General features: G+C 40.9%; 3 protein-coding genes across 3 annotated transcripts in view; 2 read left to right on the forward strand and 1 right to left on the reverse strand.

Moving 5' to 3' along the window:
* Positions 1-5940: 5940 nt before the first annotated feature.
* DACT2 (dishevelled binding antagonist of beta catenin 2) lies at positions 5941-34004 on the reverse strand. The gene is made up of 5 exons (XM_040058128.1): positions 33933-34004; positions 18596-19369; positions 12675-12807; positions 10949-11236; positions 5941-8485 (listed from the first exon to the last, which is right to left on the reverse strand). Exons 1-5 carry the CDS (start codon positions 34002-34004, stop codon positions 6702-6704), a joined length of 3051 nt encoding a protein of 1016 aa, XP_039914062.1. The 3' UTR covers positions 5941-6701.
* Positions 34005-52855: 18851 nt separating this feature from the next.
* On the forward strand, positions 52856-59215 carry LOC120750837 (sulfotransferase 6B1-like). The gene is made up of 7 exons (XM_040059878.2): positions 52856-53057; positions 54510-54643; positions 55317-55406; positions 56050-56176; positions 56952-57046; positions 57551-57707; positions 58649-59215. The coding sequence occupies exons 1-7, from the start codon at positions 52856-52858 to the stop codon at positions 58777-58779; spliced, it is 936 nt and encodes a 311-aa protein (XP_039915812.1). The 3' UTR covers positions 58780-59215.
* Positions 59216-63435: 4220 nt separating this feature from the next.
* The window catches only part of LOC120750836 (sulfotransferase 6B1-like), an 8182-nt gene continuing 128 nt past the window's right edge, over positions 63436-71489 (forward strand). Inside the window, exons 1-8 of the mRNA XM_040059875.2 lie at positions 63436-63570; positions 63859-64214; positions 66476-66609; positions 67269-67358; positions 68008-68134; positions 68908-69002; positions 69507-69663; positions 70611-71489. The exon at positions 70611-71489 is cut by the window's right edge and continues 128 nt beyond it. Of these exons, the coding sequence (XP_039915809.1) occupies positions 63524-63570; positions 63859-64214; positions 66476-66609; positions 67269-67358; positions 68008-68134; positions 68908-69002; positions 69507-69663; positions 70611-70741 (1137 nt within the window). The 5' untranslated portion in view covers positions 63436-63523 and the 3' untranslated portion in view covers positions 70742-71489. The remainder of the gene's footprint in view (positions 63571-63858; positions 64215-66475; positions 66610-67268; positions 67359-68007; positions 68135-68907; positions 69003-69506; positions 69664-70610) is intronic.

Raw genomic sequence — 71489 nt, forward strand, 5'->3', positions numbered from 1 at the left:
TTTGATTCCAATTGTGGACAAAATCACATCCACCCATTCTGTAAACTGCCTCTTCCCAAATATCTACCTTTACATCTAATGCTAAGAAGATGTATGGCAAATTTCCATTTCAAGCAATAACTTCATAATCCTCAGTCCTTATGAAGAATAGAGAGTTCTATGCCAAGGTGAAATTCTCAGCAGTCAGAGGGCACACTGTGGTTGATAAGCACCTTGCTCTTCCACTAATACACAGTGGAATAGAAATACTGGGGAGACAACAGATACTGCCTTGGTTATGAACACAAGGATGTTGAGCAACTCAGCTAGTGAGCACACTCAGTATAGAATCAGGAAAATATTCCCCTTGGGAAAAAATTTATCTTCATGTAGCCATAAATTGCATCTGAGATAAGAAATTTGTTTAACACGAATGACCTCAGCATAGGAAACTTTGTGTATGCCCTAGACATTAACTTCTTCCACTTCCTTGGCATCAAATAGGTTAAAAAGTGGCTTTCTGCATTGCACTTTTAAGATACAACCAATCTTCATCCTGACTGCAACTGTCTCTGCTCTTGCTCTTCTGGGTGTCAAGTCAGATAAACAGCTTTTCTAATAAAGAGCATGAAAAGAATTTCTGGTTCTCTTAATTGTATTCTTTAGGGAAAGTTAAGTAGAAAACAGGGGAAAATGCATAAAACCACATACTACTGGGATTTTCTGCCAAATTCTGTACACCCAGACAGTGGTTAAATTTTTTCATAATTGAACTTTTTTAGCTTTCATTAGTGAATTAGCTAGTAGTCTTATAAAATGTAAAATTTTATTTTGTTTTGGCATTACAGTGGCCAGGATGGTCTTGAAGGAAAGCTTCATTGTTGATGCTACAGCTTGTCTTACAGGGTGCAAGTTTAATTTCTGGATTCCTGCTGAAGCACAGTTCTTGTTGTCTAGACAGTCAGTGTCTAGAAATCTTGCAAATTGTAGAAGAATTTGATGAGTTCTTAAACATAATAACATATTACATGAGTTAGAACCTTTAGCTTTTTAAAATCACTTTTGGGGCACTAGGAGTGGAGAAACAATATTGCATGTAAATATAGGAGTGAAGGTTTGCAGTAATGCATATTTCCTCAGAGCAACTTGCTAGCCTTACATATCTTGGGTTGAAGAGTAGGCATCCAGAGTGATTTGACAGAGCTTTTGAGCACATCCAGTTGCCCAAGTCTACTGAAACTAAGATTCTTCATTTGGGGTTTCTAAGACTGCAGTTCGGGTTCAACATTGCCTGATTTACCCTGCCTGGTCAGTTTGATCTGTGGCCTTTCTCCTCTTGATTTGTAGCTTTACAGGATCAGCAGACTGCTGATACTCTTTCAGTTTGTGTTTTGAAAACCTGAATAAACATGAAATTCCATCATTGTGCAAAGCCCTAATTGTTTCCCTGATTCATCACTAACACAGACGTGACACGTAGCATTCTCCCCAGCCAAGACAGCCATAAACAGTTACTTCCACAGACTGCAGCACCTTCAAGAATGAAAGTGAGGTCTGAAACCTTCCTTATTTTCCATCTGTCATGCCAATCATCCCACTTGCTGACATCTCGAGAACAGCATGAGGAGGATCAATTCAACTGTGGAGTAACTCTAGTGACTTCCCAGGAATTGTGTCATGGGTGAATTTGATGCCCTCCACCCCTAGTTACAAATGCTGAGACAGGACAAACACTAGAATTCTTTGGGGGCGGGAAAAAAAAAAAAAAAATCTGTATTAGCTAATGATAGTCTCCAGGCTTTATTGTCATAATAACACATGGAATTAATAGAATTGATGGAGACTGAACTTCTGCTCATTTCAGCTGTTATTCTGCTGATGTTCTGCATTGTAATACAAGGAGGCATACTGTGATGGCTTCAAACATAAGTATAAATATCAAAAATCAAGCCTTAGCTGAGCATTTTCCTGTTGATCACTCTTGATCTGCTGCTGATGGATGTATCACAGTAGTTGTCCATACAGAGTAGCAGCTAATGGTGGAACTCCAGGTCTCTAACATCCATATAAGATATGGGAAAGCTGCCTGGATTTTGTATTGGTATCAATGGATGTTTGCATTCCTCATAGGTGTGTGTCAGACATCGGACTCCTTGTTTTCCAGAATAATGATGTTCTTCCCTTCACATGGTCATTCCAATTGCTCATGTCAGGGCAGCTTCCTTGGGAGGAAGATGGAGTTTGTGATCAGGGAGCAACAGGAACTACAGCTCTCTGCAGGAACTAAAGGCTTTGCTGTGGTGTGGAGGGCAGAGGGGGGGCTGTACTTAAAAGCTGAGCTGCTCTCTTCCACTGAGCACAGCTGGAGTGAATCCTTCAGCCTCAGTGGGATTGAGAAGGGCTCAAAAGAGGCTGGAAAATGGAAGTCACTGCTATTGCTTCAGAATAGCAGCTGAAAGATAATCCTTCCCTGACATGCTGTCATCTTGTTCCCTGTCAGACAGCAGTCACAGCTGCCTTATTTTGCTGCACACCTCTTTCAAAGAAACCTTTGCCTAACTGGGGATTTTGTGCTTGGTATTCTGGAAGGACTCTGGATTGGGACATCCCTCATCTTGTAGCTCATGAGTGATGGGCCTGTGGTGGGCTTTGGGTGCTGGTGGCCTGTATTTCATGTGCAGTATCCAAATCACAGCACTGCCACATGAGCAACGGTGGGGCTGGGTTATAGCCCTAAGAGGACCTTAAAGAACCTAGCAAAGGCTGCTGGGGCTGGAACCACCAGAGCCCCTTGGTGCCATGCTCAGCCTGCTTCATCCTGTTGGCAGCAACTCTCCCCAAAGAGCTGCTGCTACCACGTGCCTTTCAGCAGCTCCTGGAGCTCCTCTCTCCTTCAGCTCTCACCTTCAGAGCTTCGGAGTTGGATGGGGAAGAAAACACAAAAGACTCCAGCATAGCCTTGAAATGTTCACTGGGCTCAAGTTCGTCAGCATGCTAATCATCCACAGCTGATTTTGAGACTCACTGATGCCTTTCTTTTCTCCAGTGCCCTCCTGACCAGAAGTCACTGCAAATGAAGGTCTGAAGGATGGTGTCTCTCACGAAATATCAGTTCTCTGACTCTATTCCATGGTTTGGGTAAGGCATGTGGACTTGAAAATCTTGGATTGTGTCAAGGCCAAGAAAACTGGTAATTATCCAGTTCCAAAATTGTTTGTGCAATAAAAGGATTAACAAATGTTTTTTAAAATCATAATTATGATCTATTCTGCAAATTGCTCCTAAAGCTTCCTTAATTCCCTTTCTATTCTCTTTTTTACTTTCTTTTCTTTCCTTTGTGGTTTAGGAGCAATTTGCTCCTCCTGAAGTGTAAATGTCTGCCTAGGACAGAAGGAAACTGCTGAGCTGGCACACAGATTTCAGCAGTAGATGATTTTGTTTCACTGGAGCTTGGAGTGATGATGACAGATGTTAGCTCCTGCAACAGAAACTCTGCATACTGCTCTGAAGCAGCCATTAGATCTATACAGTTGCTAATGAAGTCACAGTAAAAGTGCCAAACTTCTCACTCCTGAAGTTTATCAGGTTTGGTGCTAGACTTCTAATTGTATCACCAACTGACATTTTTTGCATTCTCTTGGGCCTTTATAGTAGGGGAGGCTGTGAGGCAAAAAGGTTTTGTAGATTTCTTCTGAAAAGGAGAACAAATAGGGAATACTTCTATTTTGTAAGGCCATGATCCCATGGTTTCGGCATCCCTTATTTCCATTATGAGACTAAAAGATATTTTTATGATAGTTTTATGATGTTTAGCACATATAAATAAAAGAATAGTGCATCAGAGTATTTACTGATTTTAAGTAAGGTTGATTTTAAGTATGTTTCCGCTCAGTTTGCTTAGGTGGAAAGCGTTCTGGGGTCCTGTCAGCAGATGCCTCCATCTCCGATGGACAGAGGCATCACACTTGTGGTTATCAAAATTCTCTGTGTACTTGCCAGCAAAACACACTACGCTACACTGAACTATCATATTTTTGTGTCAGTACACGTGAACTATTGGCCACCCAAGTCTCCTGCCCTGTTTTGCACCCTAGTTCTTCCCCTCAGAGCTCTGGTCCCAAAGCAGTTTCCAAAGGGCAGTGCTAGGGAGAACATCCAATGTGCTGGAGTACAGAGGGGAAGCACCACCTGTTCTGCCCTCACCAAAAAGCCACAGCTCAGTACATCACTGCACATAGCAATGCCTCAACACCTATCAGCAGGTTCTCTGCATTGCTGGAGCTCTCCAGCCCCACACGTTTCCCCTGGATCAAGTGTGGGCACATAATCATATTTCTGTTGAATTTGCCAAAGCACGGGATGCTGTTTGGGCCAGCTTTATGCTTTTATGTTGGGTTTATGCTGGCTCTGGGAGGAGCGACGGTATCTCACCTGGCAGAAAGCGCGAGTGGTAGACGCACTCATACCTCACCTGGCATGAAACCTGCCAGTACAAAATTAAGTCATCATTTTTCTTTATTTGAATTGGCAGCCTGAGTTCATTCTGGATCAGCACTTTCATCATGTGTCTGGCAACATTTCTGACGGAGTATTAACAGCCCTAAAGCAGGATTTACTGAGTTGTGGGATCACAAACTTATTGTTTGAGCGTACTCTAATAAAAAGGCAGGGAGCTACTGGGTGGCAGTTTTTACCAGGTTTCAGAACACTCATACCCAAAGCACTTTGCTACTTACGAACAATTTCCTCCTTCATGAAAAGAACACCCTCAAAATTCCTATTTAACCAATAAACCCCACCCCCAAACAGAAAATCCCTGGATTAAAGGATCATATGTAACTTTTGACACACTCCCCCAAATGAAACCTTTTGTGTAAATGGAAAAAAGAATCCTTTCATGGTGTAGAAAGTCAACAAAGCATAAATCACTATTTTGTTTGTTCTGTTGCTAGACATGCTGAACAAGAAACCACTGCCAGACCTGTGAAATTCTCCCATTAATCCTACCAGAGTGATTACATCCAATACTCTTGGAACAATGAAAAAATGTTCAAACATATTTCACTGACTAAAATATGTTTTCCTAGTTACAGTAAGGATGATATTACGTGCTAGTTAGAATACTTGAATTAAATGACTTTAAATATCTTTTACTTTTCTCCTCATTTTCCAAAAATTATTTGAAAATAGAGTGGTTTCAAAACATAACATAATTTCCAAAGAATAAAAGGCATTGGGTGAAAGTTGTCTTTCAATATTTCTGTTTGCTACTGAATTCTTGGAGCAAACCATCACTCTTTTACCCAATTTCTGCAAAGCACTTACCTTTTGTTTCAGACCCAGTACAGGCAGCTGAATGAGGTAATGCCTACATCTCCTAGGCCAGGAATGTACTAAGACTGAGCACTGAAATACGGTAGGAGGATAATACCTGCTCTTTTGTAAATTCAGGGTGAACTTCAGCTCAGCTTCCAGATTGCTGTGTTCAGAGGAAAGAATTAGTACTGCTTGTCTGAACACAGAAAATTGACTTCTTCAATTTAGATACATTTGTATTTACCAAGCTAGATACAAAGTCTTCACATCAGTGCCCTCAAATGCACTGAAAACACATTACATATGCATAAATATACGTTTTAAATTAAAGAGTTTCTTGTGACAAAATTGCATCAGTTTAAGTGAATGTAGTAAACACCACCCTGTCCCCAGTAAAAATACCATTTCCAAATTCTTTCATTTAGAAGCAGGTGCTGAAAAAGCTTTCCTGAGGTAGAGGGTGAGCGAAGCCTGGTTCTGACTGAGCTACAGTGATCCTCTGAAAATATCAAAGAACCCCTCTGGACAGTGATCATAAAAACACAGAACTGTTTCATATCAGAGACCAGAATAATTTTCTTTAGACATCAAACACAGACAAGCATAATTTTCAGAAGTACATTAAATAGTATTTATTGAGTTTGCAATTTCAGGGGCAAAGCTATAATCTCAGTCCCGGCCAGCCATACACTGTGGCATGTCGCCCTCGTGTTCTTTCATCCATTCAACAAATGAACAATAACATGGAACATCATAAGGAGGGGGGTTGAAAAAACAACCCTATGCTATTTTGAAAAAAATGAAGCAAAGTGAAATCTTGTTCTCGTTCACAAATGCCTTCTTGATTAAGCACACTATGTTTTTATGGAAGAACAGACTCATCCTCCCAATGTTTGGGAGAAGGTATGGGATGGTTGATCTGAAATAAAGTAAAACTGTGTAGAAGATGGAACTTTTCCATATGATGACCACAGTAACAGCTAGATGGTTAATACAGACTTCAGACTGCAAAGAATTCCTGACAAGAGGGAAGTACACTTTCTTCTTAGCAAGTCCTTGTGCTTGGACTGATTCTGTGAGTACATACGGCTAAAAAACCACCAAGGGCCAGCCTGTATAATCTTACAGCAGAGTTGTTTTCCTTTTCACTATGGTGACCCTTCTGGATAATTAAAAAAGTCATCACATAATATACAGAGATTCATATTTACAGAATACATGACAAAAGAGGGAATTAGATACAGAGACATTTATGTCCAGGCATTAACAAATGAGATCCCTTGTGCAGACTCGGGGATTATTCACAGCTCGTTTAAGAAAATCCTTTTCTCTGCACGAGTCCTCTTAAGTTTGCAAATGAGAGGCAGCAGGATGTCTCGCTGTAAGAAACAGGTGCTTGCTCTCCCTTAAACCATGGTCATGACCTTCAGAGAGGCAGGTTGGAACCTCCTTATCTTCTTCTTTAGTGCCTTTGAAGCTTTGATGCGACAGATTTTGGGCACTGGAGGAAGAGGCCTGGAAGAGGCCTGGGCAGTCACGGATTGCCTGGCTGAACCTTCAGGCCAAATCAGCTCACCTTCATCCCCCTCATCATAGTCAAGAGCGAGGCTGCTGCTGTTACTGCTGCCATCCGAATCACTTTCACTGGACTCGCTGTCCCCAAATCGGTTGGTCGTGAAATCGCTGACCTCCCCTTCGCTGGTCTCTGCGATGGTGGAGTGGAAGAGGGAAGAGCACTCTGCAGAGTACTCGGAGTGGTCTGACTCGCTTTTGGCATAATCTCCGTGGGGCTGGCCCTTGGAGCGAGCCCTCATGCTGACAGTGCGCAGGACGCCGGCTCTCCTTGCTGGCTGCCTTGGCGCTCCCAGGCCAAAGCTGGCCGGGTGGGCCTTGGCAGAGATCTCCACGGTGGACTGCCACTTGCGCTGCTTCTTCCTGTTGGCTGCGTCCACACAAGCTGCTTCGAGGGAATACAGTGCGTTGGCAGAGGCTCCGTAGAGCTCTGGCCTGGATGGCACGGTGGGGAGCCTGACCTGCACCGGGAACAGACTCGACTCGGAGCACGATCTGCCAGCCATGTCACCGGAATACGAAGGTCTCCGCACGAGGCTCTTCATTCCTTGTGGTCTTTGGAGCTGATTCCACTCAGCAGGCAGCTTGGTGGCCCCATGAGATGCTCTCACCTTCTCCATGCAGAAGGCTTGCTTCCCAGGTCGAACGACTTTTTCGCTGTTCCTCCTCTTTATCTTCACTGCCTTTGTTTTGGAGCTGGCAAACTTTACCCGGACTTGATGGGATTCTGCGGGGACAAACTGAGCATGAACAAACTCAGCTCGTGCCACTCGTTCATGACCCCCAGCGTAAGCCGATTTGGCATTTCCACACCTTTTGATGGGCAGTTTTCTGGGTGGGACAGCTTTAGCATTCCAGGTGTCTGGGCTAGAGTCCTCTTGACACAGCTGTGAGTAGGACAAACTGCGCTCCACGCTGCTGTCTCTTGCCTCTGCCAGAGGAGAGCCCCTTGCTGCGGACTTGGCAGGATAACAACTATTCACAGCTGATGGCTCTGTGTCAGGCCGAGTGGATGACTGCTCTTCATTCACACAGCTCATAGTCTCCTGCTGCTTGGCACATTCCCCCTCTGGCACCTCTCTTGACAGCTTCCCTTCAGCTTTGTTACTCTCCAGAGAACCTGCCTGTTTTTCCAGCTGGCTAGTGCTGCCGTTAATTTTCACTCCACCGGTGCTGGGGGTTATAACGAGTCTCTGGTGCACTGCGGCTGGCTGGCTCAGTGAAACCCACTCACTGGCCTCAGCCCGACTGCTCCCTCTGCATCTCGTCAGCTGCAGTAATTTATTGATGTAACCCCCTGGCTTGACCTCAGTGGTCGGCCTAGTCTTAATCAAGCTGGGACCTGTCGTAATAGGCATAGGTTTGCTGGGAGGAGCTTGGAAGTCTGATTCTGGGGATGTTCCCACCAGGGAGAAAAGGGGACTTTGTAAAGCCACTGCATGGAGGGGGCTTGGGTAAGGATACACATCGATGCCATTCTTGGAGACCAAGTCATTCTGGAATTTGGGGTCCAGGCTGAGCAAGTGCATGTCTCCATTACGGCACAGAGGCAACATGGATTTGGGATCCATTTCCTTCTGAAACCTAGCGTCCGCTGGAACGAGTCTTTCCAAGTCCCCTATACGGTGGATGAAAATAAACAATTAATTAAATCACGGACAATTACATTCAACCTGGTTCATGCTAGAAGTACTATATCAGAGAAAAGTGACAGCTTTTACCAAAATCAGTAGCATGGGTAAAGAAAGCAATTTCAGTCTTCCAAGGTCAATGAATTACTTTAAAGCTTTTATCACTTAAGCATAACAGAATTTAAAATGCCTTTTAATGTCAATAATAAAACTCTTACCTTTGCAGGAAATATAAACTGTGCTACTTGGATGAAAGTAAATATGTGCATATACAAAAAAGTTCTAAAATGTCACAGACCAGCAGGAACCTGACTAGACAAAACCCAGCTAGACAAAGGGACTGTTTTTATTTCTTAGCAGAGAAGCCATAGAAGAATGAACTGAAGAATCTTTATTTTCACAGAGTTAAAAAATCTAAGGCTAACTACTCAAGCAAGTGGGAAGTGTAGTCCCTGCAGATGACATTTATAGACACCAATTCCTATCTCTCCTATTTTGGACTACTCTCAGGGGTGCTGTAATTTACTCTTGACTGCAGCACCGTCCTCCCAGAAGCATCTCCTGAGCACAGAGAGGAAAGACTGTTCTTGTGCCAAGAAAGGCTGTTCCATCCAGACATGTCATTCAATAGAGCACTACAGAGGTGTGTTACCTCTGGGACAAAGAACACTGGAACCAGTTAGCTTGGATTTCTCTGCACTACAATGCAGGCTTCAGTGCCAACAGATCCTCAGCTAACCAACTTCCTGGGTGCTTCATGCAGTCATGAAACCCAAGCACCACATTCAACCACATCATTCACAAACTATGTGAATAGGCACGTGATGACTATCTATGCCCTGTGACAGGAAGCTTTTAAAAGATCATAAAATTTTGGGGTGGTCTGCAGTGTCCTTCCTATGCACAGACCTGCCACAGCAAAGGTTAGGATGACAACCTAACAGCCCAATTTCATAATGAAAATTCTCTAGGAAATTGTTGGCAGTGTGTAACGCTGCGCTCTTTCACAAACAAACCAGGAAGGAGATTGCTGTGCTTGCAGTGTCTCAGCAAGCTTTCTGCTCGCCACTGAAAGAAAAGGCAATTGGTCTGTTCTCGCCATTTCCTCTAAGGAGAGGAAAAGAGAAATTTCTTCCCCTCTCCAAATGATTTTCTGAAGCAAAATCTTTTGCATCACTTCCTGAAATGTGGTCAACTTTGTAAGAATTGTTTCTTCAAGACTATACCCACCACTAGCCCCACTACTTTTGTTTCTCACTGTGAAGGAAGTAAGAGGTTGTAGCCAGGAAGAAAGGCTAGAAGAGGTCTGCAGTCTCTCTCCCACATCCCTGCTCAGTATCGGCTATCCCTTTTTGTGCCAGTCTATCTCTATACCAAAAAAACATAAAGCCCCTGGAGTCTCAGCAACATGTTTCAAGACAGGAAAGTTTCTGAGAGAGCGAAATGTCTGCAATCTGAACATGGAAGCCACGGCTCATTAAGCGCAGCTTCATCCCCAGCTTTAGACAAGCCTGGAGATGACTTTGCTTTTATGCTACAATTACTGCCATCCCTTCAGGAGTGTCTACACACCTAAGTATAGAATAGGTGGTCTTTGTTTCTGTTCCAAGCAAGCCAGAGGTGAGTTAGCTCAGGTCAAGTAGCTGTGGGAATGATTCCAGAGGGACAAAGTACTTGAAATGATGTTCCCTGTAGTTTCCCTGTTTCTATAATGGAACTGCTGCACATCTTGCTGGATCACTCTAAGAATTGTACACCAGATTGCTTTGAGGACATGGAAGAACCTGTGATAAGAAGTGATATGATGTCACTTCACAGATGGTAAACAAGAGATTTGGAATATTAATAGACTTGTCCATTTTGTCGAAGGTATGATGCAAATTCATGGCTGATCCACTTTTAAGCTCATGACTGCTTTCTAGATAGGCAATTAACTTTTGGCATTTGTTGTCCCTAACTGCACATAATAACTTATGAATAAGAGTCATTGTGAGTGTCAACATTTACTTACGTAAATAAGGAATTTTGAGTTTACTTGAATTCTTTCATACATCCCTTTACTTTCACACAAGGTATTTCAAATACTGAAACTTTTCTGATTTGACATGCAGGTCATTTTTTAAAAAGTACCTCAGTATTCTTTACAATTTTATCTCATACTCTAGAGTATTTTTCCATTTCTAAATCCATAGGTCCTCATATTTGTTATTGCTTCATACACAAATTTTTTAATTGATTCATTACAATATTTGTTACTGCTTAAAAGTATCTGGAATATGGAGACGAGGGGAAGTTGGACAGTAAATGGATTGGCTCTGTGGTTTTGATCCACTCTCACTTTGTGTATTGAAAGTGAGAACTATATATTGATTACACACGGCTAAACAAGGTCCTAAGAATAATAACCTGCCCTCCTCTAGAATGAAGTATCCCACTCTGCTATCAATTACCTGTGGAAACTGGCCTTGGTCTGGACCTGGCAGGAGTCCCAGAAACATCTCTGCTAGCTGCAATCCGACATCCATCGCTGACATAGGTTCCCTGCTGTTGGAAGCTGGTGGTGTGCACGGTAGTTTCATCTGCAGACTTGGGTCGGTAATCAAACACACTGAGCCTCGCTTTAGGGCGTTGAGAGCTGGGTAAGAGACAGGTGTGGGAGGAGGAGATGGACTCACTGTACACAGAGGTGCAAGAATTGGAGAGTGAGCAAGAACCACCGTCACTCAGGTCGTAGAATCCTGCAGAGTTAAAATAAATAGGATGTTCCATATTTACAGCAACTACAAATGCTCTGTAGAAGAAAAGTGCAGAGAATAAAATAGATCTTCATTTGATATGTGCCAGAAGCCTAAATTTATGATCATTTACTAAGGTAACAATCAGCAGAGGTATACTCTAATTCAACCAACCTTTATTGGGCTTCTGCATATTTACTTAGGCCCTGAGCCAGCTTGGCACGCACATGCCTGCTTAGTTCTGAGGGTGGGAGGGGATGAAGTGTTGCACCATCATGCCCAGTTCTTCACCGGAGAATGTCTTTGGGGATTATGATGCAAGTGGTGTTAAGACAGGGACCTCTGACACCATTGTAACTTGTACTAGGTGCGTACAAGCACGGATTGGATGCGTGCGTTGGGCAGAGCAAAACTAGCCTGTGATCAGGGCTGCTGAGTCTATGATAGCTGGAATGTCTAAGGGATGGAGACTATCTTCTCTCTCCAGGTATTGAGGTAATTCCCAATAATTGTGGAAGCATTAAAAGAGGCTTTGTATAAATTCAAGGTAGGAAATTTTATTATTCCTCTCTGTAACAGAGAAGGAATATTTTCTTTTGAACTATGTGCATGTGCCTAAGCACACGACTCCTGAACTTAAACACACGACAGAAACTTGCACTTTTTATATGCACTCTGAGTACCAGGCTGCAAACCCGTATGCTGTATTCAAAACAATAAAAAAAAATATCTCCTTGTCTCACTGAAGACTTGAGGCTTTGCAAAAATTCTGTTTAAAAGAACTACTTTCATTGTCTCTGGCTAGATAACAGAAACCGGTTTTAACAGACATCCTAGCTATAAAAGTCTGCAGTACATAGCTCTCTCTGTGAATCAGACCAGAAACCTGACACCCAGTATCTTTCTGTCCATGAGAACTTTACTCAGCTGGAGTAGTTTTTCTCAGCGTCTTTTAATAGTGCTGTTTTGCTTCTACAAAAAATTCATTTGACAGGAGCACTGCAGCAGTGATTTTTCAAAGCCCTAGTGAGGTTCAGAACCCTTCCCGGATTCAAGCAGAGCGTTGACATTGATGTTGGTATCCACTTCTTTTAAGTACTCTAGCCATTTTACCAATGGTCATTTCACACTGCACAAGGTAATTAATAAGTAATCTGTCTCCTTCTCCTTCCACGTGTGGCTACAAGGTTTATTAAAAAAAGATAAAAATTAAAATTCAGAAAGAATACTGCTTGAGTGAGTGAGCATTTTCCAACTAAATCAAATTTGCAGGAAAAATCCTAGCAGCTCTGTGAGCCCACTCTGTGCCAGATGACGATTATTCACCTCAGCCATGGGGCACAGTTTCTGACCAAATAATACAGAGTTTTGCTTAGCAGTTGACACTTTTCAGCTCTCCTAGCACCATACCCCTGGGAATAAACAGCCAAGTGCACATTACCTGAGCTGGGCCGGCTGTCACTATCCAAGTATTCACTGGAGGTTTTACTGACATCCAATTTCAGCTCACTTATTCGCTGGTCTAGCTGATCCAGGTGGCTCTTCAAGCCAACATCCTGTCTCCTCAAACGAGACTAAATCAAGGGAAGAAGGAAATGAAGAATAATCACAGTTAGAATCTCAGCAGCAATGCATGAGTCCAGGCCACCTGTGCCAACAAGCTTCTATTCTCATGAAGGGTTTTCCTTAGCTAGGGACCGTCGCAGTTGGCTCTCTGTAATGAGACTGACCTAATGGAGAAGGACAAAACACTTTGTTTCTTAGTACATATTGTCTTCTGCCCAGCTAAACACGTTCTAAAAACTCACTCTGAAGGTACTTATTTTAACTTTTGGCTTTTTTGTTACAACCATGGCATGAACAATATCTCTAAATAGGAAAGAAGTCTTTTAACTAATTAACATATTCTTATTGCACCACACTTTGCCGTACACTGCCTCTGAGCAGAGGAGGAGATATACATTATGGATTATTGTCTGCATGAACTCTTAAGATCGGCCAGATGAAAGGAAACCACTGTGGTTGACGTATCTTATTGCCACACCAAGTACAGGCAGCATACCCATTCAGTAACACTCGTGGCTTTGATGACATGTCTTTAGAGTTGAAAGGATAACACTGCAAGAATTGTGACATCTGTTTTACTGCAAGTTTTCCTTGCTTGTCTTGTGGCCAGTTATCTCCACACATTTCCTGGAAGAAGGTGACATTTGAGTATGGTGGGGAAATTACTGTATTTAAAAGAAATGGTGTCTCAAGCTTGTGAATAATCTTTTAGAAGCCAGCACCTAGATCTGTTGACTACTGCAATCACTGACCAAGCTGATCTGAGGTTACAGCTCCTGCAGTTGCTCCCCCAGTATTTATGCCATCAGCTTGGCAAGGCAGATGGCCAGGCGTGAGGTGCCAGCCGAAGAACCACAGTTGGTTTCTGTCACAAACTTATCAGATGGCACCTGGCAAATTATCTAAAGCCCAGTCACTATTTAGGCAGCTTCTAATTACATCACACCTCACCATCCATCCTACAGTACTTTACAGAAAGGTGGTCTCCTGAAGTTGGTTGTAAAGTTGAGCTCAAAGCCCTCAAGGGGATAGGTTTCCACTCAGTAATGGTAAGAAAAACATTATTAAGATTCTTCTTTATGTGTACATTTCATATTTAAAAACACAAGTGGCAGTTCTAGAAGCATTTCCAATCTCAAATATATATATATATATAAAAATCTAGGTCCCTTGAACTGATTAAAGTTTCTTAAAAATTAAATGACATGCGGAAAATAAAGATCAATATGTGCACATTTTTGCCTCCTTCCTTTTGTATGTATTATTCACTTTTAACATTTGCACAGGTTTCTCCATAGCCATAAATACAAAAGAAAAGAAAGCTAAGATCCTAAGGTAATCACTAAATTATTTGAAATTGTAAGGAAAAAAAAAATAAAAAAATACAGATGCCCTGAGTTTCACAAGAGAACTCTTGGGGCTGGTGATGCTGATGAGAAAAAAACAAAACACCCCCCCCCCCCCCCCCCCCCCCCCCAAATAGCATGCTTTTAAAGAGGACTGGAGGAACATATAAGGCACAAGAAATAAAGCCCCCTTTTGTTAGAGTCACACATCTAGAAAAATTTAAACTCAAGAGGCTCATTACTGCTTCCTAGGAAAATTTATAGTGATTTCCCCTCTTCCAGTTTCACATAAACAAAAAAAAAGGGAAGAAATGGACAATAAAGGAGATTTTCTATTCCATCTGAATGATGAATGTATGACCTCCTCAGTATTTCTTTATTTTGTGGTAAGAAACCAAGACCATGCCATGCCTTCTTCAATCCCACCTACTCAGGAAATCACAAAGTTTTGTTTCCATGGCTGGAATTAATTGCTTAATGATTAATGTTTTGCCAGCCAATCCCTCAGTCTGTGGTTTCTGATTAATGACAGAGAGGCCACAAGGCTCTCAGGTATTCAAACATTATTTATTATACCTCCAGGTTCTGTCTGCGCTTTCACAGTATTTTAACCAACACACATGATTTACATCATCGTTTTTAACCCTTTTATGGTGCCTCACACCATTGGGTTTTCATGTTTCCAGCCGCTGACCCAGCTTTGATCTTTGAGTTAACTACTTCTGCACTCTAAGAAGAGAGGCATTCCTCAAACCATTTGGATAAGAATGACTTTTCCGGTGTGTTTGTTTCAAGCTGTTATTGCTCCAATACCCACACTAGGCAGCACTCAGACCAGTAAACGTTAAACCCACTCTTTCTCTGTTCACAACGTGAATTTTACACGCGACAAAACCTTGCAGGTAAAACCATCTGTTTGCTTTGGGCAATGCAGCTGTGAAGACTTCTGGACTTCTGCACAGTGTGAGACCAAACTTTCACAATCAACATGTACTATCAATGGACCACAGTTTTGGGGAGGCAAATTTGGGATATCATCACACCACCCGTTTTTCAGAAAGAGGAACACTCTCTGAAAAACAAGTTCCTTTACACCAACACAAGTGGGCACCCCAAATCAAGGGACCAAAACCCACCGGTCATACTTGACTATTCTTCTCAACTATTAATATTGTCAGTTAAAGGGGGGTTATTGACACTTCTTAATTGTAGATTAGCATCCTATAATTCTATTAATCTGACCTCATTCTGGAATGCACAAAACACAGCATTCTTTTCTAGTTTTGCCCATCTAGAAATTAGTCACCTATGGGTCCTTTTGTAATTGATGTTGCAAAGCAGCCAGTTTCAGAGGAAAAGCACTATCATCTATCCCAGACACTTGTAATAGAGCAATGTAAATTCCTTCCAGAAGGACCTCTTTCTCTCATCTGACAAAATTTTGTTATTTAAAAAAAAAAAAAAACCAAACAAAAAAACCCCACCCTGGTTTAAGAGAGGTTTTCTTCTATTTAAAATTATCTAAAGGGGAAAAAAAATCTGTGAAAAATGCAGAGCACCAAGTGTTTGTTTTTTTCTCTGCAGTATAATGTGTCCCTTCTCACATTTTTATAATGTCATAAATTACCTGAAAGCTTGCAAAACAAAATCATCAGATTAAAATCAAATAAAATAAGGTTTATAAATATGTCCTCTGAGGAAAGAGCTGAGAAAATACTGGATGTTGCAGCCTTCAATATCCACCTACACTGACAGCAGTCATAGATTTCTTTCTTTACATTAGCCTGAATTTGCATCTCTTCTTTTTGCTCTTTGTCACCAAGATACTGTTTGGCTAAGAGAAGCTTAGCACCTTCAGGATCTGTGATGGTGGGTGGCATCACTTAATTTTGCTCCTCTTCTGCTACAGAACTGACCCCCCTGCACTGTAGTAATTTGCAGTTGCCAGAAAAGACCTCGGCCACCAAAAAGAGCCCCTAGTTAAGGCAAAAAAGGGCATGACTGTTAGGGGTAGCAGACTGCCTACAGCAGAGTGATACAAGGCCAGCTGATCACTGTCTCTGGTAAATGTTGTTGGAGAAGAGACTGAGATTTTGGAATGGCATCCACACGTGATGCCTATGGCATTTGATGGCTCTGCTCTATTATTCCCTCTAGTCAGACTCGAGTTCTTAAGGTTTCTGCCTCTGTTCTCCTGTTTCTCACCCTACAATTACCAGGAGAAGCCTGGCTTGACGTTTTATCTGCCTTGCTTCCATTGCTAAAATGCCTTGAGCCACTTTAAGCTGATACAGCTTTCTCATTTTATGTTGTGAGGAACCAAACTTTTTATGAATTAAACTGTGACCATGCTAAAGCTCAGGGCTACAGTCCTCCTTGAAATCTGGAGCAAGGTGCACTGCAAGGCAAAGTTACATCTACACTGTTAATGAGTTTCTCAATCTGAAAGCTTACAGAGCAGTGATCACATACTGTACTGTCCATGGGCCAACAACAGTTGTTGAAGACATATCACTCCTTGAGCAATGCTGGGCTTTGCATTTTCTCTTGTTTTCAGTTTTAACTTCATTTCCCACATTTCCCACAGAACTTTCATGGGTTTTAAGTGCAATACACTGCTCAAGAGTCACTGGCATATTTTCAGCCTGTGGTCGCTGAGATCGTAGATCTGTGAACTACTTCTAAAAGGACTGTGAAAAGCCTGTTTTCTACTGGGCTTACTTTGCTACTAAGGAGATTTGAGGTATGCACCTTTACTCAAATATCTGCAATTTGCAAAAGGGAAAAAAAAAAGGTACCAGGAGTACAGCACAGTCTGAAAAGCCTCCAGCAGCCACGGGTCAATCAGAAGAGCTCTGTATTACTACTTTAAGCATCCACACAACTATTTTTGCTGATGAACTTGTCCCTGGATTTATGTAGTTCTGAGTCATTCTTCTCCAGCTTTATGAACACTTCCCTCCCAGGCATCCCAAGAGATATGTTTCCTATAATTGCACTGGCACCTACTGGCGAAATCCGTTCCCCTCCAGAGGTGCGCAGTTATTGCGTCTACTCAACTCCTGAATTTCTAAAGGGCAGCAATTAAAAGCCTTTTTTCCCCTGCCATTTTAATGGCTAGTTTCTCCCACGTTCTTGGAAAGCCTTGTAAGGTGCAAGTAAAGTTCTGACAAATTAATCTTCTATTTTAATGTTTTATTTGAAAAATATTAAGACAAATTAGTAATTACAGCACAACAACTGACATGAAAAAAATACAGTCACTATGATTCAGAGCTCATTGCGTGATTCTATTATCCCACTGGCCTCAAACAGGCAATAAATGCCTTCAATTCTTTTGTTTAAAAACAAAAAACAACAAAAAAAAAAACCAACAGAGCCATTACTTAAGATTATCAACGACGGATAATCAAGTGGCCGGCTGATCACTACTCTTGTGTTTTCTTAATTTAATCAAGATATGCCCACTGCTGTGTTTTCACACAGCGGTGGCTAGGTTTCCCTGAAGGTTAAAGCCCATTTTATCCTGAGATGCTGTCTGCGAAAGCTGCGAATAACCGCGCTGTTTTCACACCTGATGGATAACTGATGGCCGAGACTTGCACCACTACAGCGAGGGAAAGGATTCTGAATTAAGTCCGAGTTTACTGAAGCGTGTGATTGCCTATACTAGAGATTAAAGGCCTTTACCCTTTGATTATTGTCTCACCTGCGAAAACTCGTTTCAGCTACAATTCAATATTGTTTGTTAGTTTCAAAAAAACCCCTGTGTAAGTGGCCGGTGTAGCACTTCAAATACAAGGTCTGGCATTCAGTTTTCCTCCCTTTTGATCACGCAATCTGTGGAAAGAACAAAGTACTCCCGTCCCACGAAGCGCTTCCCGGCCGATCGACTCCCACGGGCGCCCGGCGGTGCGCGCTCACGGGCGGAGGCGCAGAGGTGTGCGCGCACACACCCACCCAAACCCCCGAGCGCTTATGCAGGTGCACCTCACCCGCCTGTCTCTCCATCTCCCGCGCGAACGGCTGCTGCCATTGCGAGCCGAGCGCCGTATTAGCGAAGTTAATCATCGCCTACCCCTCGGCTCCGATGAATGAGCGGTGCCGGGTTAGCAACTTCTCGCCAGCGCTCCCGCGGGCACGGCGCCCGCCACCGGCACCGCCCGCTCCCGCGGCACTGCCCGCCCATCGCAGCGGCTGTGGCGGGGCTCGCCCCGACCGCCCCCGGCCCGGCCGCTCGCCCCTGCCCGCGGGGGAACCGCGAACTGCGGGGAGGGAGCGGCGCCGGGGCCGCAGCGCCGCGCCCGCCCTCGGTGCCGGCGGCTCCCGAAGGGGAGCGGGGCGTCTGACAGCCCCGGGGCGCTTCCGTCCGCCCGCGCTCGGCACCGCGGCTGGGCTCCGGAGCCGGGGAGCGGGGCAGCGGGGCGTCCCGTCCTGTGCCCTCCCTTACCAGCTGCTCCTTCAGGGCGGAGAGGGTGACCTCCAGACGGTGCTCCTTGCTGTGGGCGGACGGGGGCTGCTGTTCTCCGCCCGCCGCCGGCCGCTGCGGCATGGCCAGGGCGGCCCGCACCAGCTCCCGCTGCTTCTCCCGAAGCACCTGGAGCTCCTGGAGGCCGGCGAGGGCCGCCTGCAGCCTCTCGCCTACCCGGCCGCGATCCCAGCCGCCCGGCCGTGGGGCGCCCAGCAGCATCGTCAGCGCCGGGCCGCGACACCGGCCATGGCAGGGGGGCGGCGGGGAGGATGCGGGGCTGCTCCCGCCCCGGGCCGTGCCTGCGCTCAGGTCCCCTCGCCCCGCTCCGCCGCTGGCACCGGAGCGAGTGAAGAGGACTCGTAGCGGCTCCTGCGGTTTTGGAGGAGAGGTGGGGACGGGGGAGGGCGAGAGGGAGGGCGGGAGCGCAGGGAAGAGGCTGCGGCTCCAGGCAGCGCCGGGGCCACCTCTCGGGTGGATACGCGGGGAGAGGAAGGAGCCAGCGCACGGCGCTCCCTCCGCCCCGCGCGGGGGCGGCTCCTGCCTGCCCCGTCCCTGCCCTGCCTCTGCCCAGGGGGCTGCCCTCGCCTCGTCCTCCGCCCCAGCTGCGAAGAGGGATGGGGTGCCCGCCCTCTCCCGGCAGAGACAGGGGCCGCCGAAGCAGTAACGGAGCGCCTGGGTGGGAGCGCCCGTTCCAGCCGGGAGCGAGCCCCCGGGGATGCCGCGGAGACCGGAGCCGAGCCGAGCAGGCTGCTGCTGCCGAGTGCAAATTAAAGTGATGCGAGGACATGATGCGAAGAGCGCTCGCGGGTATAACAACGCTTCCCTGGCAAGAACGTGGCGCCTGTGACTCTATCCCTTCCCCTCCTGGCTGGTGGTGCCTCCTGCCAGGTGCAGGCATAGCGCTGGCACTCCTCATCTTGCTCTCCAGAAACCGACCCGACTGGGATCTCACTGCACGAGTTCGCTGTCTTGTACTGAATTGTTGATTTTCACTTTGGGTGCAGGGCCGAGTCCTGTCTTGTGAGATCAAGGTGTAGTTCATCCCCCCATAAAGTCATTTGAAGGGCTCAGGATGTGCTTTGAATGGGACATGAAAACACAGTTGGCCATGGAAATTCAAGACTGTGGTGCTGCTGCTACCAAAAAATGCCAGCATTTAAATCTCCCAAGACAGAAGCTGCAGCTGCAGCTTCTTCAGAGGTAGCAGAGCTGCTTAGCAGGCAGCAAAGCCAGAATGCATAATCTGTAGTGTTCCTGTAGGGGACAAGAAGCCCTGATAGCAAGAGTCTGATGAACACGGCAGAGACTATGCTACAGGAGACAATTTTTCTGCTGTCTACACAGAAATAGGAAGCATCTACATATCCCAAGATCACTGTATGCCACACTCTTGAGTGACGTAATGTCAGGAAAGGGGTATTATTCTCCATGAAGCCGAGATCACATGCAAAGCCCATCTGTCCATGGTTATCCTCTGTTCAGTCTGTGGCATATCTTTAAAAGCTAGCACAGTCTGATTTGAATGCTACTTGTCTTTGTGCTGGGATGGGAGTTGGGTGAGTGGGAATCAGTTGCTCTGTCAAGAAGTCTCTTCTCAACACCATTTGTGGGTGACTGTGTCCACCACTGAGACTGCAGCCAGCATCTTTTTCTGTACCTGTCTAGCTTTAGGAGCGTTAGAAGTACTAGAGCAACGCCAAATCCACCTCCTGCTGGGGGCAGAGGGGCAAATTATTCATGTGTTTGTTCACAGTCCTGTGCAACACGTTTGATAGTCTCAGTAAGACCCAAGCCTCAATAAGACCCCTTTCATTGTGTCACTTTCAACAGTTTTCCTGTAGCTTGAAGATTTGAGGACAGTATTTACCTTGCAAAGTTGAGCTATGTCAGAAGGGGTCCCAAGAGGTCCTACTCTGGCAAAATGTGTAGGAATATTCACAAATGTCTCCAGCTGTAGATGGAACAAGAATGACTGGTGGTTATACAGTGCTTAGTTAAAGTGTGTATGTGATATGACTTGTATGACATCACCTTAGTCATGTTTTTGTTGTTTTTTGGCTTTTTTTTTACCTCTTTAGTTTGCTTTTTTTTCCTTACCCATTCATCCCATGGGGCTTCCCTCTGCAGAACAATGCCTCAGTGCCATGATGACTGAAGTATTCATCTACAAGGTGGAAAGAAAAACCATGTTCAACGCTGAGATGCTCTTGAAGGTGCTGACGAAAGACAGCATGAAATTCTGCCACCTCTTAGATGGAGGGGAGCAAAGAACAAAACAACCATCATTGTGTGTCATGTGGCAAGAATCTTGCAAAATGCCATTGCAGGTATGAAGGGTGAAGCATTTTTGTAAACCACTTGGCTTGGCACTTGTTAAAACAGACATGCAGCGCGGTTCCTTATTTTATTCAAACCGTGTTCTAACATGACCAAAAACGAGTCACCAACACAACTATCATTTAGTATATACTTGCTAGGAGAATTAGATATTATAAGGTCATACATTTTTCTTTTTTTTCCTTCTTTCCCTTGCAAGGAGCTGTTATCCCTTGCTCTTTGTTCTTCCTTTTCTTTCATCTTTTTATCTTTTCATACATTAAATCCCAAATGGGCTATATCACAGCAGTATCTTTATTCTAATCAGCTTCCTTATTATCCCCTCTGTTATACTGATTACTTTCTTCCATAGAACCCTTATGATTTCACTTAATCTTTTCAGAATATTCAACAAATACCTCGTGTTATCTGATTTCTGAGGAAAGAATAAAAGGTATGAATTGCCCTCAGATTTAAAACCATGTGATTATGCGGGGGAAGGGGAGCTGTAAAAGTGAAAGTTTCATAGCAGGGGCTTAGAAAATTTCTGCTATTTTTAATTACTTACAGAGAAGAATATTCAATATTGATACTCTGTGAAGTTTCACTAGACTTTAAGAATTACTTGAAAAAAGTCAGCAGTCTGTAGGTAACACCTTATTTTGCTGCCTAGCTTTAGCACACTGAATCCAAATGCTTATATGTTGCTCGCACTTTTCAGGAACCAAAAAATTTGACTTTTCATTTACATTACTTTAATTCCATTAATTTCAGAAACATTGCTCTTGATGTTTCAAGACATCAAGATGATGTAAGACTTGGAATAAAATTTCTGTTTTCCACCTACAGATCCTGAGGTAAAGAAATTTAATGAAAAAAGCTGTAGTGAAGGAATGACATGGTTACAAAATCAGACACCAAAACAGTAGGAAACCAAGCAATTTGTCTACATAACCTTACTGAAGTCCTGATTTGTATGATATTATTACACAGTGTTGTTCCATAGGTCTATTCCTCAATGAGTGTATAGAATGAAAGATACTGCTCAATGTTCTCTGTCCTCATGCTCCAACCTATGCCTTATTTACTGCAGATCATTTAAGCTGTGGTTTGCAAATAGAATTTTTTGTGTTTTAAAACTATACTTAGCATTCTAGCTATTAAGTGCCTTATGGTATGAATGAATGAATGGTGTCTTTACAACATCCCCAAAGGTATAAAGCTGCTTTTGTTTAATAAGGGAAGACCTGAGGCGCTGAGTTTCATTATAGAAATGCTTGTTCATTTTGCATGCCCACTGAAGATGCCTTTGGCCTTCTTTTTCAGCGTACTTAGTATTATATGGTTAACATATATCCATTTACTGTTCCAAACAGAGCTCACTTTAATTTCTTTTCCAGTTTTGAGCATTCGGCACTTTGGTAAATTGAATACTGGGCATTTAATTTAAATCCCCAGAAAAATGAGAAATACAATTAGTACACCTCATATGGAGATAGCTGGGGTGTGCCTGCACCTGTGGTAGAGACATGCCCTCAGAGCCTCATAAACTACAGAAAGGAGGCAGGTGTTATTTACCCTCTTTGGCAGATGGAGATGTACAAAGAGGTTAACCCTTGTACACAGGATCAAACAGGAAATCTATGGTAGGAATTGAAACTGAAGCCAGATAATTCATGTGACCACAAACATTATTTTACTCCCTGTTTTGTGGATGCATATTAGCCAGTTTGTGTGGGACTAATGTTAGGGAAAGGACAATATTTATTGACCTCCAGATGTGTTTAAAAGAAAAGCAGTTGAATGTTTGCTTTGGATGAAGTCCAAAGTACACAAAATACTTTGGTGTACCATACAATTTCAAGAGCTAAATTGCAGTTTGCTTCCTACATTTGCTTATGTTTTGCTGTGAAAAATAATTCAGACGGCGTTTTCATAACATTTCCTTATATAGGGATATAAAGTTTCTCTCCATGGGCTCCATTCCCTGTATTTCAGTTGTGTTTTTAGACTGTATTGACATGTCATGAGTGACAGTAGGTGAGGATGAAACTATTCATTTAGGACTGTTTCTTGGCATGACAGAAACTCAGTGCATGCAGCAGCATCCTAACTTTTCTAGCCAGCCTCTCTGTCCTCCTGTTGCCCTGTTGTTCTGCTCTACTAGACCTCTACCATTGATCCTGTGAGGGATCTTACACCCCTGTATAAGGAGGTCTTCTGAGCTGTTGACATCTGGTGGATATTTAGAAGGTTAGTTGGAGGATGCAGAACAGTCAAATGTGGATTGAGCCAAGTCTAACACAAGCCACTATCTTACTCAAGATAAGGCAAAGTACATTTTTTGTACCTGTCACTCTTGCTCCATTTTATGCCCAAGACATGTACTGAGCATATCCTTTTATGTAAAAAGACTGAGGCACTGCTTAGCAGTACAGGGTTCTGTTAAAATGTGGGTTGGAGCCTTTTGCCAGTTTTGGGAAATGGTAAATTCGATCATTAAGAACATCCTGAATGTGTAGTAAACCCTTATGTTGCATACACACGGTAGGTAGTTCTGTGCCTGGGAATACATCATAGTGTGCGTGTCCCTCTGTGAGGTGACTCTAAGTAAATTGCCGTCATTCAGGCGTTTTGTCTAATTAGTAGAACAGCTGCCTTTGAAAACATTCTTCTTAAGGTCTGATGTCTTGAGGATTATTTAATTAGAAAGAAGCAAATCACTGGTGTAAATGGCTCTTTGTTGAAATCAGAGGATTTGTTTTAAATTAAAAAAAAAAAAAACCTAATTGACTTTTTGAACTGTAGCTTACATGGCAATGGATAGGAAAAGGAAGTGAGAGTGTAGCTCTCACAGATACAGCTTCTACGACAAAACCAGATTTGAGTTGATGTAAATCTTTAGGAGGAATCTTCTAAAAAACATGAGCAAAATCCTGTCCTCAGCTACAAGGGATTAAGAGAGGTCCATCTGTTTTTGTGCTTATTTCCGTTTATTTTTTCATGGGGTTGCAGATTGATTCTCTTGTGACACTCCCGGCAAAGTGGTGGGGGTTGCAGGGAAGGGAGGAGAGAGGAGGCGTTGCTAAGGACTGTCACAAGCTTAGCATGAAAGTGCTTATTCTTGTCTCTCTCCAGTTTATGCGCTCCAACTGAAATCTTTGTAGCTAAAAGTCTGGACCACGTAAAAGTTTGTGCTTATTCATAAATTGGTGGATAGACAAGCAAACTGAAGAGGTGCCTGAGCAAGTGTTGAACAGATGGGGTCCTCAAGAAGCACAGAGTATGCAGGAGAATGGATGGAATCAGGTAGGCAGAGAGAGCCAAAGTAGTCAGAATGAGTCTGGGGACAGAAGCCCAAGGGTTAAACCGGAAAACAGAGTCAAGATTATCAATTATTTAGAAAGAAAGGGGGATGTGGAAGCCTAATAGAAAATGGAAAGAAAAAAGAGGCATACAATTTGATGTGATTGTAGAGGCTTGACATCCTAATTAGCAGGGAAGAAGTTGAAGTACTAGGAAATAATTTGAATTGTGAAAGATGAAAGTTTACAGTAGATCATAACTAGAGGTGTCTGGGGGGCACATGGGCTGGGTATGGTTGGCCCAGGGCCAGTGCTCAGAGAGTCGCTGCACCCTCCCTGTGTTCTGGGACACAAAGTTGGTGTAAAACTCTTTGGAAGTAAAGGAAACTTAATTTTGGTGTCTCTAAGGATGAGATGCCAAATTTGAATGGTGGGTGCTTCTGCCACATGATGGAAGAGCTCTAAAGGGAGGAGCTAGACCAGAATGCTGTCCCAGAGAGGAACTGTCAGCGATTTGCTGCCAAGAGGTACAACAGTCCTTCCTGATCACTTCAAAATCCTTTTTCAGTTCTGAAGGAAGGAGCCAGGCTGGCTGCTTGGGCTGGGCTTCAGGAAGAGGCAATGGAGGCAAGACCATTCTGATGCCCTCGTCGCCTTGGCTTGCTTTGTCCAACCCTCCTCTGAGGTGGGTTGTAGCCTTGCACTGGACTGTGCTCACTTGGTGCCAATCGCCCTTTTTCACCCCAGCTCCTGCTAAGAGCAGTTTGTAGGTGAATGCTTGCCACAAATCAGGCACACAAAGCCTGGACACAGTCTGCCTTGTGCTGTTACGTCAGAAGCCAAGAGGAATAATGATTGTTTCTCCATGTTGAGTGATACCGTCTTTAACACCCATGGGCCCCACTCATTGGCATACTGATGAAAATTCAGAACTGCCTACTAGTAAATCTTGATACTAGTACTTAATGCTCTCTCACAGCCACACCGCTCTCCATGTTTCTTCCCACAAATTGCAGCTTGCATTTTTTTTCCCAGAAAACCTCACTTTCTTCCAATCTTCCTCATTTCCTGCTGGTTTTGCAGCAATATTTTTCTGCTGTCATTATAATTCATAATGCTTAGAAAATTCACATCACGTGGAGATTTAATTATAATCTTGTTTAAACCCTCTTCTTGATTGTTAATATTAAATGTGAATTCCATCGGTGTTGCAGTATAGTTGCAGACCGTCCTCCCAGTTTGCTTCTTGGTCTTCATTATTGCTTTTCTTTTACTTCATTCTCTTCGACAGCTTTTTAATATAGCTGATCATGTTTGCATATCCAAGCAGCCACTTTTTCTGTTTATATGCCAGGTTACACTAAGAGATTTATAATCCTTCTTTCCAGGGTGTGCTCTCATTCTTACATATGCAGTTTATTTTTACTTGTGGCCTTTTCTGCTATTATTGGACATATTTTTGGATTGCACAGCTGACTTCTAAAAATATTTTGAATCACAGTGCTGTTTGGTAGATTTAACTATTTATCATTTTTATGTTCCTCTAGTCCAAGGGATCATAATTTTCTTCTTTCACTTGCCCAGCATTAGAAAGAAATTAATCCTTCAAAGCCCTAGTTACACCAATTAGATAACTGTTGTTCCATTGCTTTTTTTTACACTGTACATTTCACATCAGATTCTTAACCAGCATTTATGTGTGGATTTGTCTTTTCATCATTCTTTGTGTGTGTAATACTCTCTGATATTTCTGTATTCAAAATTCCATGCTTCTCTGAAAAATAAAGCGAATCCTGGTGCATGTGAGATCTGAGTCTACTTCTTCAAAAAAGGAGTGTGTTTTCAACAGAAACAGTTACATGCCAGTGTGGAGTTCCAGAGTATAAGGTATAAATACTGACCTACTGCAGAATTCCACTGATTAACTCTGAAGCCATAAAAAGGAAGTCCACTATCTTTTTTTCCTGGACAGATGTAACCTAAAGTTTAGTTAGTGCAAAAAAACCCACAAACCCCAAAGCGTCTTTCTGCAATGAGAACAAAACACAATGCCAGAAAAAAAGAGGAAGAAAAAAGGGTCCTTTAATGGCACTGTAACAAGCTTAGTTAAGGATGGCAGAAGTTTTCAGGACATAAGGTTAGAGGGCCCCAAGGCACCTATTCAGCAAGATATGTAAACACTTACCTAACTCTAAATAGGTGAGTGGTCCCACTAAAGTCAAAAACACTATTTCTATGCTTAAACTTTGATACAGACTTTAATATCTAGCTAAAGCGAAGCCTAAAGACCCACTAATTTTAATCTTGACAAATATACCTGTAATTTCTGGGCCAACAGGGCATTCAGAACTAAACATCTTCTAATAAAAAGAGTTAGCTTAAGGATATCCAAGAGGAAAAAAGAAAGAAAGAGGAATACTTCTTACATTTTAACAGCATGCTGATTTAGCTAGTGTTCATCTTTATTTGCATTGGAGATCTGTGCAGGTAGTGAGGGTTTGACTGCAATGCAGAGGATGGCATGGTAATGTATTTTTATTGACTAACAGGCATTGAATGCATTCAGATCTTGCACCCTTAACTTCCTGGATGGTCATAGATGCTCTTTGCATTCTTTCACTAAAAAGCGAGCCAAAACCAAGCTGGCTTGCAAGGACTGTGATTTTATTTGGCATGTTTTAAAATGCATTCTCTTTTCTAGGAAAGATAAAATGAGGCTGATCCAGTTTTGACCACTGACCTGAATGGTTAAGGGGGATATTTTTGTGAGTTTTGTGAGCTAAGAATATGATGGTGTATAAAAATCACACAGCACTGTGGTGACTGGGAAATGTTTTCACCTCAACCACTTGTTTTAGAAAGCACAGATGTGTGCTTCCCCACAAAAGCACATCGGTGTCAACAGCATCTGAGATGGGGGAAAAAGCCTTATCAATTGAAACAAATTGAAAGAATTCTTGTTTCATTCTGATAATGTCAAATCCTTTTCCTTTCACTGTGATGGATGTATATGAAAACCCAAATACTGAATCCTGTGTTTCCGTCATAGCTTTGCTCCTGTTTGTAAGAAGGAGCAGATATGTGCGAAACATGCTTTGAGAGTGTGCTTTCCTGCTGAGCCAACCCTGAAAGAATTATTCACAGAGCTACAGTTATGTCTCCATTTCCAAAGCTGGGGCCTTTCTTGGCCCCATAGCTAGGTCACTAATAAAACCATAGCAGAGATTGCTTCAGCATTATAAATTGGCAAAATTTACTGGTGTACATCACAACACTGCAGTATTGCTAAATGCATCTGCGGAGCAATGTGATATCAAACTTCTCTTGTCAGTGAAGCCTATGCTTCATTTTGTCATGTCTAAAAAGAGCGGTGGCGATTAAAATAGTGACATTTATTTCCTTTTCACTTCCTACTTTCCTGCAAAGGTTAACTAAGCTAGCTACTGAATAAAATTGAATTACTTTACAAATGATCCTTTCTTCTTAGGCATATTGCAGAAGAGCTGTGCTGGCAGGAAGATGGTGCTTATTTTCTGAGACCATATTTTCACCATGTTATGCAACACCAGCAGGTTTGCAAAACTCCAGCTGCATATCAGTAGCAACAGTTAATATTTTCCGTGCTTTTCCATTTGCATGTTGGGTCTGCTGAATTCATCATCGCCTTTGCAGCAGGGTGGTGACAGGGCAGTTACAAGTCATTAGCGAGCTGTGGAAAAACAAATGGAAAACGTGTAAGCGTGCTGAGACGCTGACTGTGTGCTCAGCAATGGGATGGGCTAAAGCACATATTGCACATTCCAGGATGGGGAAGATGAATGGGAGAAGCATAGCTGGTCTCTAATTCCTCAGCCACTGAGGCTGTGGAGTTCGTGCTTTGTTTAACATTTCTGTTCACTTTTTTTTTTAATGTGAATCGGCAGTGAACAAACACATGCAAACACACATATACGTTATCTATGAACTGATTTTGCCATGTTACCATCTTTAAAACTAACTCCTCTTCACCAAATTTGTCAGACGCCTGTGAAGATTCCTTGGTTACATTCTTAATTGTATTTTTTTTTAGACTAATTTGATTGCAAAGTATGTTGCCATGTGAACACCCGGGAGAGACAGGGACCAGGCAATTGTAATTAGAATTTTTTATCAAATACTGGGTTCTTAAAATCACTGTAAGTATTATAAATTAATATAAGCATCCTATGCCCAAGTAATCCTTAATCATAATTTGATTGCAAAAAGACATATAACAGAGTTAACTGGGCATAAGAGATTTTGGTATTGTGTGAAATACATACTACTATGTTCTCTACATACTATTATGTGCAACATCTTATCCCTCACCACAGGAAACTCACATGGCTTCATTCTTTTTCCATATGTTTTTCTGATGTAAAAATATGAATGTACAAGGCCTCTCTTACTTGCCTTGCTGTTTTTTTGTTTTTTTTGTTTTTTTGCCGCAGTGATAGGAGGTACTCTTCCCACCTGTGTCAGCTACAAAATAAGCATCTTGAGTCTCACCTCCTGCTGAATATCCTTATACTGACCCTCAGAGGGCATTGTGCAGAGTTTGCTTCAATGGACGGGAGTAGAGGATCTTACGGAATTGAGAGCGGCATATGTCAAGAGTGTGCTGGGTTAAAGCTGCATCAAGGCTGAGACAGCAAAGAAAGTCCCTAATTCCTGGAGAAGCACAAGCTATACTGGAATGTACTTCAGTTATAGCACTACTATAAAATTTCACATGGCAATGACTCTTTACTCCCTGCATAGACATTACTGTCCATTAAAGTTATTGGGACAAATCCACTTTAAGCATACCTGAATCTAGCATGACAAATTAAGTTTGGTCTGAGCTTGACCTATAGCATATAAAGCAGTCTCCTGGTGTGACCCTGTGGATGCCAGGTGCCCACTAAAGCTTCTCTCCGCTTCTCAGATGGACAGGGGAGAGGAAATATAGTGGAAAGCTCCTGAGTTGGAATAAGGATGGGGGAGATCACTCACCACTTGCTGTCAAAACAGGCTCAAGTAGAGGAAATAAATTTATTACCAATCAAAATCCAATTAGGATAATCAGAAGTACAGCAAATCTTAAAAAATACCTTCCCCCCAGGCCCCCTCATTCCCAGGCTTAGCTTTGTTCCTGATTCTCTATCTTGTCCCCTCCAGCAGCTCAGGGAGATAGGAATGGGAGTTGTTAGTTCATTATATACTGTTTCTGCCACCGCTTCCTCCTCAGCAACAGGTGTCCTTCCCCTGCTTTGTGTGAGGTGCCTCCCATGGGAGACAGTCCTCTATGAACGTCTCCAGAGCATGTCCTTCCCATGAGCTGCAGTTCTCCATGAGCTGCTTCAGTATGGGTCTCTTTATAAAGGATGTGGTCCTTCAGACACAGGCTCCTCTGGCATGAACCCCCATGGTGTCACAAGTCCTACCAGGACTTGCACCTTTGTGGGATTCCCATGGGGTCACAGCCTTCTTTTGGGCTTCTTCATATCTGCAGGTAGGTCTCTGCTGCCCTGTGGACCTCCATGGGCTGCAGGGGCACGGCTGCCTCATTATGGTCTGCACCATGGGGTGCATGAGGATCAATCTCTACTTCTGCACCTGAAGCACCTCCTCTCCTTCTTTCTGCACTGACTTTGATGACTGCAGAGTTGTTTCACATATTTTCACTCCTCTCTTCTCTGGCTGCAGATACACGTTTTCCCCTTCATAAATATGTTCCTACAGAGGCATTAATTATCATTTCTGATTGCCTCAGCCTTGGGCAGCAGTGCATTTGTCTTGAATCTGGTTGGCATTGCCTATGTTAGATATAGGGGAAGACTGAATCTTCTCAGAGAAGCCACTCCTATAGTCCCCCTCCCCAACCTCCAAAAGCTTGCAATGTAAATCCAATACACCTGAAAATAAGTTCTCTGGATAACAGGCATGTTGCCATTGGGAATGGCAGCACAACTGCTGGAATTTCTAGTGCTCTTTTTTCCACTGGCTCTGGTAAGTGTGCTTTGGTGTCGTGGGCATATGTGCTCCCTCAAATACCAGTACCAAAGAGTAGGGAAAGGACTTTCAGAAGAGCATTTACCCTTCACAAGGGCGTTTTGGTTATTGTTATGTTTATTAAACACTGTAGGCCATGTTGCACTGGTACACAGTTACTGCCACATACAATGGTGTGAGAACCAGAAAATTACAGTATTGCTACAAAGCAACCATGACTTTTAGGTCAGCAAGGGACAGGCATTTCTAGAGCTCAGCCAAAATTTTGACTGCCTGCCCTACTACATTCATTCAACCTGGATCTTGGAGAAGGGGTTTGCAGTTGCAGTCTTATTTGAAAGTGTTCCCAGAGCTATATATTTATCAATGATTGTAGAAAAATATCAGTAACACTGTCAGGAATCCTGAATGACATGGAGAGAGAGGAAGGAAATCTGAAGTTGCTTAAGTGATTAACTAAGCCTCCAAAAATTATTCAGCTCAAGTTTGGATTTGGTAGATTGTCCTTTTCCCATTTGCACTTTTGCTCTTCATCTCTCAGATCTGACATTTTTCACTCTCAGGAAACTGCTGCTGTTTCTGTTCTCACTAACCATGGGAGCACTGTGCTATTTTTGAGATCTGGAGTGAGCTGTTACAGTAGTGCAGTATATGTCCAGAGCTACTCTTTCAGGTCCTAGCAGGGCTGTGTGGCTGTCCTTGTGTCGGAGTCCCTGAGTTCCTTTGTGCCTCAGCACTTCCCTGGCACAGCCAGTCTGTAACTGCAGTGCTAGCTCATGGCTCCATGCCACAGCTAGATTGGAACATTGTGCAAGACTGCCTGAGAGATTCCAGTGCTCTCTCACATCCATGCCTTCTGGAGCAGCATGAGCAAAGCAGAATCAAGTAGCACAAACTCTTGTCTTCTCTTTTACTGAGCTGAAATTATCCATCAGGTTGTTTCCAGTCCTGCTTTCCAGACTCCTCCTCTTCCTTGCTGCACTAATAAATTTCCTCTGTGTTCTGTGTGCACGTAGTCCTTCAATAGCTGTTGCTCAACAGAGTATAGATACTGGCAGAAATACTTAATTTCCCGAAATTTTCCTTGCAAAAGTGATCAGACCCATTTTAGCAGCAAGGCATTTTTTTTTCCCGTCTTCTTCTGATCTTAAGTGAGACATTAGTGGTTTTTGAAAAACCTTCCTAGGTATGCCAGAAACACTCAGATCAGCTCTCTCCAAACACTAGTGTGGATCAAGTTCTTCATTCTCTCTCCTGAAACAGGGACAGCTGCTATCCTCATTGCTACAATGAAGAACATCTGCCATCTGTTATCTGGAGTCTGAAACCTTAGCTAACAGCTACCCTGCTGAATATTTTTAATACCTGTAAAATAACACTGATGCACCAGATGTAGTACAGATTAAGGAGAACAACTTGCAAAGAACCAAAGCATCTCCACATGAGTGGGCACCCAAACAAATATTTCTTCTTCACAGAACAGGATATTTAAAATTAGATACTCAAATCTCCTATACTTCAAGGAAATTTTGTGCGAATACTGTAAACCTTTTCCTAGAGAGAATTCAGAAATCTAGATTATCTTTGCGTAAGTTTTTTGTTTGCGAATCAGCATATTCTGTTGTCAATCTACCCTGGCTAGAGGACAAAAATCCAACCCTCTCAGGACATCAAATTATGGTAGCAACAGGAAATCTTCATATTTTTAGACTTTTGGAAGCAATGTTGAAATGAGTGACATCTCTCCACCACACGAGGTGAAGTGCAGAGGACATGGCAGGCTTTGTTATCCTATGACAAGATTTGGGATATGTTTCTGATTATCCCTAGATGAACGCGGGCTAATGACAAAAGAAATTGAGACTCGAAAAGATGTAATGAAGGAGAAAATGCTCACTTCCCTTTCTCACATTACTGAAGAGAATGAAGGTGGGACAAAAAGACACACTTTGCTGTCTTGCAGGTTGAGAAACAACTGTCTTAGACAAACTACCTGAGCCTTCAAGAACACCCTGTCGATCCTACAGGAGGTTTTCTGGAGAGCAGTTGCTTTGGAAATTTAGCAGTCCCTTTTTCCACCACTGAGAGCAGCAGCTTGTCCCCTGTAATGGCAAAGGTTATGGGGACAGTCAGAAGATAAAAGGTATTGGTTTCCTGCCACCTCAGTTTGAAATGCTTTATTGCTACCCAAAGTACACTCCTCACATGATGCTGATATCAATATTTACACACCAGTTTGGACTTGGAACTCTCTGGTAATTTTTGCAGCACTCCTGCATCCTTGGTGTTTGAGTTCAGGTTTGTCACTTTGTCTTAGTCACACTGGGAACACTCTTGAACGACACAGCCATGTGATATGACGCCAGGAGCTTATGCTCTGGGTCCTTCTATCTGGAGCATGGATAAGAGTTTCTTCTCTATGCAACTAGTTTCTGGGCTAAGTTCTCCAGTGAGGGCTGTAATTTCTGGTACGTGAGCTCTTGGTCTGACAGTGCTATGCTTCTCACTTGTATCAAAGTTAATTTTACTTACATGACTATCAGATCTTATAATCTCAATCTCTGTTCCTTTGGCTTTCCACCTGTGTATGTATGCAGTGTGGTTTCTAAGAGAGAATAATGCCTTGCCATCAGAAAGAAGACTCTTTAATAAACTCTACAGTTTTATAATCCTTTCTTTAATTTCCTTTTAAATTAATCCAACCCTGTCTTGCTGCAACATATAAGGTGCTCTGCCTAAAAAGACATACATATGATTAGATTACAAGGTACTTCAAAGACGCCCCACCTCTGGCTGTTTGTGAGCTGCTTGGAATTAGTGGAACTATGTGGCAATGGGCAAAAGCCTTACCCCAAGCAGTACTTTCCCTTTGGCTGAAATTCCAGGATGCACCCAAAACTCCATAGCTAGTGTGTGCAATACAGTCATGTCAGCAAGAAAACTGGGGACCTTAAAATTTTTTCTGGTTATGACATAGCAGTTCTATTCTCTGCAGTCCATGCATAAAATTCCTGTAAAATCCTGGAAGGCTGGGAACGTAACTAACACTATAATTGCAGTTGGATTGTGATCCTAGTGCCACAGGAAGTCAATAAGTGGTGTTTTTTTCCTTCCCAAGATTTCAGCATCGGCAGAATGTACCTGACAGATGTGGAAACACTTCATCTTGCCACTGGTATTACTTTCCCAGAGATCAAGGTCACCATCACTCCCCCACTCCCCTGGGGTAGCTACAACAAGCTGATGCAATACTTCACTGGGAACAACTCAGTCAGGAAAAAGTGCAAACCAACCAAACAATGAAAAAGACTAAAGGAAGTAGAGGCCATAAAAATCCAGTGCAGCAATCGAATGTTAATCAATTTGCTTCAGATCCAATCCGCCATACATCTCATCTGGGGACTTATTTACTCTAAACTCAGACACCATGCTCAGCATGGCCTTTTGGCCCTCCAGGAGGCACCCCACAGCAGTGTTTTCCATGGTGCTACAGACCCTGGAAATTGTTCCTCCATGAAATGAAAGGAGGACAAGAGCAGGTTTTTGCTGTATGGCGCCCGACCTGCTTTCCACTGTGTGCTGTTGTTTCAGAACAGCAGCTGCAGAGGAACCTGGTGATGGAGGCCAAGGTGTGCACATGGGAGAGGGCACACGGGTGTGGTGCAGTCTTTGAAGACGCATACCTGAAACTGGGGTTGTTGTTTGCAGATGGGAAGATGCTCGTTCATGCCTTGGTTGTCTTTTGTGTGGTCCATAGTGACATCTAATGGCACGGCACCAGACTGCAGCACGTCTGGGGAGAGCTAAGCGGGCAAAAAGCTGGGATTGCCAAACATCTATCATGTGACAGGGCAAGGTAAATTCTGTCAGGGGTGAGTGCCCATACGTACTGTATTAAACTAAACACTATTTGTAGTCATACTTTGATATATATTACCTGAATAAAGCTGGGAAATAGTCTAAAGGAAGGAAGTGGTAGAGTTGCTTCTTAAAATGTGAAATATTTCACATAATATATTAGGTTAATGAACGATCAGTGAGTCTAAACAGTATTAAAGGAGGAAATCATGGCAAAGTTCCAGAAAAGGAGTCAATCCCAAATACTCTGAGTCTGATGTGATGCACCACATCTCCCTCTATTAAAAAACTACAAGATTCAACAAAATTGTTTTGCAAGACATACCATATTCTAATAAAACATGCTCCACAAAATATTTTCAACCACTAGTGTATTGTAACATAATTTTTTTAACTATGCAAATTTTAGATCAGAAATCTGTCCAGTCCCTTTTAAGTACCAGTAAAGGCACCATTAATTAATGTTGCAAAAAATACTTAATGTGTTCAAGTGTAAGAGGTCAACATATAAAATATGTCATCCCAAATAATAGAAAACAATAGCAAGAAAACCTTTGACATTATTGAAGACAAGTTCAATAAAGAAAACAGCTGTTCCCCTGTTTATCTTAAACTGATGGTGCTTTATTTGCAGTAATGGACATTGAATGATATTCCATTTAAATTAGTTTCAGAATTGCCATATTAAAAGGAAAAATCTAACTGCATTTTATCTATATACTTGTATTTGTGTGTGTTGGTGTATAAAATGCAGTTAGTAGGATGTGTGTAGTATACTTAAAGAGCGTCAGTGCCTAAAAAACATTAGCACACAGACAGTTTTTAGGTAGGTTATTCATCCCCAATATGAATTCACAAAGCAAAACAACACTTACTTGCACTTAAGACATGTGAATAACTATTGGTTCTGACTTAAGGGCTGAGCTGCATATGGTGAACCCAGGGAGAAAGCAGCTTTCCTCCTGCAATCCTTTAGACTTGCAAAATCATGATAAGTATAATTTATCAAGGAAAAAGGAATTGATTTTTTTCTTTAAAAAGAAGTCTCTAAAAGGCATATATACTTTTTTTTCAAAGGATTACTTTCTTTGTGGGTTTTACACTAGGAAATAAAGTTTCTAGTTACCTTTTTGCCTAAAGGTCATTGTAGGGTGATATATATTATCATTATGATTATAGGGGAAAATATTTTCATGCTTATGATAGGAGAGAAACAGTACAAGAAAAATCTCTTTTGCACAATACTGATCTCAGTTGTGGAACTTATTGCTACAGGATTCTATGGAAACTAAAGTTCACATAGCTAGACAAAAGAAGATCTTGAAAAACCATGAAGGATTGGTCCACTGGTGACTGTTAAATGTAGCGGGAGTACATCCATCAGCTCAAGAACTCACAGCTGCTGATTGTTAAAGAATGGGTGTATAAACAAGAGAAAGGAATACTCTCTGACTGTGCCATTACATAAATTATTTCCCTAACCATCTAGTATTAGTTACTGTCAGAAATGTATTTCTCTAGCTGCACTTTTGCTGTCTTCCATATGGCTGTGCTAATGGCTGATTTTTCTTACATGAAAGCAGCCCAGTAGTAGCTTCCCCCCCCTTTTTTTTTTTTTTTTTTTTTTTTTTTTTTTGAAATTACACCAGAAGCAACAAGCTAAATATAAGCTTGTTTGGGTATTTTTTTTGGAAAGAATTTCCTTATCTTAATTAAACTACAGCTGCGATTTTAAAGGTAATTTAGTTACTGTTGTGACCATGTCACCTTAACCTAATGTCCAGTATCTTAGATAGTTATTAAATAGATATATCTGGAAAAGCAATGTTTTGGATATCCTCAAGCTTTCTTTTATTGATTATTGATTACTCTCCAAAGAAGCTTTCAGCCAAACCTCCCCAGCCCTCAGGCAAGGAGCCTTTCTCTCACAAAGAGTTTGGTATCCAGCTGCTGCAGGTGACACTTTTAGACCCTGGTCCTTTCTTCATCTCTGAGGAAGGTGTTTAATTATATATAGTTTCACATCCAGGAAGTGGCCTGGGAACTCACAAACTACTCTGTAGGCTCTCTTTGTGGAAAGACAAAGAACGTTATCATGCCATTGTGTTGGCTTCTTTAAAGACAGGTCTCCATCTCAGAGGAAAAAAAAAAAAAAACCCACCTAAATTTGGGGATAAAAGTCATCAGAAACAAGACACACTTTTTTGAAGCTGGGGTAACTTAGCATTGGAACATTTTAAAACCAAAAGGAGGTGACTTGTTAAAGGGTTGGAAATAATTTAGAGAAATCCTGAATAAAATGTTGGAGGTCAGTCTGACTGCGACAATAATAGGAAGGAAAAAAGGAAAAGGAAAATAGTGAGCTCGGACTCTGAGCCACTATTACTTCTCGGGAACAAGACAATACAATTATAATTGATCTTTTTATGAAAACATCTAGTCAGTGTTCTGTGCAATTAAAAAAAAAAAAAAAAAAAAGGTGTGAGTTGACTGATAAGATCTGTAGATGGCGCAAAGACATCAGATAACCTCCCGTGTTTTCAGGTCCGGATTAAGGATCAAATTTCAAATTCCTGAGTAAGCATGTCAAGAAGAAAAGGAACCTAATGTGTGAAAGGAAATTAAAGAAATGCAGTCTATAGAGGTGCCACTTATAGCAGCTTTAAAGTGAATTGTCTGCAAATGCCACCTACTGAAATACTTTGATTATAGTGTTTTACAAACATAACAAACATTACAACCCCAGCTACAACTTTGTACTTTTTCCACTGTGTTTACTTTTAGTGCTTCTATCCTTCAGGTTTGAAATTTCCCCCTCTGCCTTGAGAGCTTTTCAAGATAATAAATACATTGCTATGCAGTGCTTCTCCACACCCAGGTTATAGGAAAGGCATATATAATTCCTTTCTTTCTGATCTCCCCTAAATCCTTATTCTATATTCTCTCTATGTATATTCCATATTCTCCTCTGTACCTTGGATGTCCTAGTTACTATTCTGTTTGGGGTGGGCTAGTCTGTTTCTGTCTCTCCCCATTAAAATTTTAATTTTGGAGCTGAGAAACTTCACCTAAAAAAAAAAAAAAAAAAGTGTATTTTGGTGGAACAAGTGAATCTCAATGAGAAGTGATGATGACCAAGCGCTTCCTGACAAAACCACCTCTGACAACTTTCAGAGCAATCCTTTTTTGAGATGCAGAAGTCAGCACTCCAGCCCTGCTCCAGTCTCTCTCTCTAGATTGTGGGCTTGGGGGTAAGCAGAAGTCACACAGAGTCTACTCATTGCCTCAAGTACATGGAGCTGGTGAGTTTGCCAGCTATTTTTGTCATGTCTATAGCTCTCCACACCGCTGCTACCATCTCACAGCCTTACACATAGGTCAGTCTGAAGGACTCACCAGATGCCCCAAATGATCTCTGATCATTGGGTGGCTGGAAGAGGAAAATAGCTCAAATGAAGAGAATTAAAAATTTTCTGTTCTAGATGAAAACACTCTCCCCAAATTGATCCTAGCACTTCTTCATACTCTGAAATCCTATCATCCTCTGCTCTGAGAAGTTGACAATAGCTGCTTATGTTACTGCTCTGAGGCAGGAGACCTCCAAGGAGCTGCCGAGGAGTAGCAGTTGTACTATGTAAAGAGCTTTTCTGGAGTGCAGGAAGGAAGAAAGGGCAGATATGGTCATGGCAAATGGTGAGAATGAGGAACAAACCCAGGAAGGAAATTAGGAGGCCAGCTTGGTTGGACAAAGTGGAGAGAAAAAAACTTTGGTAAGTTGCCTACTATGGAAAGCTAAGAGTAGGCACTGCCTTAGGGATAGATGGAAGTGCTTCCAGAAAAGGCACCTGCAGAGATGTTGGATTGTTCAAAATTGAGCCAAAGTAGGGATCACATGTGAGTATGGCTGTAAAGATCTGTAAAGACAGGTTCCTTACAGATGAAGGTGCAATCTTGGCAGTTAATAGTAGTTATGGAAGGATGACTAGGCATGCTAGGGATGTTGCTTGCATGCTGAATAGTGTATTTTAAGGCTGTGGCATCTTAAAAAGAGACAACAAAAAAGAGACCAGACGTTGTAAAGGCTCTGTCTCTGCATCAGGAACCAGCTGGGATTGAGAAAATGAGCTTTAAGGATAGCAAATACCAGGGCTGCAGACAGACATGGGAAGAAGAGGGGCTTGAAGAAGACGCACGCCCAGTGCATTGACAGAAGAGCTGCGTAACTGCCAGAAGCAATCAAGTGATCATTTGTTGAAACAGATTTTATTTGAAAACCTACAAACTTTCCAATGGAAACATTTTATAATAATGTGCCTGTTTCAACAAGCTTCTGGTAAAATACAGGTGTTTTCTTTTTAGCCCACCTGGAGAAAAACTAAAGCTTTCAAAATTTATGGCTGTTGGACAGCCCTGCTGTCTAGAAACCAACTAGTCCTAACCCAAGCTACTGCAACCATATGATAGTGTGGTGCTGTGCAGAGCCAACGCTCCAACCAAAATCATTAGTGCAGGATCATATCTGAGGTGATAAATTTTTGGTTTTCCTGCTTATACAGCTGGTCAGGGAGTCGCTGCACCCTGTTCCATTAAGAGAGATAGATGTCTTGCTCGGCATTTGCTGATAGCTTCACGCAAACAGTACAAGGATAGGAGTTGTGTAATTGCCAACAATCCTGATAAAGGGGTCAAAATCACATTAATTTGTTGCAAATCATAAAAACTATCCACAATTTATTAATGCTATCTTTATAAACATGCAAGTTTTACTTAATTGCTGAGAAACAAATAACCCAGATGCCCCTTTATATCACAGCTTGCACGAGTTTACATAAAAAAAGGCCAACCAAAAGTTCATTGACGTGTAGACAAGGAAATAACTGCCCCTGCTAATCCGTCCCCAGAGAAGCTGATGCTATCCTTATGGGGCATTTTGTACTCTGTTGTGATAAGCAGACAGAAATTTTTAAAGCTCTTTAAACCTTTGAAGTGAGGAATAATGATGAGTTATTAGCAGAATGTGCTAAATCTGGGGAATATTTTTTCTCAGCCTCAAGTGAAAGTAATATGAAGTGATCAGGAAGTATTTGAAATGCAATTGAATGGAAAGGAGTGGAATAAGAAATGAAATTAAAAAAAAAATCTACTACTAAGTGAATGCTAATAGGTAAGTGCATGTGAAAAATGTATGTGAGTTTGGATAATATATTTTCTTTAATACATAATTAAGGTAGCACAGATTAGAAAATAAGCAATAAAAAGTTAATGTGCCCAAAATGGACTCGGACTGGCCTCCCCATCAAGCGCCAGGGCCATGTCAGGAAGTGTTTTCTCTGACTGCAGGACCTCTTCATCTTTCCTTCCTATCAGTTTCTTGGGCAGGGGGAGCTAGGACAGTGATGGGCAGGTCAGGTAGCATTGCTGTGGACTGTGAGTGGAAGACACTGAGACATTGGTTTAAAAGACAGATGTCTGCCAAGGAAGGAGGGAATCTTTATGGAGCGTTCCACCCCCCCCCCCCCCCCCCCCCCCCTCCAAATTATTATAACTTCAAAGTTACGCAGCTTCCAGGCAGAAGGAAGAAGTAATAACAGTTCTTTACTGGAAAAAAAACATATATAACAGGACAGAACGACCACCAAGAAAACAAGGAGTTCCCCACGCCCCTCTGGTGTAGCGACCACCAGGGCCGGCAGGAGGTGGCGGCTGCCGGGGCAAGCCCGGAACCTCCTCAGGGGGTGGTGGGGGCCCGGGCAGAGGGGCGGAGAGGAGATTTCTGCTTTTCCTAGAACTCGCAGGTAGCAGTTGGCCTTGGTACTACCACTGGCAGCAAGTCACAACATAGCAGCACAGCAAGCTGGAACGCAGCGATATGATGGGAACAGGCACGTGCCCGCTGGAACACTCGCGACAGCCCTCTTCCATCACCGAACGGAAAAAGGCAGGAAGCTGGCTCCAGCCAAGCTTGAGGTTTGCCCCAGCTCCTCTCATACCATTGTGCTGCAGGTCCCGGAAAAACAGCCCACTCTCCCGAGGCAAGTCTCCCAAACCCCGAAAATACTTCATTGGAATGCCAGAGCTATTAGCCACCTTCCTATGTGTCCATTCGCCCGGAAAAGCACCCCTTTCCCCCTTCACAGCGTCTGTCCTGACAATGGGAAGAAACTCGTGTGAGAAACCGGACCCACAACAGATGTCACCACTGCTCTTGAAACACTTATTTCCAAGCGGTTTGTATGAGACAGTCAGTGATATTTTATTATTAATTAGTGGTTAGGGGTGAATAAATTTGTCTGCCAAATGTAGATTCAAATAACAAATAGAGAAGTGTCTTCAGCATATTTCTTTCAATAAAGGATTTTTACTTCCAGTTGTAATTACTTTTATTCATAGGAATGGCATGGTTTTGTTTTAAATAGAGCTTGCACTTAGTTTTTCTGAAACAGTTAGAAGGACGTGAATAATTTGGCTATTTGCAAACCCATAGTTGCTATACTTAAAAAACGGGAATTAGACAGAATTACTTGCATTTTAATTGCAAGTACATCCATCCTCAGGGAATCAGCTATTGCTGCCTCTCAAGCGTTGGTACAGAACTGCCAAACAAGGGCGGAGAGTAACTAAAGTCCAATGCACTGAAGTCCAGAAAGAGGTCTTGAAAACTGCACTTAAGTGAAATAAGAAAAAGGCAACCACTGCTGGCAATTCAATTCAAAATGAGTTGTCTTAACAAAGGAAAATGGCTAAAATTTCACATTTTGTACAAGTGATCAGACCAGAGAGTTAATTGTTCCTTTTGAACTTCGAAAGTGTGAGAAATGGCCACTCACTATAAAATTTTAGAGGGTTTATTAAACCTTAACAAATACAACAAAGGACTGAATAAGGAAAAAGGACTGAATTAGGAAAAAGGACAGTGCACTGGGAGTTGGTGTCTCGGCAGCCATGAGCTCTTCTACAAAATCTCTGCTCCACCTTTTATACCCCTGGAGGTTGCATCAGGCAACCCTTTCCCCTCCCAAAGCCTGCCAGGGCAACACTAAGTGCAATCATCGAGGAGATTTTCAGGAATGGCAAGGTTCCAGCTTATCTACTCATAAATATGGGCCCACACACTACTGAATTTAGTGCTGTGGACTTAAAACAAAATATACTGATATTAAATTGAATTGAAAACCACAAAAATTAAGAAGTTAAGCAAAAAGAAAGAAATGGAATGAAATTAGGTGCAGTAAAATGAGCCACAACTTCATGAAATTATAGTCATTGAAATCTCAAGATTTCATTTCCTTTCATGGAAATGAAGTATTTTCCATGAAAAGAAATGCAATGAAAAATCCAGGAATGAAGTTAAATGAAAAGATATGAAAGGAAATATAAGGAAATGAAATTAAAAAGAAACAAAATTTTAGGACAAATTAAATTCTTGAAAGGGAATGGAATGAAATGCAGTGAAATTACCCAAAACTTCAGGAAATGATACTCAATGAAATAATGAGATTTCATTTCCTTTCATGAAATGGAATTAATTTCATGAAAGTAAATAAAATCTTGAAAACAGTGAACAAAGGGAAACAAATACATTGGAAAGGACATAAGAGGAAATCAAATGCATGTGAAAAAAAGGAAAAAAAAGAGGAAAATTTGGAAATGGAGTGAATACATAGACATAGATTGGGATGAAATAAGGTGCAGTGAAAATGACTGAAACTTGCAGAAAATAGTACCCACCAAAATCTCAGAATCAGGGACTAAATTGTATTGAATGGACATGAGAAGAAATATGATGAAAAGCTAAGAATACAAACTGAAAGTTCTGAAATTAAGTGAAAAAAAAAAAAAATAAAATGGATTGGGATGAGAGGAAGTGCAGTGAAAAGGACCAAACCTTGTTGAAAATTAAACTTAGTGAAATCTTGAAATCAGGGAATGAAGAGACAGAAGACAAAACTGAGAAGATTAAATTCATTGCTAAAAATAAACCAAAAGAAAATTCTGAAATTAAGTGAAAACAATAAAAGGGAACGGTGTGGGGCCAAGGAGTAAGGTGTGAAGGGAGCAATGCTGGGGCAGTGCCATGCTCTCTTTAGCGTGCATTTTGTAGTTGTAGGAGTCTCTGGAGCTCTGGGCTGCAGTGCTTTCCCAAGACTAACCAGAAGTGCACTAGTTAAAGAAGATTTTTCCTAAGGTGCCCATCACGTGGATTATGCCAAGGAGAAAAGTGTGGAGGGAGCAAGGTTGTGGCAGCGCTGTGCTTCCCTTGGCATGCCTTTGGCAGCTGCAGTGTGCCTGGAGCTCTGGACTTTGTGGATTTCTGAACCATAACCCTAAGAGTAACCCCAACCCTAGGCAGAGCAGTGAAAGCAGCCTTTTGGCTAGGTGCCCAGCACAAGAAGAAAAGTGTGGAGGGAGGAATCTTTAGGCAGTGGTGTGTTCTTCTTTCTAAAGGAAATGGACAGAAACTTGCCAAAATTATACTCATTCAAATCTTGATGTCAGGGAACAAAGACAAACAAAAAGACGGGAGAAGAAAGTGATGAAATGAAATGCCAAAAAAAGCACCGAGAAAATTCTGAAATGAACTGAAAAGACTAAAATACCATGGGATAACATAAAGTGCAGGGAAATGGACAGAAGTTTGTTCAATTGATCCTCATAGAAATCGCAGGATTTCATTCTCTTTCCTGAAAGGAAGAATGATTTCATGAAGGGACATATTGTTTTAACTTTGTTTCAGATTTTTTTTTTTTTTTTTTTAGCATTTCAGTCTTTTTTCTGAAAATACTATTTTCAGAAAAAAAAAGAAAGTTATTTTCATCACTTTTTTCTCCTGTTCATTCATTTCACTTTGTCCCCCCATTTCAGGATTTCAGTGAGTATCCTTTTGGCAAGTTTTCGTCCTTTGTCTCTTTGTCTGCCTTTCTTCCTTAATTTGGGGATTTCAATGGGAATAATTTTGGTAAGTTTCAGTCCTTTTCACTGCTCCTCATTTCATCTCAGTCCATTTGGTTGTTTTCACTCCATTTCCAAATTTTCTGGGTTTTTGCAATTACATTTTATTTGATCATATCTTGCTTTCCAGAGCATTTTTTTAGAGTTTGTTCTCTGATTTCAAGATTTCATTCCCTTTCCTGAAAGGAAATTCTTCCTTTCTTCCTTTCAGGAAAGGGAATGAAATCTTGCCATTTCAATGAGGACCAATTGGGCAAGTTTCAGTCCAGTTCCCTGGACTTCATGTCATCCCTTCATTCCCTTTTATTGTTTTCACAGAATCACAGAATTAACTAGTTTGCAAAAGACCTTTGAAATCAAGTCCAACCTACGACCTAAAACCTCCTCATCAACTAAACCATGGCACTGATTGTCATGTCCAGTCTTTTTTTTTTTAAACCTGTCCAGGTAGGGTGGTTAGTCATGCTATCATATCCACTTACAGGCAAAGTATGAAGCCTAGTTGCCTTTAATTATCTCCTGTTCAAGGACCATATGTCAGAGACCATGCTAACAATGATGGAATAACCACCGGACGGTATATGATGCATGTTAGCTGTCCTCTGAGTTGTCATTAAAAACAGATTCTTTTATATTTCCTCTGGAGTCTATGGGTTTCTAAGTGGAGTGCTGTCAGTGCGACAGTTTTAAGTGACTCAGCTGCAGCTTGTTTTCTGTGTAGGACTGCCCTTAAAGTTAAGAAACACTCACTACTAGAAATAACCATAAGTAAGTAATCTGTGCCTTCCTCTGCTGCCCATGATTGTTAAAAATCAACAGGGAATTTTGGAAAGCAAAAGGGAAGGAAAAGTCTGAAACAGTTTTAGCTGGTGTGTTGAAAAAATCCCTGATTGCTGCTGACAGACCTGGTCTTTACCTACAAGGGGACTGTCTACCCTACAACGCCTTGCAGTTCTGAAGTATTCAAAGGTATGAGATCCTCTGAAGCTGCAAGAGATGATGTTCTCTAGCAAGCTTTCCTAAATCAGATATGTTTTCTTGCTGCACAAAGGGAGTTGTCATAATAATGCTGATAATCAGAAAGGCATTGCAGTAGCAATAATAGTAACAACAGTAACAAAAAAAAAAAAATATAATGGTAATTACTACTAATAATATAATTATGATGTTGTACTTGCAACTAGAAAATATTTATTTCATATTTTATTTGAGATGAATGAGAAAGGACAGTGATATTCTGCTTGCAAATTAAAAAAAAAAAAATCCACCATTAACTTTGGTGTAAATCTGTCTAATTTATTTTCTTGTGTATGATGTATGTTGTAGACTTTTCCCTTCCTATAAACTATATCCTACATAGACGGATGTGAATAATGCTTCCTTTTTACATTAAATCTTACACTGTCAATAAGGATTCTTTGTAAGCGACATTAGTGGCTGGAGGAAGCTTTTTGAGGAAAAACAAAGTTTGGAAACTGAGGAAGTGTAAAAGGGGCAGTTTGTAGCAAGCACTCCATGTTAAAATATGATGTTTGTTGCAAAACCTGAGAGATAAACCAGAGCTGTAAAAGCAATTGTTTCTTGAACTATAATCATGATACACAGGACGAAAGTCAGTATTCCAGATAAGTGTAGTAATATTTGGACTACAGCTGCGTTTATACTATCTACAGTGTATATCAGACGTTAATGCTAAATGTAAGACCTTTGGCATACTGAGAAGTTGTTAATTAATTGAACAGTATTATAATTAATCACATATAGAGGAATCTAACAGCACTGCTTCCCTTTATGTTTTCCTAATGGAATATTTATTTTCCGCTTTTGTTAATGAATTTATCAGTCTTTTTAGAGCAGTGAAATGTATTTTCCACCTAGAGACCTCTCTAAAAACTGTCAATTCAAGTTGCTTTTTGGCAAAAAGATTTCTACCACAGTTAAGCTTTCATACAATTATGTTTCAAATAAATTGAAATTTTGTATTGACTGAATTGAAATCTGAATTAAATCTGCATTAAACAATGCTAAGAAAGAAGCTCATAACACATTAGCAGCTCAATCTGTTTAAAGTATAGTTATCTTCTTAAAGGCAGAATGTCAACTTCTGTCTTCATAGCTTTGGGTAATATTAATACATTTCTAGAAGCAAGATTTGCCTTGTAAATTCTCTACCAGGCCATGTGGTTCTTTGCAAGCCTGCATCAGCAGAAATCTGAATCTTATCCAGTGTCTTGGGTTATGTAACAAAAAAATATGTATTCTATTCCATCTGTTGAAAGCTGTTGGGGAGATGTTTTTTCCTTATCTCTTATAACTCCAGGAGGAAGGGGGGCGGATGCCTCCTGATAATGGCCCAGCCATCAAACCCAGGTGGGGCAGTGTTTCTTATCTCTTTCATCACCCCTCCATCCTCCAGGGGAACATCCTCTGATAATGGGTCACTAAGGCTCAACAATGACATGACACATTACACTGTCCCATTGTGAGATGCTCCACTCAGTGGGGGAGGAGTCAGCTGTTCCTAGCTAGATAAAAACTGGGACCGAAGGACACAAAGGATCCGGTTTTTCCACTGGATCCTCAGAGGAAGACCTGACCATCTTGCCACCACTGGACTTTCTACAGGACCATCTCTACTCCATAGAACCACGTCTGTTACTCCAGGAGGATTCATCTGGACTGCTTCCAACACCCTGACCAACAAGGTGCCAGGTCGTATCCCTGACTCTGTCAGGGTTTTTCCAGGATTTTTGTTTGTTTGCTTGCTTGTGTTTTTTGGTTTTTTTTTGTTTTGTTTTGTTTTTTGTTTTTTTTTTTTTTTTTAATATTCCTAGTAAAGAACTGTTACTCCTATTCCCATACCTTTGCCTGAAAGTCCCTAATAGCAAAATTATAATAATTTGGAGGGAAGGGAGTTTACATTCTCCATTCCAAGGGAGGCTCTAGCTTTCCCTGGCAGACAACTGTCTTTCAAAACCAAGACATTTAGGTATCATGCATGCCAGCTTGAACCTCCTGGTTTATTTTTTTTAGCCTAATAAAAACGGTTGTCATAAACCAAACTGATGATACTTGTGAGTGTCATTTGTAGAGGCTGCTTCCGTTGTTGGTTTCATCGCTACTCAGTAAAGCTACAGTTTACTGTTGCTTTGCTTTTGTTTCATGGATTTCTAATGCTCTCCAGACCTGCCTTGCTAAAATGTTTATTCCTGGAAGCAGGAGGTGGACCCTTAGCAGTAATTTTGATGTTCACATCACCGAGTGGTATCATTTAGTGTCCTACAGGTAACAGCTTTTTTTGATAATGTTGGGAATATTTTGTAACCACCAGTGTTTGCTTTACGTGTTAAGACATTACTGCAAGGAATAGACTGGGCAGGTACTTACCTGACTGGCATGAATGTGGAAGAGTGATGGGTTGATGTTCCTGCCCTGCACTTTGATCTTGGCTAGTTTCGCCCTCCACTCAAGTCTGTTCAGAAGTGGAAAATGAAGCACTGGTCCCAGAGTTCTGAGACTTTCACCTGAGCAATGCTGGGAGCTCAGGGCGACTTGCTGTGCCATATGTATGGTAGATAGAGGTTTTCTATGGGAGGGATGTGTCTGCTTAGACTGTGGAAGTCTGCTGAGGTCTTCTCGGGGTGTTGGCCTCTGGAGCTTTCACAGAAGCTCAAAAGAAACTTCCCAGATAATCTTCAGATGTTCTTCCACAAGCCCACCCTGCCCAAGCACAGGAAGGCTCGGAACAGCAGTTGATGCTATGCGGTTGGTGTGCTGGGACACCAGCACACCTAAAGGACACCCTCTGCCTTCCCTGGGAGTGAAGGACATCTCTGCAGCCTTAGGAACCTGACAGAACTCGGCATGGACAATGCTCATGCAGCGACTGAGCAGCATCATTTTCCTCCAGACCAGGATTAAAGATTCTGAGACAATGTTTATTGTCCCTGCTACTGGCTGCTGCAGACAAAGATAGGACATGGCTCTGAGCCTGCTTATAGAAGCTCCATCTTCCCTTTGGTCTCATGAATACTTTTGTCTTGTTGGTTCCCTTCAAGACTAGGGGAGAGTTCTTCCAAGAAACCTGCCATGCATTTTTGTGAGTATTCTTCTCTAATAGTTAGTTCTCCACATAACAGATGACAGGTTTTGCTACCTGCTCTTTTCATCTGCTGCATCAGTATTTCTGTGGAGTAAATAAAGTTCACAAATCACTTATTTAAAGATTCAATTCTCATAAAAATACATATGCTTTTTAATCCAAGAGCATTTTGATACATAAAATCTGTTGCCTCTCTCATGGGGGCATTTCTTCAGAGCAGCTCTTTATCTCTCTCTTCAAAGTTATGTTTTTCATTTCTCCCTCACCCTGCAATTCTCCAACCTGACAGTATTCAAGTTTGGGGAAAAGGATATTTTTTTGCATTTCTTCCACTTTCACAGTGTGCTTGTACTTGGCATGTGTCACCCTGGCTGGAGATCACTACTTTTCCACAAGACAGCACAAGACAAAGGTTAGTGAAAACTCAGCTGGGAAGTGTGGCAGTTAAGACATAATTAGTGAAACATTTTCCCATGATACAGTCTGGTCTGTGTATAATAAGGCCTTCATTAAGGAATTGTGCAATTTACCCTGAAATTCTTTGTACGATATAATAATCATATTATCTGTGTCTCTTTCAGGTAAAATCCATCCGTAACCTTAAACTTTAAATATGTCATCAGTTCATTGAAGGAAAGGGTGATCCAGTAAAGCTAGTCCCAATGGCCTCTGGTCAGTGGCCTCACTCCTTCCTGAGGCTTTGAAAGACCCCAGTTACCAAGTAGCTTCTGCTGGTCATGATACAGAGACTAAGTGTGGGAACAGCACTGGATTAATGAGGAGTGAAAAATAATATACTAACTTGGCACTCTACACAGGCAGGAGCATTTTTGTTGTCTTTTTGCACTGACTTTTAGGTCTAAGCAATTCTGATGCAGTCTGCACCCACAGCTGTTATAAGATTGCTATATAAAATGGGAAACAAAATTTTCAAGCCATATGGTGAGACAGATTTGAAACTGGACTGTCCCCAGATGTCTATGCTATCTTACTGTCATAAAAGACTCTTCCATTATTGGCTGGAAGAGAAAGGCCTGGAGGACTTTCACTCCTCAGTGCTATCCCTGGTACACCAAGGAAAATAACATCAATTTAAGAATAGTGCAAAACAAGATGGTTAAATCTGTGAGTATTTAGGAGTTTTCTCATTAAAAATCTGCATTCATTCTTCAAAGGCAGCAACTTTGGGGTTACTATGAAGTAGAAAAGCCATAAATGTCGAAAATTACTTAAATGAGATAAGCTGCTCACTTGAAAAGAGACATAAATCTTGTCTTTTCCAAACTTATGATATGTAGAAATTTATTTCATGAACAGATTAGTGTCTGATGAGCTGTGCTACTGCTGATTATTTTTTTCTTGTTTTGAATATAAAATCCCTACAACTTTATACAGTGAAGCAAATCTCCATGTAGTGAATGGATTTGACTTAGGGAATATGGAAAGAAAGATGAAAGATCATGTTAGGACCAAAAAGGTTAATGGTGAAGATGAAGGAGTCTTGAAATGGAGAAAGAAGTAATGTTAAATAGAAAGAAGGGAGAAAGTTTCATGGTTTTGTGTCTGTGTTCTTCCTGAGATCAAAGGGTACTGTGTATTTGAATAACTAAGCTATAAACATTCCTCAGATTGGAGATTTGAAGAGACAGTTGTCCAGTATCTGGTACATCAAGTGGAATACAAACACCCCTCTCCCTTCTAGGAATTAATCTGGAGGTACTGAATGGAATCTAATTAGAAATGGTGAGAGCCAAGCAATCCTCTGGACCTCAAACTAATTAATTGATGAAATGAATCAAACCTGCTGACCATACAAAAAAGAAGAAAAAATCATGAGGGAATTAAAAAAAAAAAAAAAAAAAAAAAGTGAGGCTTTAATTTTTTAAAAAACTTCAGGGGGAACTCTTGACATTTGGCCCATTGTGAACACACCTGAGCAGATTTCCTCAGCAGAGCACTCCTAGGATACAGGCCAAGATCCAAGCAGGCACTCAAATGGACTCACTGCTTGGCTGTAGGGATTGCCTGGGCACTGCAGAGGAATTTCAGCTAGTCTGGCATGTATATCTTTGTAGAAATAATCTTCTGTATTCATTAGCAATGGGTTTCCTCAGGAAGAAAATAAAGTGCAGGAATCTTGCATTTGTTAATGATGAGATGCTGCATGAAGCTGAGGAGGAGAGATGGACAGTTGTGAGATACCTATATTTGGATTTGAAAAATCTGATTATATGGCTACCAGAAGTCATATTGGGAAGCCAGATACTGATACAGAGACTTTGTTAGTCTGTGTCTTGCAGGGCTTGAATTTCCTGTTTGACATCAGCTTTGCCCCTGAAGAAGTGGTTAGATGTCTTTGCTCTGCAATCTCCGTGTGGTCCTTCCAGGAAAAAATGTTTGCTAAGGCTCAGTGCTGCACAAACACTTGAGTGAGCTTGGGTTTTTTAGAGGTGATGCTGCCAAAAGAGCTATGTTGCTATGTTTACTCTGGAGGCAGCAGAAAAGCAGTTATCACACAGTGGTAACCACAGTGTGTTAACCACAGAGAGTGGTTAACCAGGTATTTCAAAGGAAGAGATGCTCAAAGTCTTGTTTCACTCTCTGTTCCTTTACATCAACTCAGGTGTCCTGTTCCCTCTTCTCCATACCCTATAAGGGTTGGAGGGATTTAATGCAAAGCTCTATGTCCTCCTCCCAGCTTTGCTTCCAGCCCTTGTCTTTCTCTGCAACACACCATGGGGAGCTCAGTTGGATCCTTTGGTGCTTCAGAGGGCAGCAGGAGGTGAAAGAATTGGTAGATCATGGGCCAAGATCATAGGTTGTTATTGGTCATGCCCATGTCTTCCCAGTAGCTAGGCATTTAGCATTTGAATCAGCCCACAGGCCACTAGCTGTCAGTTCTTTAAACTTTTTAAACGATTAATTTACAGTGCCATGACTGGAACTTAATAAAAGCCAATGAGAAAAGAGTTGAGAAAAATCAAAGAAAAACACTTTATAGTTATTTTTGCATGATTTTCTGGTCATAATACCATGATATTAGAATAAAACGAAATGTCTTTGATAATTCAAGTGGAAAAGAACCCCCCCAAAACCCAGGAAACAACAGTTCAAACAATGTCTTCAAAAAAGGAATTAAATTATCTTCTTTCTGTGAACATACTTGATTTTCACCTTACGCTTAAGACACAAGCAGCAAGAATTTACCCACTGATGTCTCATGTGCTCTACCGAGCAAATTGCATTTATAATCTTGATTTGTGCATTCAAATTCATATACTGAAAATTAAAATGTCTTTTTCATTTTGCAAAGAATGTGACAGGACTAATTATTTTAATGCATCTGGATGACCTGTTTCAAATGCCTCTTTAACCAGCTTAATTTAGCATATTTACATTAGCATTTGCATTCAGCCTCATTTGTATTGCCACATTACACTTTGAATGATATAAATCTGTACTAAAGGCTCCAGAGCTTTCATTGTTGGAGGGGGATAGACCAGAATGGGATTAATGACAGGTTCAAAGGACACAGGACATTAGTGCATTAACAGGAATCAGAAAGTCTTCCATAACATCAGAGAGTGTTTTGTGACATTCATATTTTCTCCTTCCCCCGCTTCCTCTTTTAATGTCAAGTTGTATAGATACACAGAAGATTTCTGCAAATCCTCTGAAAGATTCTCTGGAATACATTTTTTTAATTTTGGAAACCTTACTCCAACATTATGTGATTGTATGAAGTACACTAATAATTTACAGGCCATTTTCCCTTTTTTTCCACTGTTAGGGAGGACTGTCCCAGCTAATTTATTTTGCCAGTAGGTAAAAATACCAATTAAACACACTGTCTTATCTTCAGTCCATGACAGTTTAATGCCAAGGGAAGGTAAGGAAGGAAAATCAAGTAAGCTGATTTCTGTTTTGCTAAGGTGGCTAGTTTCACATCAAGAATCAGCAAAGGTGCTGTTTCACAAGACAGTAATTTTTAGCTGATGTCAGTGAAATGAAGCAGGTGGTGCCATCTGGCTGTCCTTTGGCACAGATGCCATTCATCACATGGATCAGGCCATATGATAGCCACTTGTTTCAGATTGTGTCTGTACATAGGCAGTATTTCTATGTTGACACAATTTTACAGGAAGAAGGGAGATGAAGGCAAAAGCAAAAGATTTTGTATAGGCTGGAAAAAGTAGATGTAAAAATGCAGGGCTGGATCATCCCATGAGCACTGCATTATGACTCAGGGACCAGGCTTGAATCCCTCAGGGAGAGCAAATGGCAAAAGCATGCAGGTGTGTAGTACTTCCTTCCAGTGCCCAACAGGAACTGTTCAAAAGATGGGGATAGGAAAGGATGACATGTAAAGTCTTGGCACAACTTTGGGTGGGAACTATTTTCTGGCTTTTTGTGACCCATCTGTCCTTTTGCCAGAGACTTAAATATTGGACGTGAGCCTAAAGCCAGTTCTGCTGCTGGGGTCAGTGCAGTCAGAAGCTCATCATCTGAAATGCATGATAAACACTAATCACTGTAGCTGAGGTTATATTATTACCAACTCCCTATGGACTGATCAGTTGTTAAACAACGATTGAGCTCATTAAAGAAATATATAAATGAGTTATTTTTGTGTAACCACCAGAAAAACTGACGTCTGTTTTTCTGCAGTCTGATGAGTGGCCAAAGAGTGCATGTGCCCCTGCGCCCTCCTGGGCACCAGCTGGAGGGAGCAGTCAGCCACACTTACAGGACTGTCCACAGCTCAGTTTTCAGTGCATTGAACATTTGCTCTCTGTGACTGGGATATGCAAAGCAATCACACGCAGACAAGAAATTTCGCAGGGCAGAGTTGTTCCTCCGAGAGAGCTCAAGCTGAGCCAAGGCGGAGAACAAGGCTGAGAGCGCTCTGCCTGTTTATTTCTTACTTTTTATGGGTCTTACTTTTTGTGGGTCTGGCTGAAGATTGGCTTTTGGAGTTTTCACCTCTCAGCCAACTGGCCAGACCAGCCGTCAGTTACAATTGTTTTCAGGTTAGAAATACGCAAACAAAGGACAGAGAATGAAAAACAAAGGATTTTTTATGTTACATATGTGGGAAAAAGGTAGAAACTGCTCCTAATATTGTACAGTAGCTAAAAGGTCTGACTCCATTTTTATGAGCAATCAAAAGGCTTTAAAAAACTCAGAAAAACCAGGGTGACAGCTCTCCCAATCCCAACACATTTAATCTAGCTTTGGTGAGAATGATGAGTGATATAATAAAGAAAAAAAAGCAAATCTCAGCAGTGAGTACTGGAAAGAGATGAACTGCCTTGAGGACATTGATCATGACATTTGAATTCCAATCTGCAATTCATGTAGTTTTATTTTGTTATATTCAGTTAAAAACTCTGTGTTGTAATCACAGATTTCTTGGCAGGATGTCTTGACATTATCTAACTCCTTTATCATCAAATGCAATTGCATATGGTTGCTTATCTTGTTCCTTTATTTTCGACTTCTATTGATTTCAAAGGTCCATATTAATTCAGGTCTTTGCTTCACAGGTTCAGAAGGAGGTAAATTATTGTTCATAGGACCAAGAAAAAAACCCCAAACAACAAACCAAGCACCTATTAAAGGACAGTTTGTGGATGTCTCTTTCTACATAGCAATTCACACTGTGACAGAGTCTGTGTGTGTGAGAGAGAGAGAAGAATGGAGAAGTCCAGGAAAACTTTTCTTGATGCCGTAGATAAGATGATAGCAGCAGCCAGCTCGATACCTCGTGATGAACTGCTTTTTTCTTACAAGGGAATTCTCTACCCTGCTGCTGTTTGCAATCCTGAAGTATTCAAAGCCTTGGAGTCCTTTGAAGCCAGAAGTGATGATGTAATTTTGGCAGGATACCCTAAATCCGGTGAATATATTATAATTTTTTTTCATAAATAAGGTTCTGTAATAGCAGGTAACAAGACAAGGTTTGTACTAAATATATGCAATAGATATTATATGATACATAATATTGTGTATTATGCTAAATAATAGTATTTAGAATGTTCCCAAAATTTTGTAAAACTGGTTACATTTTCAAAACGCACAAATTAATTATGAATATTTTATACATGAAAGTTTTCAAAAGGCTAAGAAAAACAATCTGATTTTCTTTTCTATAGCATATAAAGGTCTTTGATATTTTTGCTTTTCAAAGTTATAAAGTTAAATGTACAAATTGGGGAGAATCAAAATACAGTTTTTTACACCAGGGTTAACTAGATATTACATAACTCTCTTGATATTACATGATCTGCTGTCACATTTATGTTTGTAAAGTTAAGAGCTTTACATTTATACACAGATTGGAGCTTTTGGAACCTTCAAATGCTGAATATTCTTTAGTTTATTTCCCATAGATGTCAGGAAGTAGCTATCAAAAGTATTTTTGTAGTCCTTGAGGTGATTACACTGTTCTTCAATTATTGGGAAATCAAGAAGACATCTGTGCTAGGGTTGCAAGTTTACCCTACATCATTGCTCCTACTGCCTGAAAGCACTTGTCCCCGTGAAGGCCAAAGGCTTGGTTTAGATGTGGCTCTTACACATTTTAATCTAGCTGTTTCTCTCTTCCAGCAATGGGTGCCACTGCCTTACAGTAGATAGCCACAGCTGACAGGATTGTGAAGTCATTTTTGTTAATTGTATTTCTTTTTGAAGAAATGTTACGCACTTGAATGCAGTTGTTAAGAGTACAGTGAGAAAGGTGTAGGCCCCCAGTGTCCAGAAGTCAGGAAATGATAAATTAGAGAGGGGGAGATCGATGCAGGCTCTTTGATATCTTTTGAATAAAAAGATAATAAAAGTTTATAGGAGATGTCACAGCATAGAGTTTTTTCAATTTGTTACAGAAAATGAGTGCATGATTTTCTGATCTAGTTCTGCTCCTGTGTTGAAGTAGTGTGATCCATCATTCTTCCTAAGATAATCCAGCCCACCAGAAAAGGCTTAATACATTAGGTTTTAAAGTACAGGTTTTCCACCTCAGTGTCCCTTATATTTGTCACAATAAAATTTATTACATTAAGTAGGTTTTCCTAGTTGAATCTTAATGGTTCTTCTCCATTTTTAATTACTTTACAATTTACAAGTTAATTTATGGTGTATTGAGCTGTTCAGGTTGGAGAAATCTGTCCTTGTGAGGAGCAAAGGTATGACCATGGGAGGTGATTGACCAGATAATCAGCTGTGATTGCATCACCTGAAAGGAGGCCAAGTAACTCACCTGGGAGTACTACCACCTCTTGACTTCCCTGGGAAATCCATTTCTGTTCATTCTCAAAGTTTTATGAGCAATTCTGTATTTTTCTATTTTCAGGCACAAACTGGCTTAGTCAAATTATAACTGACCTGATAACCATATCTCAAAAGAAAACACCGGGTAGGGAAAGCAGTGTGAATGCTGAAGAAGAATTCCCCTACCTCGAAATTGGAGATGCTGAGAAATATGAGGTGGGCACAGAATATGTATGGAGATGATCAAAATTATGTGCTTCAAATACTGAATATATGATGTATCAATTACTGCATTGTTTGAGAAGAACTTTACCTGTTCTCTTTATGTGGCACCTGGTCAGGATTAATCTCATTTGGACTGTCAAGTACTGAGGGATAAATGAACACTTCAGTGGGAGGGAGAAAAGCGCATACTCATGAGATACATAAGATCTTCAGAAGTTCACCATAGCATCGTTTGTATTAAAGAAGTGCTTAATGAAGTGTCAAATAATGAAATATTAGCTTTTGTCTCTCTTAGTAGTTCTTTCTCCTCATCCCCTCTCTCAGTCCTTTAGGACCTTCAGCTTTCACACATAGCTAATCTGTACCCTACATTTAGATTTGATCCCTTGTGTTGATTCCCTTCCTTGAACAGAAGAGAATTATCACTGAAGAGAAGTAACAATGGGTAGTGTTCTTCCAGTTGTTCATGGGCTTTTGGAGATTTAGAGCGACTCAGAGCAGCACACAAATATCGCAGAGCAACACTCACATATAAAACACAAAAGCCACTTCTATCAGCCAATAATGTTTGATTAATTTATCAAGGCAATATTTTAGCATAGGTTAATGAAATGAATACTTGCAATAACTGAACTGTCCACTTTCCTCCTTCCAATTATTAAAGAGAATGATCAAATTACCTTCTCCAAGGTTTATGGCTACTCATCTCCTTCCTGAAAACCTTCCCAAGTCTATCTTCAAAAACAAAGTCAAGGTGAGTGTCGATTTTTATGTATTAAAAGCAAACACTTCAACAGATTTTTTATTTAGCCAATGTAGTTTGTGTCAATTTCCAGGATCTCTTTTATACTTAAGAGTTTAGCCTCGTCATTTCTACATAACTGTTTAAGCACTGCCATTCATCTCACTTGACCTCAATTTGCCCTTGCTGGCACCTTTGCGGCAGTTTCCACAAGAGAATTGAAGGGCTTGAACAAATCCTCCAGAGGCAAAATGTATTTTGACATGATTTCCTGTGGGAGGAATTTTATGGCATTATTGCAAGTGAGGCTTTCCATGACTCAAGTTTCAGGGAGAATTGACATTGTTGTGAATTTTTCCTGCTACTTAAATCATGAGCTATGATTGTTTGATCAAAAGATACATAGATTCTGCATAAATAATGTGGTTAATCTGTAAAAGATAATAATTATAGGCAACCATCTTCTCATGGTACCAAAGCAAAGTTAAATACTGTGCCTTCTGAACTGGGAATGAAATTGCTACTTGTACAAGTAGCACACAAGGTATTAGAAATCCCCAACTGCAGTTATAAAGTAGATTATTAGAATTTCTTTTTTAATGTTATGGTCTGCTATGTCTTTCTCTATAAGTAATTAATTTAATTGTTTTTCTAGATATTGTTACTGATTCGTAATCCAAAAGATTTGGCTACATCTTTTTACCATTTTTCCAATGGCCTGGCTACTCTTCCCTCCTATGAGACCTGGGATGATTTCTTCACAGATTTCATGACAAAGAAAAGTACAGTATATTTTTTCTGTCTGTGTCAATTATGCAATGATTTGTCTTTGTCTAAAAACACTTGTACTTTGGTCAATCAGCTTCACTAGATTTTTTGGTTTACAGTACAAAAGCAGAGGTTAAAGATAGAGAATTAAGAATCTGAACTGAATCTTAGCAGCTTTGTCTTACTTCTTGAGGATAAATATTTGTCAAAATGGTACTTCCACAGACTTCTTAAACTTGTGCAAACAGGTATGTTACCTGGAAGAGGCAGTTCTTCCTTGTCTCTGTCTGGGGTCCCCTTTTCCCCTCTCTCCTGTTTTCATCAGCTTGTGTGCAGGGAGATATATTATCAAATCCATGCTAAATTGGATGAACAGAAATATCTGGACTAAGTCTAGTGCCATAAAAGTGGACTAATTCTAATGCATTAAAAAAAGAAAAATATAATAGCATTACTTTATAGTTAAAAGTTTGTTGTAGCATATGGCCAGAAGAAGTGAGGGTTCCACAAGGTTTTAGACTGGGTTAAGGGAGTCTTACAAGATGGACTGCAAGATGACAGCTTTTTGGTGGACTCTCAGCTGTCTTGCAATACTAACAAGTTTTATTTTTCTGACTTACAAATGGTATCATATGCCTGAGCCTGGAGAAAAACCTGTAATTCCCACAGGAGGGTGTAAGCTCTGCCATAGAAAGAATTAATAAAGCCCTTCGCTGAGAACACTTAATTAGAAAAAACTAGTGTAATCTTAATTTATGCTTCATCTTAGCATTCTTTGGTTTTATTTAGTGGCCTGGGGATGCTACTTTGAATACCTTTCTGAATGGAACAAATACGCTGATCAAGAAAATATAATGACAATAACTTACGAAGAGGTAAAAGAGGTAAGGTTAACAAGAGTTACAAATACCTTATACTTCAAGGGACATCTTTTCCTGAACCAGTTCACCAGCATATCCATCCAGAGCATCCAAAGAATGTGAGACAGATTATTGTTTTAAGGGAAGAAAAGGGAATAATCAAACTTTAAACTGTCCTTAAAATTTTGAATGTGGAAATGATTCTTGTTTTTTATTTCCCTGTGATATAAGCCCAAATGATTGCAATTTAAAATCTCTGGGAATTTTTTGGGAGGAGCTTTTATGTTTTCAGCAGTCTGGATTTTGCTCACCTGTAAATCCTATATAATATTTTGTAATCTACAGGGAAGCAGCTCATATCTCCTCTAAAATAATTTTGGAAAGAGAAGTACTCTGGACCACTAGTCATGGTGATCTCTATGAATATGCTGTGTATGCAGGCAGCAGAAAGATATAGGGATGAGTACACAATGGAAAGCAGTGTAATTTGTTTGAAAGCCATGCCGTATGTTAAATTTCTCTTTCCAGAATCCTGCCCTGGCTGTGAAAAACATAGCTATGTTCTTTGGAATTCCTCTGACTGAGGAAGAGCTCCAGCTTGTGGTGGAGAGGAGCAGCTTCCAGTCTATGAAGAAAAACTCAGAGAAGACCCATGGGGTGTTTGGCAACATTCTCTTTCGCAAAGGTAGGAAGCTCCACTTGGCTCAGGTAGAAATGTGACACTCTCAAGAACTTGGGCCATCCTTTGGTTCTTTTTCTGGCTCTCATATTAGCATTGCAAGTTAGTATCAAGCAGGTTATCACTGCTTTGAGAAGACTCTTCAAGGACAACTGCTGAGGAAGATACCCAGCAAGGCTCTCACAGCAGAGCACCTTCTAGAGGCTCACTGATGGCTGGCAGGAAGGAGGAAGTGCCATGTGTCTGAATTCCTCTCCACCTCTGTACCTGGATCACCAATTGCCCAGCCATTAGAGGCTTACCTGAGCAGGCAGCAGTGGGCCAAACTGATCCTGAGTGGTGTGACCACACTCTTTAGGAGAGTACAGGAATCTTCTGATGGCCACTGCCAAATGCCTGTTCACTCTTACCCATTAGAAGTGAGCCAAGCAGGCAAGAATCCAGGTGCACCCAAGAGAGGAAACAAAAGGGAAGAACTTTTGCAGTGTAGTGTAGGGGACACGGACATGAGAAGGGCAACCTGGTTGTCAGAATCTATTTCTGCATTTTGCATTATAGAAGTAACTGGATAAAAACTGAAGCTGCCAAAGGAGCAGAAATGCAGCTCTGCCTGCTCCTGGCAGATGATTCTTAATTAATTCTTCATGATCTTCCACTTTGCCAGTCGTAACTGACTAGAGGTGAGAGATGTAGGGAAACAGGACTTCAGGCTGCCTTTTTGAACAGAGTCACCTGAAAAGGAGCATGTTCCTTTGCATTATAGCAAAAGATTATTCACACATGTGCAACTCCACTGATTTCACAGAATTATATTGGTATAGAAAAATGTTTCGTTGGGAAAATGGGTCAACATTCTTTAATGTAAAATGCATTAAAAAGGACAGATCTATAGAATAATAAAAAACCAAATTTCTTGGTTTTTAAGACTTTTTTTTCCTTCTTTGAAGGCTGTGTTAGTGACTGGAAGAATCTTTTCAGTGAAGATCAGAATGAGAAAATGGACAAAGCATTTGAAGAACGTGTAGCGGGAACTAAACTTGGAAAAAAGCTGAAGTATGACTTGTACTGCAAAGCCTGAAGAGTAATGAAATGTGGTTAGAACAAGAACTTTGCAAGGCAGACTCAGATCATCTGAATGCTCTACACTAGAAAACTCGATCAAGTGATCCAAGCAGCTTAGAATTTCTGTTAGAATCATTGCAGCAGCCTTTACAGTGACAGTGATGAGTAATGGCCTTTTGTTTCATGGTGAGATCTTTGGCTACACCCATTTGCTGAAGAAGATGTCAAATAATCATATTTACAAAAACTCATCAGCCCTGTTCCAGCTGTCACCAGGAAGGAAATGCCCCTTTAATTTCTACCCAAATTCTGTGATTCTAGACTATTTATGATTATTCAGTGTTCAGTCCAGGCTCATGGAAAATCCCTCAAACTGCCCAGGGTTGGTGACCGTGGCTGGGACCCCAGGAAAGCATTGCCTTTGACCTTAGTCCATGGGAAAAATTTCCAACACTTAGCAATTAAAATTAAAATTAAAAGCAACAAAGTTTTGAAATAAATAGTAGTTTAATTTGTCACTGGGTGAAAATTTGTAGTTTTGGGTTTTTAGTATGGAGATGGATGAGAGCAAGATCGAGGATTTTGGGCGGTGTCTCATCGTCTTCTTTTTCTACTCCATTTTCTGATGTGATGGTGGCACAAAGACATTGGTAGAATGGGTTTGATACAGAAATTGTGTGTTTAAAATAGGTAGTGATTATTGGCACAAAACTAAATATTGTATGTTTTAAGAGTTAATTGGACTGGAAACCTTTAAAAGAACTTGGAATTCTTTGGCTGGGGTTCTTGCCAGCTGTGTTTTCCAGCATCCTAAGCTAGGTTTTAGCAGTGTGCAGACCTTGAGATAAGAACTGAATAAACAGCTCTAAAGACCAAAAAAGCTGCAAGTTCTGCTCATCTTTTAACCCTGGTACTTTGTGTGATAGAAAACAACCAACGCTCACAATTCAGTATGCAGATTATTTTTCTTCAAAAATGTTTCAAATCAGTCAACATCTTCACAGAAAATATCACTTCCAAAACTAAGGAAAAGGCAGAAGCCTAATGACATAGGAGATCTTCCATCAATCTAGCAGAAACTAAACAAAGCTAGAGAGAGGAGTGTGAGATGTGGGGTTTCTTTATGAGACCAGACGACTGCCAGTAGCAAAAGGAAAGAGTCTGCTCTCTCTCACTGGGTGGGATATAATAGCTTTATTCTCGAGTCCTGCCCTGCCTGGCTAGAGCTCTTTGCCGATGGCTCAAGGGCGCCAGAGAGAGTGAGGCCCCGCCCGTGCCGGGGCTTTTTCCCCAGGGGGCAGGGCCCAGAGGCAGGGACAAGCCACTGCCCAATCAGGGATAAAGTGGGAGTGGAACAGAGTTGGGTTACAGCTGAGCAAGGACAGACCACATGATACAGATTACAAATCCAATGAAACACAACATAAACCCAATTAATGCATTACAACAGAGGAGCATTCTTAAGGCTTGTTATCTCTCGCAATGCAAAATATCAAGATGGATTTCAGATTATGGGCTGATGTTAACAAGTAAGATACACTCAGAGGTGCTGCTTTTTACAGGATCACAGAGCAGGCCAGATTGGAAGAAACGTTGAAAAATAATCTAGTACAACCTTTCATGAAAAAGGGAGCCTAGATGACATCCTGTCTAGATACTGTATCTTGAAAACCTCCAGTGATGAGGATTCCATCATGTTCCTGGCATTGTTCCAGCAAATGATTGTTCTTGTGTAAAGAATTTTCTTCATGTATCAAGATGAAACCTCTCCCATTGCAACTGAAACCCACTGCGTGTTTTCTTGTCCAAGTGGCATCTTATGAATAGGGAGCCTTTATCCTGCTTGTAGCTGCCCTTCAAGTACTGGAAACGGTGATGAGGTTGTCCTTGAGCCTTCTCGACTTTGTGGTCCTCCCTCAGAACCCCTCTGGTTTGTCTGTGTCTTTCTTGAACATGCCTCTATTGAGATAGTGGGATTGTCAAGAGTGATGGTGCGAGACATTGCCGTACCCAGCTCTCTTGGAGTGCATTTGGCATTTGCCTCTCTAGACTCAGTGTTTTGGACTTGTCCAGGGAGCTGTTCAGGTATAAAGGGCAAAATAGGGTTCTGTAAGTACAGTTGAATTGAAAACAGGAAAAACCCCACCCAATTTACATTTATATATCGATCACCTAAGCAGATCAGATGTAAAAATAGAAGATACAATTGGAAGGAATAAAATATTCAAAGACTTTGTTTCATTCTTCTGAAGCTGGTTGGTTCTAACTGAACGTAAGTGGACATGCAGAGTTTTATACAGAAGTAGGAACGCTAGAAAGAATACTTCAAATATTTAGGAAAAATCAATGGATTCAAAAGCAGAGCAGCAGAAAGTCCTACAACATGCCCATCTTTGAACAATTACAAGTTATCTGTAAGCAAGCAGAAAGGTACCAGATTCCTGGAAGAGAGCATACCTAATAGCAGAGTTGAAAAACTTGAGAAGGAAGAGCCAAAATAGAAGTCACCTTAACTTGATACATAGAAATGTAGTAGCAAAAATGACAAAGCAACCAACCATGGAACATTCTGAAGATAATGAAATAGTAAATACAAATCATGTTAAAGAAGTTTGTGATCCTCCTGAAGATAAGTTACCTCTTGAAGAAGCCACTGACAGAAAATACAAGAGGTGACAGCATCGGGGAGGGCCTGAAATTATGTGACTAAAGAGACACTAATTTATGTGGAGATGGCAATGTACAACTCTGGTCATAGAAATGAAAGTTCTGAAAGTAGACTTAGAAAGTTCTTAGAAATTCCTACAACAGCAATAAAAGGCATTCAGGAGCACTGTCAGCAGCACTTGTTTGCGTGGATATTATGAACTTGGTTGCTTATGATCACACTGCCTGTGCTGGTTGACAGCAACATTGGGAGGGCAAGTGAAGCAATATCCTGTCGTGGTGAGTCCCAATCATATTCCGTATTCTTTTTAACACTGGTGGGCAGACTAATATCATAGACTGTATCATAAGTGACTGACTTTTAAGTCTGGGGATCAGAATAGAGTGCTGAAAGTACTAGGAAAAATGGCAAAACAATTTGAAACATAACAAATTGAGAAGCTTAGGGAACACAAAGTTTAGTAAAGGTGAGTGTGAAACTCTCTATTAGAAAAAGGAAGCCAAGGAACAGGTACTCGATGGGTGTAAATCCGTCAGGCAGCAGTTGGCATAAAAACACCTGAGGAATCACACTCAGGAAGGACTAACATGATGACGGTGCTAGGGAAAAAAAAAAAGGCTTAGATCTTATTCTGGTCTGGCAGATCTGATTGAAAACGAGACCATGACCTGTTTTTGCAGTTTTATCCTCCCCTGTGCCATCCCAAGGCTTGAATCCAGTCCCTTTGTGCCTTTAACAATTTCACTCTGAAGGACTGAGCTATTCAGAGCAGTAACACCTCATGCTTTTGCTCCATTAGAGATACTGTGTGGGCCCTTGCATTCAGTGTGATAAGGAGGTGGGAGAAGGGAAGATAGAAAAGACTGGCTGTCACTACAAAAAATTAACATAAGCAAGGGAACTTGATGGATGAGTAACATTTTGGGAGTTGGAAAAGTAAGCAGAGATGAAGCCAATGAGTTTGAGAATCAATTCAGAAAAACTTGGGCACCTTTTTTGAAGGTAAGATAATTGACTGACACAATAGCAGTGGCTCTCAAAATTTATCACTTTTAGGTTCTTACCAGTTGTAATGAAAAAGTACCTTTCTTTTTGGCCTAGTCTACTTTGTTGCCTATGATGCCTAAAAAAGGATAAATTTTCACAGAAAAGGATGTTTATATTGCATTTTTGTGTCTTTGCTTTAAAGAGAATGAACAATCCAGAAAAATTCTATTAACCCACCTTCCACCTCATGTCCTTTCCCCAATCCATTTCCAAAGCTATGTTGGGGTGAGTCTTCTGTTCAGGTGCATCTTCTCTTTATGGTGTACTGCAAATGATCCTGATATCAGCATTTTCATCCAATGCAGATTTTCCTGTGACTAACTGAACAACACTGAGTTTTCCCTGGGGACCACAGTAGCTGTTCCACATTCATTGACCTGTGTTCCCCAAGACACTTTGGCTGCTGAACAGACTGTGCTGGGATTGGGACTTGGATTGCTGGCATACTCAGGATCCCTGGTTGCCCTTAGCCTCTCTAGAGAGACAGGGCTGCTGTGACCCCCACATCTGCAGCTCCTGATCAGATTGACATATGGCTGTGACAGCACTGAAGGTCCTGCTCCTGAGCAGAGAGCAGAGTCTAAGAGTTAAAGGACCTGGAGTCACCCGTGTCCCTAGTGGCTCAGGTGACAGGCTGCTAAATTTCATGCTGAGGCATTATAGCGATCTGGCTCCCCAGGGTTCAGGCTACTGGCTCCAAAGGAAGTTTCTCAGGCAGCTGGCCTGAGAAAAAAGATGTTGATTTTTTGATGTCCTTACTCTTTAGTACTGAAAAGCAGTAGGAAGAAAATTTCCTTTGAAATTCAGAGTCAACACATGGACAAAAAGCTGAAAAGAACAAGTAAAACAAGGCTTACCGAAAGCATAATATATTGTTATGGGTTAACACAGCTTGATTTTTAGTCAAAGAGGAAACAGTTCCCTGTAAGGACCTTGGAGTTTCCTTTGCAGACGACTGGGACCTATCAGAGGCCAATTTTTAGATACTGACACATTGTATAACCACTGAGGAAGCCGGACGCGCCTTTGTGAATACACATCTAAAATGAGCCAAATGCAGAGAATCTTTTTTGCCGTCCAGCCTGCCAGCAGGTAACAACAGGGGAGGCCCGGGCAGCGGGCCGCGCCGGGCCGCAGCAGCCGCGGGCGGGGGAAGGGCGGCGGCGGCTGCCAAGGTCCGGCCGAGGCCGGGGCCCGCCCCGGAGCTGCGCCGGGCCCGGGCTGGGAGCTTTGTCCTCGAATGCGATTGCCTGTGGCTGCTTATCTTGTTCGTTTATGTTCAACTTCTATTGATTTCAAAGAGCCGTATTTACTTAGAGTCTTTGACTGGAGCTGCATATTTCTTTACATGCTCAGAAAGCCATAAATTACTGTTCATAGGGTCAAGGAAAAAAAAAAAAAACACCAACAAAAAACAACAAAACAACAAACCGAAGAACAAACGAAGTCCCATATTAAAGGACAATCTGCGGGTTTCTCCTTCTGCGTAGCATTTCACACTGTGACCGAGCCTCTGTGTGAAAGAGAGAGAAGAATGGAGAAGTCCAGGAAAACTTACGTTGATGTCGTAGATAAGATGATAGCAGCAGCCAGCTCGATACCTCGTGATGAACTGCTTTTTTCTTACAAGGGAATTCTCTACCCTGCCGCTGTTTACAGTCCTGAAGTATTCAAAGCCTTGGAGTCCTTTGAAGCCAGAAGTGATGATGTAATTTTGGCAGGATACCCTAAATCCGGTGAATATATTATAATTTTTTTTTCATAAATAAGGTTCTGTAATAGCAAGTAACAAGGTTTGTGCTAAATATATGCAATAGATATAATATGATACATAATATTATATAATGTGCTAAATAATAATAGTATTTAGAATGTTCCCAATATTTTCTAAAACTGATTACATTTTCAAAAAGCACAACAAATTAATTATATTTTATATGGTAAAGTTTTCAAAAGACAGAAAAACAATCTGATTTTCTTTTCTATAGCATATAAAGGTAATTGTTATCTTTGCTTTTCAAAGTTATGAAGTTGAATGCACAAATTGGTGAGAATCAAACTTTTCTACACCAGTGGTAACTAGATTTCTTGATATTACATGATCTGCTGTCACATTTATGTCTGTAAAGTTAAGAGCTTTACATTTATACACAGATTGGAGCTTTTGGAACCTTCAAATGCTGAATATTCTTTAGTTTATTTCCCAGAGATGTCAGGAAGTAGCTATCAAAAGTATTTTTGTAGTCCTTGAGGTGATTACACTGTTCTTCAATTATTGGGAAATCAAGAAGACATCTGTGCTAGGGTTGCAAGTTTACCCTACATCATTGCTCCTACTGCCTGAAAGCACTTGTCCCCATGAAGGCCAAAGGCTTGGTTTAGATGTGGCTCTTACACATTTTAATCTAGCTGTTTCTCTCTTCCAGCAATGGGTGCCACTGCCTTACAGTAGATAGCCACAGCTGACAGGATTGTGAAGTCATTTTTGTTAATTGTATTTCTTTTTGAAGAAATGTTATGCACTTGAATGCAGTTGTTAAGAGTACAGTGAGAAAGGTGTAGGCCCCCAGTGTCCAGAAGTCAGGAAATGATAAATTAGAGAGGGGGAGATCGATGCAGGCTCTTTGATATCTTTTGAATAAAAAGATAATAAATGTTTATAGGAGATGTCACAGCATAGAGTTTTTTCAATTTGTTACAGAAAATGAGTGCATGATTTTCTGATCTAGTTCTGCTCCTGTGTTGAAGTAGTATGATCCACCATTCTTCCTAAGATAATCCAGCCCACCAGAAAAGGCTTAATACATTAGGTTTTAAAGTACAGGTTTACCACCTCAGTGTCCCTTATATTTGTCACAATAAAATTTATTACATTAATGCAGTTTTTCCTAGATGAACCTTAGTGGTTCTTCTCCTGTATGTGAGAAATCAGATTGTAATTTCATGCCAATTAAATAGCATCCACCTATGTGTGTGTTTTTGTGAGCAATATGGTCAGAGACTTGGGATTATTATAAAAGAAAAATAAAAAAATTAAAAATTAGCTAAGTAAAGCATGAAAGTGGGGTTTAACAAGGAAATATAGAAGATTAGGATTTTAGCTAAGAGTGTGTTTTAACAATAAAATTATAATTGTTTGCAAGTAATTAACATAAGCTTTAAACTACTTTGTAATATAAGTTTTAAACTATTTTTTGTGTAAGTTATAAATTGTTTTTTCGAGTATGGAAAAATTTTTAATCACTTAACAAGGGGAAGTAAAACCAATATGAGCTGAAAAGGCTTCTACAAAGATATTTTTAACGTTGACTTTGGGCCTTAAAAAGACAGTTATTGAGACATGCTAGGAAACTTGCAACATGTATGCTAACTAACAAAATATATATGCTTGTTTAAGCAAACTGTATAACCAAAAATAATTTTAGTGCAAAAAAACATTTAAACAAAAAAAGAACAGAACGCTGGAGAGACATCAGAAGACTGTCTCGGATGACCTCCCCGAGAGATCTTTGAAAACCACAGCTACTGATTATGAAGAAAAGCAAATTAAAAAATAACTAAAAATTTGGGGAAGTGAAGTGCCTAGAATGGTATAAGAGACTTCTGCTTGAGAACTGAATTTGTGTGTGTTGGTGGAGCGCAGCCTCCCACGTGCTGGCTTGCCCACTTTTTGCCAAACACAAAATTAATAAATTGCTTAATTTGAAAATGGAATAAAGGAGTACGTCTCCTCATTTATAACACTTATTATCTAGATTACAATTTACAAGTTAATTTATGGTGTATTGAGCTGTTCAAGTTGGAGAAATCTGTCCTTGTGAGGAGCAAAGGTAGGACCATGGGAGGTGATTGACCAGATAATCAGCTGTGATTGCATCACTTGAAAGGAGGCCAAGTAACTCACCTGGGAGTACTACCACCTCTTGACTTCCCTGGGAAATCCATTTCTGTTCATTCTCAAAGTTTTATGAGCAATTCTGTATTTTTCTATTTTCAGGCACAAACTGGCTTAGTCAAATTATAACTGACCTGATAACCATATCTCAAAAGAAAACACCGGGTAGGGAAAGCAGTGTGAATGCTGAAGAAGAATTCCCCTACCTCGAAATTGGAGATGCTGAGAAATATGAGGTGGGAACAGAATATGTATGGAGATGATCAAAATTATGTGCTTCAAATACTGAATATATGATGTATCAATTACTGCATTGTTTGAGAAGAACTTTACCTGTTCTCTTTATGTGGCACCTGGTCAGGATTAATCTCATCCGGACTGCCAAGTACTGAGGGATAAATGAACACTTCAGTGAGAGTGAGAGGAGCACATACCCATGAGATACATAAGATCTTCAGAAGTTCACCATAGCATCTTTTGTATTTAAGAAGTCCTTCACAAAGTGTCAAATAATGAAGTATCAGCTTTTGTCTCTCTTAGTAGTTCTTCCTCCTCATCCCCTCTCTCAGTCCTTCAGGACCTTCAGCTTTCACACACAGCTAATCTGTACCCTACCTCTAGATTTGATCCCTTGTGTTGATTCCCTTCCTTGAACAGAAGAGAATTATCACTGAAGAGAAGTAACAATCGGTAGTGTTTTTCCAGTTGTTCATGGGCTTTTGGAGATTTAGAGCGACTCAGAGCAGCACACAAATATCGCAGAGCAACACTCACATATAAAACAAAAATCCAGTAACTGTTGATAGGTTTATCAAGGTAATATTTTAGCATAGGTTAATGAAATGAATACTTGTAATAACTGAACTGTCCACTTTCCTGCTTCCAATTATTAAAGAGAATGACGAAGTTACCTTCTCCAAGATACATGGTTACTACTCTCCGTCCTGAAAATCTTCCCAAGTCTATCTTCAAAAACAAAGCCAAGGTGAGTGTCGATTTTAATGTATTAAAAGCAAATTCTTCAACAGAATTTTTTTTAAAGCCAATACAGTACTTCTCTGCCAGTTTTCAGAATCACACTCACACTTAAGTGTTTAGCCTGGCCGTTTCTTCATGACTGTTTAAGCACTGCCATTCATCTCACTTGACCTCAGTTTGCCCTTGCTGGCATCTTTGTGGCAGTTTCCACAAGAGAACTGCAGGGCTTGGAACAAATCCTCCAGAGGCACAATGTATTTTGACATGATTTCCTGTGGGAGGAATTTTATGGCATGGCTGTGAGTGAGGGCTGCAGTGTGTCAAATTTCAGGGAGAATTGACATTGTTGTGAATTTTGCCTGCTACTTAAATCATGAGCTATGATTGTTTGATCAAAAGATACATAGATTCTGCATAAATAATGTGGTTAATCTGTAAAAGATAATAATTATAGGCAACCATCTTCTCATGGTACCAAAGCAAAGTTAAATACTGCGCCTTCTGAACTGGGAATGAAATTGCTACTTGTACAAGTAGCACACAAGGTATTAGAAATCCCCAACTGCAGTTATAAAGTAGATTATTAGAATTTCTTTTTTAATGTTATGGTCTGCTATGTCTTTCTCTATAAGTAATTAATTTAATTGTTTTTCTAGATCTTGTTACTGCTTCGTAATCCAAAAGATTTAGCTACATCTTTTTACCATTTTTCCAATGGCGTGGCTACTCTTCCCTCCTATGAGACCTGGGATGATTTCTTCACAGATTTCATGACAAAGAAAAGTACAGTATATTTTTTCTGTCTGTGTCAATTATGTAATGATTTGTCTTTGTCTAAAAACCCTTGTACTTTGGTAAATCAGCTTCACTAGATTTTTTGGTTTACAGTACAAAAGCAGAGGTTAAAGACAGAGGATTAAAAATCTGATCTGAAGTTTAGCATCTTTGTCTTACTTCTTGAGGATAAATATTTTTCAAAACTGTACTTCCATGGACTTCTTAAACTTGTGAAAACTGATGTTTTTCCTGGGAGATGCAGTTCTTCCATATCTCTATCCTGGGTCCCCTTTACACCAGCTCTCTTATGTCCTTCATTTTGTGTCCACGGTGATATATAATCACCTCCATGCCAAAATGGTTGAAAGGAAATATTTGGACTAAGTCTATTGCATTAAAATGTGGACTAAGTCTAATGCATTAAAAAGAGAAAAAGTAATTACATTGCTTTATAGTTATGAGTTTGTTGTAGCACATGGCCAGAAGAGGCGAGGGTTCAGCAGGGTTTTAGACTGGGTTAAGGGAGTCTTACAAGATGGACTGCAAGATGACAGCTTTTTGGTGGTCTCCCAGCTGTCTTGCAATACTAACAAGTTTTATTTTTCTGACTTACAAGTGGTATCATACGCCTGAGCCTCGAGCAAAACCTGTAATTCCCACAGGAGGGTGTAAACTCTGCTACAGACAATTAATAAAGCCCTTGGCTGAGACAACTAAATGAGAAAAACTTGTATAATCTTAATTTATGCTTCATTTTAGGATTCTTTTGTTTTATTTAGCGGCCTGGGGATGCTATTTGGAATACCTTTCTGAATGGAACAAATACGCTGATCAAGAAAATATAATGACAATAACTTACGAAGAGGTAAAAGAGGTAAGGTTAACAAGAGTTACAAATACCTTATACTTCAAGGGACATCTTTTCCTGAACCAGTTCACCAGCATATCCATCCAGAGCATCCAAAGAATGTGAGACAGATTATTGTTTTAAGGGAAGAAAAGGGAATAATCAAACTTTAAAGTGTCCTTAAAATTTTGACTGTGGAAATGATTCTTGTTTTTTATTTCCCTGTGATATAAGCCCAAATGATTGCAATTTAAAATCTCTGGGAATTTTTTGGGAGGAGCTTTTATGTTTTCAGCAGTCTGGATTTTGCTCACCTGTAAATCCTATATAATATTTTGTAATCTACAGGGAAGCAGCTCATATCTCCTCTAAAATAATTTTGGAAAGAGAAGTACTCTGGACCACTAGTCATGGTGATCTCTATGAATATGCTGTGTATGCAGGCAGCAGAAAGAGATAGGGATGAGTACACAATGGAAAGCAGTGTAATTTGTTTGAAAGCCATGCCGTATGTTAAATTTCTCTTTCCAGAATCCTGCCCTGGCTGTGAAAAACATAGCTATGTTCTTTGGAATTCCTCTGACTGAGGAAGAGCTCCAGCTTGTGGTAGAGAGGAGCAGCTTCCAGTCTATGAAGAAAAACTCAGAGAAGACCCATGGGGCGTTTGGCAAGATTCTCTTTCGCAAAGGTAGGAAGCTCCACGTGGCTCAGGTAGAAATGTGACACTCTCAAGAACTTGGGCCATCCTTTGGTTCTTTTTCTGGCTCTCATATTAGCATTGCAAGTTAGTATCAAGCAGGCTATCACTGCTTTGCTTGAGAAGACTCTTCAAGGACAACTGCTGAGGAAGATACCCAGCAAGGCTCTCACAGCAGAGCACCTTCTAGAGGCTCACTGATGGCTGGCAGGAAGGAGGAAGTGCCATGTGTCTGAATTCCTCTCCACCTCTGTACCTGGATCACCAATTGCCCAGCCATTAGAGGCTTACCTGAGCAGGCAGCAGTGGGCCAAACTGATCCTGAGTGGTGTGACCACACTTTTTAGGAGAGTACAGGAATCTTCTGATGGCCACTGCCAAATGCCTGTTCACTCTTACCCATTAGAAGTGAGCCAAGCAGGCAAGAATCCAGGTGCACCCAAGAGAGGAAACAAAAGGGAACAACTTTTGCAGTGTAGTGTAGGGGACACGGACATGAGAAGGGCAACCTGGTTGTCAGAATCTATTTCTGCATTTTGCATTATAGAAGTAACTGGATAAAAACTGAAGCTGCCAAAGGAGCAGAAACGCAGCTCTGCCTGCTCCTGGCAGATGATTCTTAATTAATTCTTCATGATCTTCCACTTTGCCAGTCGTAACTGACTAGAGGTGAGAGATGTAGGGAAACAGGACTTCAGGCTGCCTTTTTGAACAGAGTCACCTGAAAAGGAGCATGTTCCTTTGCATTATAGCAAAAGATTATTCACACATGTGCAACTCCACTGATTTCACAGAATTATATTGGTATAGAAAAATGTTTCGTTGGGAAAATGGGTCAACATTCTTTAATGTAAAATGCATTAAAAAGGACAGATCTATAGAATAATAAAAAACCAAATTTCTTGGTTTTTAAGAGTTTTCTTTTTCCTTCTTTGAAGGCTGTGTTAGTGACTGGAAGAATCTTTTCAGTGAAGATCAGAATGAGAAAATGGACAAAGCATTTGAAGAACGTGTAGCGGGAACTAAACTTGGAAAAAAGCTGAAGTATGACTTGTACTGCAAAGCCTGAAGAGTAATGAAATGTGGTTAGAACAAGAACTTTGCAAGGCAGACTCAGATCATCTGAATGCTCTACACTAGAAAACTCGATCAAGTGATCCAAGCAGCTTAGAATTTCTGTAAGAATCATTGCAGCAGCCTTTACCGTGACAGTGATGAGTAATGGCCTTTTGTTTCATGGTGAGATCTTTGGCTACACCCATTTGCTGAAGAAGATGTCAAATAATCATATTTACAAAAACTCATCAGCCCTGTTCCAGCTGTCACCAGGAAGGAAATGCCCCTTTAATTTCTAGCCAAATTCTGTGATTCTAGACTATTTATAATTATTCAGTGTTCAGTCCAGGGCTCGTGGAAAATCCCTCAAACTGCCCAGGGTTGGTGACCGTGGCTGGGACCCCAGGAAAGCATTGCCTTTGACCTTAGTCCATGGGAAAAATTTCCAACACTTAGAAATGAATTAAAAGCAACAAAGTTTTGAAATAAATAGTAGTTTAATTTGTCACTGGGTGAAAATTTGTAGTTTTGGGTTTTTAGTATGGAGATGGATGAGAGCAAGATCGAGGATTTTGGGCGGTGTCTCATCGTCTTCTTCTTCTACTCCATTTTCTGATGTGATGGTGGCACAAAGACATTGGTAGAATGGGTTTGATACAGAAATTGTGTGTTTAAAATAGGTAGTGATTATTGGCACAAAACTAAATATTGTATGTTTTAAGAGTTAATTGGACTGAAAACCTTTAAAAGAACTTGGAATT

Source organism: Hirundo rustica, chromosome 3 (assembly GCF_015227805.2).
Source record: "Hirundo rustica isolate bHirRus1 chromosome 3, bHirRus1.pri.v3, whole genome shotgun sequence".
In the NCBI taxonomy this organism is placed as follows: Eukaryota; Metazoa; Chordata; class Aves; order Passeriformes; family Hirundinidae; genus Hirundo; species Hirundo rustica.

Coding starts and splice junctions, on each gene's coding strand:
- DACT2 (XM_040058128.1), bottom strand. CDS start 34,004: ATGGACCACACAAAAGACAACCAAGGCATGAACGAGCATCTTCCCATC. Junction 19,370..33,932: donor AACAACAACCCCAGTTTCAG/GTATGCGTCTTC, acceptor TGCACTCGGCAG/CAGCAGCCTGCTCGGCTCGG. Junction 11,237..12,674: donor TGACAGCCGGCCCAGCTCAG/GTAATGTGCACT, acceptor TTAACTCTGCAG/GATTCTACGACCTGAGTGAC.
- LOC120750837 (XM_040059878.2), top strand. CDS start 52,856: ATGGAGAAGTCCAGGAAAACTTTTCTTGATGCCGTAGATAAGATGATA. Junction 53,058..54,509: donor GGCAGGATACCCTAAATCCG/GTGAATATATTA, acceptor TTCTATTTTCAG/GCACAAACTGGCTTAGTCAA. Junction 57,708..58,648: donor CAACATTCTCTTTCGCAAAG/GTAGGAAGCTCC, acceptor CCTTCTTTGAAG/GCTGTGTTAGTGACTGGAAG.